A 72,089-nucleotide genomic window follows, 5' to 3' on the forward strand; every position below is an offset into this window, starting at 1 on the left:
GATCTGATCAGGCACAAGCCTAGGACCACTACGAAATTGATGGAGAGATGCAAGGATTTCATGGAAGTTGATGATATTCGAAGAGAATCTGCTTCTCCTCCTAAAAGAGGGAAAGGCGAATCCCGAAAGAGAGAAAAGGAGAAGGAAAAGCTCCCCGATTCATCCTCTAGAAGCAGACGAAGGAGTTCCAGGAACAAATCGGCGTATACACCATCGTTCACACCACTGAACGCCCCTAAAAGTGAAGTGCTGATGTGGCTAGAAAATAGCCAACACAAGCGGAGCATTTATACCCCGAACCAAAAAGGGGGGAATACACCAATACAAGGAGAAACCCCAAAAATTATTGCAGATATCACAGGAAAAACGGACATGAAACAGATGCATGTTGGGAACTGGCCAGGGAGATCGAGAGGCTCATTGAGAAAGGGAAGTTGGATAGGGTCGTTCAGAATGAAAAAAAAGAGGGATGAAGATAAGCCAAGGGATGATCCAAAAAAAAGGCTAAAGGCATCATCAATGTCATCGCTGGCAGACCAGGATACCAGCCCTCAGTTAAAAAAATCCAGAACAACCGCCCTTGATAGAGCATCACTCAATTGCCCGTTCGTGGACATTGGTCTAGCAATTCCTCTACGTGGATGCTCTTTTTATCACCATGATGGTAGAAGGATGGGAGATGAAGCGAGTGATGATAGATACAGGCAGTTCATACAACGTTATCACCAGAGGAGCTTTCGCCAAGCTTAAAGTCGATCCAATCCAGATAGAGACCACCATTGTGGACATCTTGGGAGTAACAGGCCATACGATCCAAACGAAGGGACAAGTGACCTTGGAATGTGAATTAGCGGATGAGGATCAGTCATGGATTGGAGATCTCGAGTTCTCTATCATGGATGGACAATTGGCTTACAATATCATCTTGGGACGCCCTTTTATCTCAGAGGTGACGGCTTTAATATCAATACGCCACTTGGCAATGTATATCCCTACTGCTAAGGGAGGGGTAATGATTAGCGGAAATTAGAAAGTGGCCCAAGAAACATACTCCGTATCTTTGTCAATCCGCCCCCAATCCAGGGACGAGGAAGAAGATGAGCTTGTTACAGTCGCCTTGGGAGATACGGAAATGTTCCTCATTACGGATGGGAAGCAAGTATGAATCGCCAAAGGGTTAAGAACAGAGATTAAAAATGATGTCACCAAGGTCCTCCTCGAGTCAAAAGACGTGTTTGCATGGAAGGACGAGATCCTTATAGGGGTCAGCCTAGATGTGATCACCCATAAACTGAATATCGCCGAAGATGCAGTTCCTGTATCTCAAAAAAGAAGGAATCATGGTCTAGAGAGACAAAAAGTGATCGAGGAGGAGATAGCCAAACTGAAAAAAGCAGATGCCATTGAGGAAGTTATCTATACGCAATGGCTAGCGAATGTGGTCTTGGTTAAAAAGGCAGGCGGGTCGTATCGCATGTGTATTGATTTTACAGACCTTAACAAGGCGTGTCCCAAGGACAACTACCCCTTGCCTTGTATTGACATATTAGTTGACGGAATAGCAGGACACACTATATACTCCTTTACAGATGTGAAGTCGAGTTATCATTAGATCCCCATAGAACCGTCAGACAGGATCAAAACTTCCTTTGTAACGCACTAGGCAAGCTATTGCTTTAAGGTTATGCCTTTTGGGCTTAAGAACGCTGGAGCGACTTACCAACATATTATGAACAAGATATTTGAAGGAAGGAAGGGCAATAACTTCTCAGTGTATATTGATGACATGATCATCAAAAGCACCACAATGGAAAAGCATGCTGAGGACATAAAAGAAGTTTTGGGAGTCCTTCGCCATCACAATATCAAACTTAACCTAGAGAAATGCACTTTTGGGGCGACATACGGGAAGTTCCTAGGGTATATGATAAGCCAGAAGGGAGTGGGTCCCAATCCAAACAAGATTAAAGTCGTATTGAACATGAAAGCTCCACAAAACATTAGAGAGGAGCAACGCCTCAACGTGCGGATCATAGCTCTTGGGAGATTCATCTCATGCTCTGCTCGGAGATGTCAGCCATTCTAGGAAGTGATGAAGAAGCAAAAAGCGTTCAAATGGAATGAAGATTACAAGCTAGCCTTTGAAGGCATCAAGCATTTCCTCATAGAACCGCCCCTAATGAGTCGGCCCCTTGCAGGTGAGGATTTATACATGTATGTTTCTGTCACCGATAGAGCGGTTTGCACTGTCATGATAAGGGAAGAAGAGGGTTAATAATATCCAATCTACTATGTTAGCAAGGTTTTGAAAGATGCTGAAACATGGTATTCAAGGTTGGATAAGATGGCACTAGCCGTGGTCACCACCTCCATCCGCCTTAGGCCTTATTTTCAAGCCGACACAGTCATCGTCCGCACCAACATATCGATGAGAACGGTATTACAGAAGCTAGAAACATTGGGGAGGTTAATGGAATAGGTTATCCACCTGGGCGAATTCGATGTTCGCTACGAAGGCAGATCCGCCCTAAAAAGTCAAGTCTTGCAAGACTTTGTGAACGAATTCACAGAGGAAGATATTAATCCCCCTCAACCAAAGTTGGAAGAATGGACAATGTATACCGATGGAGCTTCATCAGCAGAAGGTGTTGGAATAGGCGTAGTAATCAAGGGTCCTCAGTATATCAAGATACATTATGCTGCGAAGCTAGAGTTGCCCGCGACGAACAACACTACAGAATACGAGGCTTTGATACTCGGGTTATGCCTGTTAAAGGAGATCACACCAGAGAGGGTTGTGATCTATAGTGACTCCAAACTGATTGTCAACCAGGTAATCAAAAACTTCGACGTAAAAGATGAAACCCTGGTCAAATATGTGGAAGAGGCCAAAAGGCTATTGACCCACTTGGAAAGCAAAGAAACAAAATGGGAGTTGATCCATGTGCTTCGAGGATCAAATACAGAGGCAAACCACCTGGCTAAATTGGCATCCAGTAAGGATCAATGGGCGGATCTTCAATGCCCATTCGAGGTAAAAACCAGACCAGCCTTCAACCTAGAAATCATTGCTCTTCTTACATTCACCGTAGGTGACTGGAGATCGCCGATCCAGCATTACCTTACAGATGGATCTTTGCCTCAAGACAAAGAAGAAGCCAGGCGAACGGTGAGAAAAGCAGCATATTTCTCCATGATAAATGATCACCTGTACCGAAAATATTTTAGCCAGCCTTGGTTGAAATGTGTCACAACAGAAGATGGACATGAGATTATCAGAGAATTGCATGAGGGCGCATATGGAGCCCATGAGGCATCCGCCACCATTCTCAAGAAATTTAGGCTGTCTGGATTCTACTAGCCTACTGCGGAACTTGATGCTCAGAAATTAGTGGAATCCTGCCACAACTGCCAAGTCCATGCGAATGAGTCCCATACAGCTAAGCATCTGCAAAAGCCCATCATTGAAGGACTACCATTCTCCACATGGGGTATCGACATCGTCAGTCCTTTTCCTTCCACAAGAAAACAGAGGAAATACGTAATGGTGGCTCTCGATCACTTTACAAAATGGGTAGAAGCAGAAGCTGTCTCCACAATAAGTGTAGAGCGAATGGTTGAGTTCGTGAGAGACAATATTGTTGGGAGATTCGGAGTCCCCCACACAATCATCACGGATAATGGAACACAGGTCAACTGTGAAGACTTCAGATCCTTTTGCGAGAATCAGGGTATCTAGAATGGATTCGCCTCAATGTACTACCCCTAGTCAAACGAAATGACTGAAGTCACCAACAGGACAATCGTGAAAGGCATAAAAAAGAGGTTAGGAGAACATAACAAGAAGTGGGTAGATCAGTTAATGAGCGTCTTGTGGTCATATAGAACCACTCCCTGAACCGCCACCAATGAAACGTCATTCGCCCTCACCTATGGAGTAGAGGCTGTCATCCCCATAGAAATTCAGATCCCAAGTGACAGGGTTCTACTCTATTGTGAAAGCCAGAACGAGAAGAGATTAAGGGGGAGTCTCGACCGACTGGAAGGAAAAAGGGAAAAGGCGTACGTACGGATCGTAGCCTACAAGCAAAGGGTTGCAGCCTATCCCAATAGAAATGCCAAACTCGTAGACCAAAATCAAGGAGACTTGGTACTCAGAAAAGCTGACAAAATCCAATCCATGGAAGGCAGAGGAAAACTGGGAATCATGTGGATATGGCCATACAAAATAGTTGCCAAGATCGGACCTGCCACGTTAAAAATTCAAGATATGGAGGGGAACACACTACCACGGACGTGGAATATCCAGAACCTCCGTAAATATTTTCCCAAGAAGTAGAATGTAATAAAAGGTCTTGAGTACTCTTTTTCCTTTAGTAAGGTTTTTTCCCATGTGGTTTTTCTTATTAAAGGTTTTAACGAGGCTCACATAAAAGACCAAGTTGTTGTAATAAGGCGAATCGCCATTCAATGAAATGAAACTTTTGCTTGGAATTTCTCTCTTTTAGGTATTTTTTGCAGAAATATAAATATTTCAGATTCAAGAAGGGGAGGCAACCAAAGCATTCCCATTGTAGAAAACGCCATTATGGCATATCTACCCTCTCCTTAAAGACAGGAGAACAAAAATGGTGATGGCGGATCAATCCACCTCAAAGATAGGAAAATGATTGATCATCGTCAAAGGCTGGTTAAAAATGTCTCAAACATGAGATCTTTACACCCTCAAGTTTCTCCTCAAAAGAGAACCAAAAGACCCGCTGGTGGATCGATTTGCCTCAAAGATAGGAAAAAATCGATCGCCTAGGGTAGCTTAACTTTCTCAAAAGGAATAAAGCTTCTAGACTTTAAAAAAAAGGTCCATACTTTGGGATACGGTTGGCCACCTACCCTAAACAATCAAACAAACCAGATCCTAGAAACTTACTTGCTAAAAGATATAATGCATAAGTAAAAATCTAGGAAAAAGGTTCATTCAAAACAAAAATTGTACTTAATTACATCCAGGTAAATTAAGTTTTTACAACGGCATCCTCCTTTGCATCCTTCTCTAAAGTTGCATCTTCCGGAGGAGCCTCATTCTCCTTGACAATAATCTCCGCCTGAGGAATCCCGCTATCAATCTCCACAACATTAAATTTGTCACCCACCTCTTTGGATGCTTCGCTAAGGTCACCCGCCTCGAGGTTGACGACAGGTTTCTTATCTTCTTCATTCAATCCCATCAGCTCGTTCCAAACTTGACTGTGGATAAAGTCGCGAGAATTCACCATTTTGTCATATCTGATAGCGTCCTCAGCCTCTGGAACCACATACTCTGGATCTACGAAATCTATCTTCGGGGAGGCGAGTCTAACGTAGGCCATGATCCGCTCGCCATAGTAAAAAGCACGGCTACCAGCCAAAATCTCCATATTCAGCAAAGCAGCTTTATGATCCTTGGCATCCTCAACCATTTTCTTCTTCAACTCATGGATCTCAGCATCCTTACTTCCGTTAAGAGCAATGGCGGCAGTCACATTGGCACTGATGACGACCACTTCATTCTCCAACTTCTTGATAGTGGCTTTATCGGCTACCCCATGGAGAAGATCTGCCACCATTGCGCACATATGAGCATATGTCTGACAAAGACAAAGGGATCATTTAGAAAACAATGTCCACCACATGGGGATCACTCTTTCATCCAAAAATATGAAATAATGAGAAACTTACCGTAAGGAGATCCCTTTTTCCCATCTTAGCATGGGCGGATCCAGAGTTCTTCTCCCTTTCTCTCCAAGTCATTTATGACCGACTCATTCTCAAGGGACCCCTTTTCTTTATATTTGGTGAACCAGTACTTCCCTAAGTCTGGTTTGGTCACCTAAACGGAAAAAGCAGGAATTAGGATCCATAACAAAAAGTAGAGAAAGAGAGAAGAACTATACCTATTCCTGCTTAAAGCCCAACCAATCAATTTTGGGCTTTCCCGCCCTTGAGGCATCAGCCAGCAACTTTCCTCCACCCGCAGGAGCCGCCCTCGTATTCTTGCCCACAGGAAGCACAACACCTTCTAAAGGGCGTTTCCCATCCTTCTTGCCGGGATCCGCCATCGACACGTCCTTATTTGCCTCCAGCTCCTTCATCTTCTTTTGCCTCTCTACAAGGGCGTGACTTGCCTCTGATAACTCCTTGACAAGGGGACAAAAAAATAATCAAAGTTCAAGGAAGAATAAAAGTACATTCATCGAGTTGAGTAAATTTCATATAGTCAATCTGAGCGCCCACTCGGCGGACCAACGGGACTCCGCTCATCATAAATTCTAGAGCATCAGCGTACGTCCAAAAATCTGTCTTGATACTCCTCATAAAACTCGCCACATTCTCCTCAAGGGGAGTCAGTAGAACAGATTCGCCAGTCATGTGTTGAGGTTTGTAATTCCAATAAGCCGGGAATCCCAAGGACTCGCCCTCTTTCAACTTTTCGTCCCAGAGATGAACATTGGACATCTTATCGCTAAAAGGTGAATAGTTCCTAAACTTAACAAAAGTAATAAAGGATTCACTTTTTCGCTTAGAAGGCTTATGGAGGTATCGGAAAACTCGGGGAGTAAGGTGCACTCCCAGATTAGAGGCCAAAAAAGCGTCCAATGCAACATCCAACCAACCGTTCGGATGCAACTGGCAAACAGTGATCCCAAAGTAATCAAGGATTTCCCCCATCACTTTGGGGAGGGGAAGATGAAAACCCCTTTCCACATGGCTCTTATACACGGAAAGGAATCCCTTAGGGGGATAGGTGGGACGCTGATGGGCATTCGCCAATGTAATTTCGTAGTTCTTCATCTATGGATAGTGATCCGCCAAGTAGGCAAGATCCACAGGACTCATGCGAGATGAAGTGATCTCTTCTCGAGGCCCATTCTTCCTATTGGGGGTTGAAGAGGAAGTCTCCATCCCTGAGAAAACTCTAGAGTTCACTACCGATGCAACATGGGCAATAGTGGTGATAGAATTCTAGGTTCCTATAAACCCAGAACAACGATTCCTATGCTCCTCTAAAGCACTGCACAAACTAGATAAGTCACAGCTTGGAGTACTCTCGGAAGAATCTATGCTTTTAGAGGATTCTAAACTAAGTGAATAATCGGTAGAAGAAGTCAAATTGAAGAGCTCAGTGGTAGAACTAGAGGAGGAACTTATAAAAACAAAAGGGCAGATAAACAGAGGGAAACGAAATCAAAACTTACATGAAATTCCAAGGTTAGAAAGAAGAAGCTTCAAATACTCGAGTTCTTGACATAAAGAGAGCTCCGGAGAAATACAGGCGATAATCGAAGGTCCTAACAATGAGAAAGTAAAATTAGAAGAGAGAGAAAGAAGGAGTTTTAAAAGAAATACGTCACTTACCTCGAGCGAAGTGTCTCTGACACCTGTCAATCGACGAATGGCCTGGGACAGAGCGGCCATCAATATACCGCCTATTGACGGCACGCCAGGAAGACTAAAAGCCCTAAAGGACTTGAGCGGCACTTTAAGGGAGGCTTCTGATAACGTCCAGATACTCTTTCCTGGACCAAAGGGTAATTATCCAAACGACCGCATACAAGGAGGATCATGAAAGCTGCGACGCATCAAGTAAGCCACCTGGATGGCGAATCAGATGGATTCCTTAATACGCCATCAATAGTCAAACACTTCGGAGACCCGCCATCTCACCTCGATACGCCCCTTGAACGGCAGAGCCGATTCCCAATAAAGGCCACTAATAACCTATTAATGAGCTAACGGTCATACTTGAATAAGATCAGTAACCACCATCAATGAGAAAGTAAGAAGGAGTTTTAAAAGAAATACGTCACTTACCTCGAGCGAAGTGTCTCCGACACCTGTCAATCGACGAATGGCCTGGGACAGAGCGGCCATCAATATACCGCCTATTGACGGCACGCCAGGAAGACTAAAAGCCCTAAAGGACTTTAGCGGCACTTTAAGGGAGGCTTCTGATAACATCCAGATATTATTTCCTGGACCAAAGGGTAATTATCCAAACGACCGCATATAAGGAGGATCATGAAAGCAGCGGCGCATCAAGTAAGCCACCTGGATGGCGAATCAGATGGATTCCTTAATACGCCATCAATAGTCAAACACTTCGGAGACCAGCCATCTCACCTCGATACGCCCCCTGAACGGCAGAGCCGATTCCCAATAAAGGCCACTAATAACCCATTAATGAGCTAACGGTCATACTTGAATAAGATCAGTAACCACCATTAATGGAGCATTAATGAAGACTTTCTAATTATCCGGAGTTACAACTATATGAGTATAAATAGCTTGCATCTCAAGTTATTGAGGTACACACACTCTCTCCTAAACCTTACTTCGTGCTTACAGTTTATTCTTCTATACTTTACTGACTTTAGCATCAGAGGTTCCCCCGCCAATCCCAACGGCGCCCCACATGGAAGAAAACCGATCAAGAATTCATCACCAGTCATCATGTTTTTTCTTCCATAGTGAGGGCCGTAGACGCCTTTGTGTATCTCATGGAGGCAATCGTCTTTTTCCTCCATGGAAACACATTTCATCCATGGATGAGTGATGGACTAGTGGTACAGGATTTCGTTCGTTGACTACGTAGTGCCATGACCTATGTACCACTAGCAAGCTTTTGTCCTACATGATGCAACAGATGATGATATATATGTCCCCATCATCGATGAGGAGGGTTTGGACTTCGACGGTTTCATTCTAGTAAGATGTTTTGATGAACAAGTCGTTGGCGATGGGAGCTATGCTAGATGTAGCTGCGATGAGTGTGTCTGCCTCACTGTTCTCTTCACATGGGACTAAGATAATGGAAAATTCGATACCTTTAGTGTGGAGTTGGTGTACGAGAGATGATACCTTGCAGGCTATGACGTCATCTTTGGCTTGGTATGTTCCGTTGATGTGGATGACTACAAGCTTGGAATTAGTGTACAAGATAACCTTTCCCGTTGCGAGGAGTATAGCAAAGCGTAGGCCTATGATTAGAGCTACGTAATCAACTTGATTGTTCATCGTGGAGAACGCTATGTGGAGGGCGTCGTTGATATAAAAATGGTTTGGGCCCTTTATTGAGATCAGGGGCGGAGCCAGGTGGGCCGGGGAGGGTCGGCCGACCCTCCGACCGTCAGAAAACCCCCCATAGTAGAGGTGCTCTGCCCTGATCAAGAGTGAAAACGCCATGGCTAGAAGCCCCTCCGGCCATGGCGATGGAGGAAGAAAAATGGGGATTATATCCCTGTACAGAGGTTGAAGAAGACTTTTGGATTTCCATTTACCTTTTTAGTATTTATTGCAAGAAAAGTCAGGTGCTTTTAATCTATGTTGTTCCCATGTACTGCTAGCCTATATATTAATATAATATCTATTCTTTTGGACGAGAATATGATATTGAATCTTAAATTATCTTTAATTAAAAGTCATGTGATTTCACTTTATTTTAATTTAATTGTTTTAAGTTTAATTTATGTTTTAAGTATCATTATCTTTCTTTAAATTAAATCATTTTCTAATGTTTTAAATATTGAGTTTTTAATTATTATTTTTTATCAATTTTTTTTTGAGATTTTTTTTATTGATTTTAGGCTTAGTATACCTTTAAAAACATTATTTTTATCCACTAAACTTGTTTAAATTGGTCTATTAAATCTTTTAAATTTTTTAAGTGGGTCATTTGCCTCTAAACGTGCTTACAATAATCTATTGACTCTCAACTTACTTAAATTGTAGGCACATCAACTGGTCCAAAATATATTGTTCTATCATGTTGATTAAATATGACATTTTTAAAATAGGTGCCCGCTATGGTTACTTTCTAATGGTGAAAACCACACAAAGTAACGGTACTTTGTAAAAAACAAAGTAACCATAGCGAACACCTTTTAAAATATATGGAGTAATTTAATTTTTCTGTACAAGTCCAAAGGCTAGAAATGTATTAAACCTTGATTTTAATTATTGAATATATAACAATTAAAAAAGCTTTTATATAAAAAACACTAAAAGAGTATAGCTCAATTGATATATATGGTGAAGAAAGTAGTTTATAGGAACATATTATTTATCCGATAATATATTGACTAATTAAACCAGTTTTGAGCTTATATGTAAACTGATTTATATGATAGGATGAAAGATAATTTTCTTAGATTATCAAATTGAAAATATTTTTCATCGAGAGGAGATAATTTTCTCATGAATTGATTGGATTGTCATATCGATTTTTTTTTATGTGTTTTATATGTTTGATTTTTTTTCTCAAATATATAAATATCATTTAATGTTTTTCCGGTGGAGCCTCTCCGAACAATATCTTCTGACTTTGCCACTGATTGAGATGCATACTCTGCGCGGTTGCCTCCACCTAACCCATCGATGTGGATATGCGATTCGAGGATTTCTGGGTTTGGTGGGTGTGGGGTCTAAAGGAGATCATTTGAAGACTTAATTATTTATTCTATATATTTTTAGATTTTGTCATTTTACAGAATATTTGATTAATTTTGAAGGGAAAACTTAATTATCTAATGTAAATTTAAAATAATAAAAAATCAATATGCAAACTTTTTTTTTAAAGAGAATATACAAAACTTTTAGTAATAACTTCATTTTTTTTTGGCTTTTTTTCCTTTTTATCTTTTTATTTTCTATTTTAGCTTTACTTATGGAAAAAGGACAATGTATAAATTGAGATTAATGGAAGTTAATGGATGGAAAGATTGTTTGAAAGTTTTTTATTAAGAGTAAATGAAGGTTAATGAAAGTTAATATTTAACTCCTACTAATTCTACATTATAGCCTCCAAAATTAGGTTAGTGAAAGTAATTGGATACTCGTTTGTTTTCAATTTTTGGAATTGTTTTTTACTTTGTAGGTCCAAACCGAAAATAAAAAGTATTTGGTAAAAAAATTCGAAACATTTTTTTTACAGAAAAATCAATTAATGTCTGTTGGCTGAGATAACACCAACAAACAGCAAACAAAATAAACTGGCCCCAAAACTTTTTAATCTAAACTAATTTTTTTAACTCTTATTTACATTCCATCAACTCCTAGAGTTCGTTAAATTTCAACTTCATTTCTATCCTTTTCCCTCCCTTTCATTAGCTATTCTTGTTGGATCAAATAAATAAACTTTCACAGGTAACAGAGGAAGAGTATAATTGCTGGAAAAAAATTCTCTTGCCTTACTACTTGTATTGATAGGTATTTATAGATTATAGACATGACTCTTAGTAAACAACATTAACTCTCTATAAATACAGATATAGATACAGAAATGACTCTTGGACAATACACTGAACCAAATTAAAGACTATTAATTATAAGTTTATTATTTCAACACACCCCCTTAAACTTATAATTTTTTTATCCCTTAGTCATACCAAGAACAACTCTTAATCTACTGAAATCTTCCAACTTCAAAGCTTTAGTAAAAATATCAGCAACTTGATCTTTGGATGGTACATGCTTGAGTTGAATTTCTTTCCTTCCAATGCATTCTCTAATGAAGTGATACTTGGTGTCAATGTGTTTGCTTCTATCATGAAAGATCAGATTTTTAGCCAACGCAATAACTGACTTATTATCAACAAAAACATCAGTTGCTCCATCTAGAGCAAACTTCAAACTTTTTAACATCTGTCTCAACCATATTGCATGACAAACACAAGAAGCTGCTGCAACATACTCTGCTTCACATGTAGAAAGTGTAACAATTGCTTGTTTCTTAGAACTCCAAGCAAAAACAACATTTCCCATAAAAAACACAAAACCAGTTGTGCTCTTTCTATCATCAACATCTCCTCTCCAATCACTATCACTGAATCCATACAATCTGAAATTATTTTGGGAAGAGTAAAATAAACCATAATCCAATGTACCTTTAATGTATCGAAGTATTCGTTTTGCTGCCTCCATATGAGTCAAAATTGGAACCTCCATGTAACGACTAATAAGTCCAACTCCATATAAGATATTTGGCCTTGTACACGTCAAGAATCTTAGCCTTCCAACCAACCTTCTAAACAAAGTTGGATTAACTTTTTCTTCAGCATCATGCTTTGACAACTTATTTCGACAATCCACTAGTGTAGAAGCTGAATTGCATTTATCCATCTTGAATTCTTTTAAAATTGCTTCCGCATAAGACTTTTGAGACAAAAAGACACCTTCATCACTTTGCTTAACTTCAATGCCCAAAAATATGACATCAGTCCCAAATCAGTCATCTCAAAATTGTTTGTCATCAACTTCTTAAAATCTTCAATCATCTTGTGATCACATCCTGTAAAAATTAAGTCATCCACATACAAGCATATATACATTATTTTTCCATCCCCATTCTACTTAATATACAAAGCATGATCATATGGACATCTTATGAAGCCATTCTTCTGAAAATAGTCATCAATGCAAGAATACCAAGCCCTTGGAGCTTGCTTAAGGCCATACAAAGCCTTTTTTAACTTCAACACCTTATCTTCTTGCCCTTTCACAATATAACCCAATGGTTGATTGACATAAACTTCTTCTTCAAGAGTTCCATTTAATAATGTTGACTTGACATCCATTTGGTGAATTTTCCATCCTTGTTGAGCTCCCAAAGAAATAACTAATCGAATTGTCTCAATTCGAGCCACCGGAGCAAAAACTTCTTCATAATCAATTCCGTCCTTTTGAGAAAAACCTTTTGCAATAAGGCAAGCTTTATACTTCTCCACTTTTCCTTTGGCATTTTTCTTTATTTTGAAAATCCACTTCACTGTTACAGCTTTTTTTTTCCTTTGTCAATGTTGTCAATTCCCAAGTGTCATTCTTCTTTATGGAATTTATTTCTTCATCCATTGCTTGTCTCCATTTCTTTTCCTGAACAGCTTCTTCAAATTGTACAGGTTCTGTATCAGCAAACAAACAGAATAAAGTAGCGTTATCTACTTCTTCAGTTTCTGCATAAATCTCACTCAAGCTTCTCATTCGAGGTTGCCTTTCTGATGAACTTTTTGGGAATGAGTCTGTCACATTTGTCTGAGATGTGGAAGGTGAATTCGGTGGTGTGATAATTACATCTTCATTTTGACCTGCAAAATCATCATCATATACAGGAAGAAAATCATAATAATTTTCTTCTTGTGCAATCTCCCAATTCCAGGAACTTTTTTCTTAAAATTCTGCATCTCTGCTTATCACAACTTTTCCATTCCGAGGATTATAAAATTTATAACCTTTGGAATTTTTTGCATAGCCAATAAACACCATCTTCTCACTTTTATCATCTAATTTTCTTCTCAATTCGTCAGCAACATGAACATAACCAAGACAACCAAATACCTTTACATGAGAAATATTTGGTTTCTTTCCACACTATGCTTCATTAGGAGTCTTTCGCAAAAACTTCTTTGAAGGACTTCTATTATTTAAATAGACTGCACATGTTACTACTTCTGCCCAAAATTCTTTTGGCATACCTTTGCATTTCATCATGCTTCGAGTCATGTTAAGAATGGTTCTATTTTTCCGTTCAACGACACAATTTTGTTGAGGAGATCTTGGAACAGTAAGAAATCGACGAACACCATTATAATCACAGAACTGATTGAATTTCTCAGATGTGAATTCTCCTCCTCGATCAGTTTGCAATGATTGAATCTTCAAGCCGTTTTCATTCTCAACTAGTGCTTTGAATTTTTTAAACACTTCAAATGCTTCAGATTTTGCCTTCAAAAAATAAACCCACGTTTTGCGAGTATAATCATCAATAAATAATAAGAAATATCGGCTTCCTTCATGTGAACTCGGATTAATGGGACCACAAATATCTGCATGCACCAATTCAAGTGGCTTTGATGTGCTTGACAAAGACTCCTTTGGAAAACTCCTTCTGGATTTCTTCCCGTACATACACCCTTCACAAATCTGATTAGGATGATTTATAGAAGGTAATCCATGCACCATTTGTTGCTTGCACATTTGCTCCAGTCCACCAAAATTCAAGTGACCCATCCTGAGATGCCACAACCATGCAGAATCTGATGAAGCTTTTAAACACATAGGACGATCACTGCTGATTTTTAATTTGAACATCTTGTTTGGAGACATAGGAACTTTTGCAATCATTTTTTTCTTTCCATCTTTCATAACCAGCCCATTATTGTTCATCTCCACCTCATAACATTTCTCCAAAAGTTGTCCAATACTCAAAATATTGGATTTCAAAGTTGGAATATAATAAACATGAGAAATAAATTGATGATCTCCATTCTTCAGTTTGATAAGAATGTCACCGCTTCCCACAACTGGAACTTTTGTTTTGTCACCGAAAGAAATACTTCCTTTCTTAGATTCATCAAGCTTATAAAAAAGTTCTTTATTTCCCGTCATATGATTGCTTGCTCCCGAGTCTAGATACCAAGACTCCTTTCTCATTGCTTCATCTTCGCTACATGTCAGTAACAAAGTTGATTCTTCATCGTCCGCCTCGATAAAATTGACCTGTTCATCTTTAAAAGGTTCAGATTTACACTCAGCAGCATAATGCCCAAATTTTTGACAATTGTAACATTGCATACGAGATTTATCATGACTATACCAATTATTTCCACGGCCTTGAAAATTGTTGCCTCTGCCACGTCCTCTTGCATTCCATTGCTGATTATTTGTGGCTTCATTATTGTGGAAATTTCTGCCACCTCTACCTCTTCCATTATATCCACGATTCTAGCCACGTCCATAACCTCTACCTCTCGATCTTCCTCTTCCTCTTCCATATCCACCTTCAAATTGCTTCTTTTCTTCTTTATCATTCAAATCAAGTTTCGCCTGCAACACCTGAGCAACGGGTTCTTCTCTATTTTTTAATCTCTCCTCATGGGCTTGTAACGAACCCAAGAGTTGATCTACAGACATAGTCTCCAGATCCTTTGATTCTTCAATGGCAGTCACCACGTAATCAAATTTCTTAGTCAAAGAACGAAGGATTTTTTCTATCACAAGAACATCCTCCATTTTTTCTCCATATCTCTTCAACTGATTGACAATTACCAAGGTTCTATTAAAGAACTCATCAATTTTCTTTGACTCCTTCATCTTGAGTTTCTCATACTCACTTCTCAAGGTTTGCAAACGCACCTTAACTACTTTATCTTTCCCCTTAAAGGAATTTTCGAGAATCTCCCATGCCTCCTTTGTTGTTGTTGCAGTGGAAATTTTCATGAACATATTCTCATCCAGACACATATAGATCAGAGAGAGAGAGCTTGTTGGTCCTTCTTTTTTAAATTTCTCAAATTTGCTCTTTGAGGACCTGACAATTCCGCCTCATTCTCTTGAACATATCCCGCTTCTACCATTTCCCACACATCTTGAGAACCCAACAAACCCTTCATTCTAATGCTCCAATTATCATAATTTTCCTTTGATAATTGTGGATATTTGTATGGGATCATTCCGTTCATCATTGTAGAGAATTTTTGCTGGCTCTGATACCAATTTGTTGGATCAAATAAATAAACTTTCGCAGGTAACCGAGGAAGAGTATAATTGCTGGAAGAAGATTCTCTTGCCTTATAGGTATTTATAGATTACAAACATGACTCTTAATAAACAACATTAACTCTCTATAAATACAGATACATATACAGAAATGACTCTTTGACAATACACTGAACCAAATTAAAGACTATTAATTATAAGTTTATTATTTCAACAACTCTAACTTCCCAATTCCAAACAAAGGCTAAATTGCAAATATCATTTTTAAGAGAAGTACATGTTAATTCTAATATATCGACAACCTGCCAAACACTTTCGAAGAATCATCTTCAGCTAGAGAAATCCCTTCAAAGCTAGGGCAATGGCTTAGCAAGGGAGCTATACCTATAGATTAGCTAAGCGCACAAGAAAATTATACCGAAAGGCCTAAATCAGATACTTAAGAGCGGCTCTAGTGGTTAAAATAAAGGACTGACTTGCAAGTTAGAAAGTATAGATGTGGGTGTCTAACCACTATTTTGGCCAAAATTTCTTGTATCCGAATTTGATGAGTATCTAAATGTGGACACTGATATTTGGATTAAAGGAAGAAAGGAAGAAAAGCAGCAGGTTGAACAAGGGAGTGCTACGCGCGTGATGTGTCAAATGGATTGATTGGTGTGGTTTTCATGAAGAGAAGTTGGCGCGTCCAAGGCAGGAAATTGAAACGAATTGTAAAAAATGGTGGGGTCTATATAAAAGAACCCAAAAAATATAAATGGAGTTTCTGGATGAAACATTGCTGGACTAACAAAGGTCTCTCCATATACACGGATTGCATTGTATTGGTAATCAAGCATCTTCGTCGTGCAATCAGACTTGCTCAAAGTTGACACTATGCTTTTCTGGGGAGGAAAATTAAGGAAACCATTGGTAAAATAAGATGAAGCCATTGATAGTTAAGAGTTTTAGTTGAAATGAATTTAAAGAGTAAATGTGGATAATTGAAGTAGAAAAATTGTTTAATTTTATAGATGGAAATATAGCCGTTAGAATATAGTCGTTCAAATATAGCCGTTGAAATATAGTCGTTGGAATAAGTCATTGGAACGAACGATTTGTTTTTTCTAATTAAATAAATATATTTATTTTTGAAGCCGTTAAAATATATTTATTTTTTTTAATAGCATAATAAAATTTATTTTTTATTTAATTATTAATGATTATTGAATATATATTGAATATTATTAATAAATACAAATATTTGAATTAAAAATGAAGAAATTAAAATGTTATGATGTGTGGGACCATTAAAGTAATGTAAAAGTATGTAACTACTAGATAGAGTTTTTATAAAGAGACTGTGTTTTATTATGGAGGCTGTTTTGTAACAGTAGTATTTGATTATGGTGAGGGTGTTTGATTACCCAACCACTGGTACGCTCTAATCTGATATGTTACCTGAAGATGCTAAAATCGAATACCTCATCCATACATTGTGTATAACGTGCTGCATTTGTTGAAGATGACAAAGAAATGGAAGTTGCTCATCCTGTAGCGACTACAAAGGTATTTCTTATAGCTACTTTATTTTTCAATTAATGTTAATTAAAGCAAATTATAGGTGGAGTTTTGGAGGAGAATTCTACCAATGCTTCAAAATATAATTAACTGCGATTCTCTACCACACTACTGGGAGGGTAGTATGAATCTGTTTAAGTTTTGTGCAGAAAAAATTGGCTAGGGTTTGGACAGCTATAGCATTGATCTTGAGACTTGGATCGAAATATCGATCTCAAAGGATAACAGCTAGTGAATCTGTTTGAAATGAAGCTGATAGGATGTGAAATTTAATTTAGGGATTTAGAGATGCTAATAGCTGAAGTAATTGTAGCTATTTTATGTGTAAGGAAGCTTTTTGAGCTTTATGGAACATACTGTTGAGCTTATAGCATCTTATCGCAGGTAAATATTTGTAACCCTTAGCATTCTTTTCTCCCTTGTTATATAGTCTTTTTGGTTGCATAGAAGATATTGTTGTTCAGCGAAAATAGCAGTTATCATTGTTCATATAACTATTATGTTGATGATTGATTAAATGCTTAATAGATGAGTCATTTTCTTATTGTAAAAATACAAATTGACAAACCGAAATGGATAGTGAACAAGTAGAGATGCATGTCGTAAGTCTATTGCAACTTGCATCTTCTCTTTAGAAGGTAGAGGTGGAGAGAGGCATAGGGGGAAGGGATACATTCGCAAATCCTTCCAACATTCGTAGAACCATACTCATTGAAGGTCTATTTGAAGGATCCTCTAGAGTACACCAGATAGCTATAATTGCCCATCTGTCTATTCTCTCTTTATCAGATGCATCCTCCTCATCAATTTCAGCCAAAGCATCGATTTTCCCTTCTAGAAAATAATCGTAGACCAAGTCTATCAGTATTCCTTCTTCATCTTCAACTTTTGGAACATTCTTTCTGCAGTAGATTATCTCCAATAACATCACACCGAAACTGTAGACGTCCACTTTAGCTGTAACTGCTGAACTTCTGAACCATTCTGGAGCTACGTATCCTTTTGTTCCTCTGATACCTGTCAAAGTTCGACTCTGATTCAACTGTAACAATTTTGCTAATCCAAAATCAGAAATCTTGGCAGTATAGCATTCATCCAGAAGTACATTTTCAGGCTTGATATCACAATGAATGATTGGAACTTCACACTCTTCATGTAGATACGCAAGCCCTCTTGCGATCTCTAATGCAATTTTAGCCCTTATATTCCAGACAGGTTTTGGATTTCTGAGTAGAAAATTTGCTAATGTACCATTAGTCATGAAGGGATAAATCAGAACACAGTGTGGTCCCTCTTCACAGAAACCCAGCAATCGGAGAAGATTCTTGTGACATGTCTTTCCAATCACTTCCATTTCGGTTTTAAATTCCCTTTTAGCTTCTTGGGCTAACTTATCCAACTTCTTGACTGCAACCGCATTATTCAATCCAAAGTTTAGGTTGCCTTTGTAAACAATTGAAGAAGAACCTCTGCCAATTTCTTCCCTGAAATTATCTGTTGTTTCCTCCAGTTCTTTGTAACTCAACACGAGCAGATTTGTTTCCGCAAGGACAGGAACTTGATCAATTTTTTTTTATTTCCTGTTGCAAAAAAGGAAAAGAATCGAGGAAACTGCGATAAGGAGTAATGCATTGAGAACAAGGGAGGCACTTAGTGACTTTGATGAGACAGGCAGGGCTAGGATTGACTCAGTATTGCCCTTGTTTGTACAGGCAGGACTAGGAATTTTTATAGTAGCAGCTTTTCTAACTCTGATGAGAGCCATTGACCAACCGGTTTCGAGTTTTCCATTTGAAAGAGGTATTTTTTTTCTTCCAACATGTCCTTGAGCGACCATAAATGGCAATGTCACAAAAGCAATCTTTCAAGCAAGAAGTTGTGCACTCTGCTTCAGTATAGTTGGGTAGACTTTCATAATCCCCGGATGGCCAATTCATGTTCTGAAGGCGATGAAATTCATATGAATCTTCTAGATTAATAAATTCATCATCAACTCCACATGCACGGGGAAAATTCGGTATGCAGTCTCCGAACTGGTTATTTTCATCCATAAATGAATACCCAGGTGGGCATTTACAAGTAGGCCTTCCATCAACCATGTTGCAGTAGCTATTATATCCACATGAACCACTTCCAAGCCTATTGCCTATAGCAGAACAAACATCTCGAGGAAGGTATTGCACAATTGACCAGCTTTGATTACTGGTGGCTCCCCTAGGATACGCATATACTGTGAAAACTCCAGTATAATCAAGTGTTGCTCGATAATAGTTTGCAGCTACACTTGGCGGTACTGCTATGTTCCCCATCGTCCATGAGAGCGCGACTCTCTCGCCATTTGTGTTAATCAAGAAGATATCAGACGATCCGTTGAAAACCAGCTGATTCACAGATCCAGATTGATTGCCACTTACATAATAAGATCCATATTCTAATTCAGTTGGCCAGGCAACTGGACTGAGTTCTAGATTACCATCATTCGTGAAGAAAAGCTTGAATCTTCCTCTCGAGAAGTTTGTTTCTGCGAATCTAGAAAACAAAACGTTGCTAGATTCCAGTGTTTGAGATGGTAGGATAGTCTCTTTAGGATTCTTGAAGCTCTCCCATAGATTAATAGAATTGCTATCAACAAGAACAAAGTTACCTGTATCCAGCATGGAACCATAAGAAACAGATGCACCTTGGCTGACTTGTGCATTCCATATTAGTTGGCCATTAGGATCGGTAAGAGCTAGGCTGTTTGCAGTAAGCTCAATCCTTGATCCTCGCGGGGCAGGATTATCGCCATTTGCATACCAGGTGATTGTTTTATCAGGAATTTTGTCAAACCAGATTGCAAGCAAGAAGAGGTCATCTGTATTTGGAATTCTTTGAAAACCGAAAGCAAAGTCTCTGGAAGGTGAAAGCCATGGCAAGCTATTATCAATTGCAAGCAATGATGAGTTCAATGTTATGTTCTGCTGGGCAGAAAGTGAATGTAGCAGAAACAGGATAAGAAAAACCAGTTGAGGGAGTGCCATGGAAGCCATAGAAGTTGGTGGTGATAGAGTTGTGATTAATTAAGGGAAACATATAAGACATCAAGTCTTCCTTGGAAATTTCTTGCAGGATGATTTAGATGACCTGATTAAAACATGTGGACCGTATTTGAATGGTAATTGGAAAAGCAATGTTACACTTGATGCTAAATTTGATGGAACATTTTCCAGATGGACCACATGGATATTAATGCTACACCCTACTTTTCACTAATTGATTTATTTCTTTAAATGCTAATTCTGAAATTGAATAGTTGATGTTGAAAGTGTTGCTAGTTAAGGTTAGTTTGAGTGGTTAAGAGTTTCAAGCCGTTTAAATTAGAGTTCAAAACCTTGTATATGTTCCAAATGTGAATGGAGAGATGATCCACTTAAAAAAGTGTCCGATGAGTTTTGAATCGATTAATCAACTTTTTTGTATTGCTAGCATTCTTTACTCTAATCCCTTTCTCCTCATTGGAAAATGATTGGTGTAAAGAAAAAAAATGTACAAATATTGTGTTTTTATTGATAAGGTCAAATAGATTGGGATTATAGTAGACCTAATAAGGTAGCAACCACAAATTACAATCCACGAAGTAATACATGCTTGGATCAGGACTTCATTTATTGTACCATAGCGATTCAAATCGTACGATCGAAATCGAGTTGGCTCCATTTCAAGCCAATTCTATAGGTTGAATCTAAACTGATTAGGAATGAATCTAAACCGATTATGGGTAAATGTTGTACACCACGTATGTAATTTACCCCAATTTATAGTAATTTTCCAATTCTATATTTCCATACTTTTCATTGACTAGTGTGAGAATCAAAATATATTATAATTCCATCTTGGTTGATATGTGATATCATGCAAAATGACATCATACGGATGACGTCAGCACTACTCATTTTGAGATTAAAGATCACATGTAAAGGAGCCAGTCCAAGGGCATCATCAAAGGCTTCGGCTTCCTCTGATAGGGGAACATTCGAGAATCCTTAGATTCCTTATAGGACACGGACATATTCAAATTATAAGGATTCCTAATCAATGGAGGACTTAACCTGTATAGACACAAGACACGCTACGTTAACTATTATCCATAACTAGTCCATACTTTTCAATCATTCCTAAATAAAAAAACTCACTTAGACATCAGAGCGGGTCCGTCAAACTTTAGCCCCGTCTGACATCCGATTATGTTTTACAGGTTAATACGACTGATGATTGCCAAGACAATTTGGACACGTATACAAGTTCAGATACATGGTTATCATTGGTGTCGTGAGCATGGACTGATAAATCAGATCATGCAGATATGGATGCATCCAGTCGAGTTCAATCAGAGATTCATCGGAATCAGGATGAAGAAGTTAATTAGGAAGAAGAACACCAAGCTCAGCTTGATCCTCAATACCAACTTCTAGCGGAAGAAGTTTCTCGAAGGTTTAGTCAGAATCTGGTAGCGATGCAAAAGGAGATGGACGATGCAAAAGCGGCTCATGAAAATGAGATGATCGACCTCAAGCGTCATTTGCAGAAGGTGAATGAAGACCTTCGAAATAAGCATATTCATACCGCTGAGTCCAATCGAGAATCCCCTAAAATCCCAAAGTTGCATTCTCGAAGCCCTTCTCTCACTAAAAGATATTCTCGATCAAGGAATCCTCCCCGATCTAGAGAGCACAATAGGAGTAGGCATTGATCCCCCCTCAAAACCCTTAGGCAATCGACATAAACATCCGGAGATAAATAAGCTAAAAGTAGAGAATGAAACGCCACTCAGCAAGCATGATATATTTGAGCTTCTTAGCAAGGAGGCGTTAGGCAGACCTGACCCACGTGATGGATATTCGGCCCTATCTAAGACATGTACATCTTTGTTTGAAGAAATCCAGCGTCAGCCGATGCCTAGGGGATTTCAGATTTCTACTTTCAGCCAATATGACGGCACTGGAGATCCCGTTACACACGTCAAAAACTTCTGAAGAATCATAAAGGCCACCACAGCAACAGATGTAATGCTTTGCCACCTCTTCCCAACAACCCTAGAGGAATATGCACCTTTCTAGTATGTGCAACTTCTTCCTGAATCCATTTATAATTTCAATCAAATGGCCGATTCATTTGTAGATCACTTCGTCACTTCAATACCGGAGGGGAAAACCATGCAAGATGTTAACCGAATGCTTCAAGCTGAGGGAGAATATTTGGCCCAGTTCATACAAAATTTCCAAGCACTGGCCATCCGAATCAAAGAGTTCAGTGTTAGGGGGCTATTGATGCCATGGCGGGTTGATGCGTATAAAATGTATACGTGCTTTTTAGCGCAAGTGCACTCTATCGTACCAAGTAATACAGTATACTTACGTATAAAGATTTATACCACATGGATTTCGTACAATGATTAACTATCCACAAATTTTTGAAGTATAAACAATTGGATTACAGAGATTTTGGTTGTTTATAATGACGAAAAATTTTGTTCAGTGGAGTAAAACACTAGGGAATTGGGTTCACTTCCTAAGTTTGAGCCAATGAAATCTATTGAAATAAGACACCGAAGAGAAATTCGTGATTTTAAAGATGGTGATTTCTAAAAAAAACTCGGTGCTAAGACCTAAGACCACCTCGTTCTATTTCTTCACTCATATTTACTTAACCGGACTAATGGTCACTTAAATACGACAAGAAAGCTTTAAGTTCAATGAAAAATCCTAGTAATGAAGTGCTAAAAACCACATCGATTTGCTATCGAGTCTAAGAATGTAGTTTTCCGTTAACCTCTTATTACTATGGTGAGTAAAAAGCAATTAACTGAAATATGGATTAAGCTTATGTTCTTAGTTCTTTTAAATCGAATTCCTTCCGGGTGTATATCTAATAGACTTCTAACTTGACTCAAAACATTAGAAAGATTCCCATCATCCCTATTAGGGAAGACTTAGTTCATGGTCATTGGGGAAACAAAACTTGAAAGAAAGTGAAATAAAGTAAAACTCATTGAAAGTAGAAGATGAAGAAATGGAAGATGAACAAACTTTTGATTGAATATGAAATCAACTTACAAAACTAAAAAGAAATGACTTTGAAACAAGAAATTGTACTTAAGAACTACAAAAATCAATTAAACTAGAGTATTGACAATGGAGAAACTATGTAAAAAGGTGCAAAAGGTGTGAAAAGTGTTTCTTCTCTTCCAAAATCTCATCTATTTATAGGCTAAATCTTGCTCCAATCAAGATGATAATCTGAAATTGATGAGTAGTAGCCTCTAAAATACTGAATTTGTGCATTCAATATCCTTGAGAAGTTCAATTGAAGAGAGATATGGGCTTACATAAAGAAGAGGAGCCGCCCGGTGCAAGTTGCTGAAGACAGCAGGTCTCGCCAAGACCTGCCCCTGAAATTGGACTTTTTGGGTCCATTTTGGGAGGTCTCGCCGAAACCTGCCCCTGGAACAATTCCAGTTCTGTTTCCAGTCTATTGCAACGCTTTGTGCGAATCTGTTGCAATAAGCTCAAATTGTCCAAGAATTGTCGTTTTGCTGTCTTTTCACGGAATGCATCCTCGTTCTTGCCCTGTAACTCACTCGGATAAATTGTCAATCTCGTGAGGGTGTGTGAGAGTGTAAAAAAAAACTAAAAACTCGTGAATTAAATTAAAATTATATGAAGGTGTGTGAAATTGTGAATTGAAGTGAACTTTAACAAAAATTAATACTAAATTAATAAAAAGACACACAAATAGACGAAATTATGACTCCATTTTACTGTGAAAATGGATGGCAACACGGGTAATTTTTGAAGTCGCACGCTTCATCAAAGCATTATTACATCCAGACCGGGAGATTTCTAGGAGCTTATGAAATGGCCTCGAAGCTATACTCGATGGGATGAGCACAAGCCGAACCCTTTGCTTATAAAAGGTTCAGCCCTGGTAGTGACAAGCCATCTAGAGATAAAGATCGGAGAGACTGAAGTTCACAAAAGCCTCAGGAGTGGAGGGATAAGCCACAACTTGCCTTTAACACTCCCAAGAAAGAGATGCTCTTTTAGGTAGAGGATACCAAGATGAGAATAGAGTATCCACCAAAATTCAAAAAGGATTGAAGCAATGAAAAATACTGTCACTTTCATAAAAGTGAAGGGCATGAAATAGAGACCGTAGAAAGTTGATCACAAAGTTAGAAAAATTGGCCGAAAGCGGCAAGTTGGATTTGTTCCTCAAAAGGTACGAAGAAGAGACCAAGAAAGACAAAGAGAAAAAGCAGGATGGTCGGACCCCCCGACGCGTGATTAATGTAATTACCAGAGGTCCCCAGACTAAAAGAAAACGAGAGGAAAATGCCTCGATTGAGCGAGTAAAGGAGCATCGGTCAGACTTTTAGTTTGGCAACCTAATAGATAAACCCGATAAATGGCACGACGTCGTCTTGGTGATCAAAATGTTAATCGCAGACTTCAAGGTCCAAAGAGTTTTTATCAATAGAAGTAGTTCAGTTAACATCATCACTCGTAAGGTTTTTGGAAGCCTTGATGTTGGGGCGGACAAATTAACTACCGACACGGCTCCTTTGGTCGGGATCAGTGGCCACACCGACCCACTACTGGATAGTATTCAATTATCTATTGAGATTGGAGTCTTCAGACCTAAGTGGTGAGGCAATGTGAAATTCATCGTGGTACACACCATTCTTCCGTATAATGCCATCCTAGGGTGACCACTTCTATCTAGATCGGCCGAGGCCTTATCCATTAGGCATTTGGCATGGCATATACCAACGGAGGATGGTATGGCTATTGCTCAGGGAAATAAGTTGGTGGCACATCAAACCTATATAACGTCTCTAAATATGAAGCCGCATGTAGAAGATAAGCGTGAAGAGGAAAAGGAGACGGCCGAACCTATAGGGTCTTTGGAGACGGATTGGTTAGTCGAAGGTAAATCAATTCATATGGCCGAAGGGCTATCCTGGGCAATCAAATCTGACATAACTCAATGTCTTAAAGATAATATTATTGCTTGGTGTCCTTCAGACGTAACATGTATTTCTCCCGGATATAATGATGAATTCCCTCAACATAGACAAGTCTATAAAAGAGATATGTCAAAAAAGGAGGAACAAGGGACCAGAGCATCAGAAAATAATGAGCGCAGAAGTCAAGAAGCTATTAGGCTATAGCATATTGAGCCCATTCAATATCCAAAATGGAGTGCCAACGTGGTGTAAGTCAACAAAGCTAATGGCAAGTGGTGACTTTGTGTTGACTTCACCGATCTCAACAAAGCTACAACAAAGGATTCACAACCTTTGTTGTGTATCGATACACTCATCAATTCCACGACTGGGTATGCGATTTATTCTTTGGGAGATGTGGCACATGGGTACCACCAGATTTCCATGAATCTGGAAGATAAAGAAAATGCGAGCTTTATCACTCATGAATGTACGCACTATTATAAAATCATGCCCATTGGGTTAAAAACTGCACGGGCATCATATAAGAGGCTCGTCAATGAAATCTTCAAGGATCTCATCGGAGACAAAATAGAGGTATACGTTGATGACATGATCATCAAAAGCCGAACCAAATAAGAGCATTCAAAAGACCTACAACTAGTCTTTAATACTCTTAAGCAGTACAACCTGAAACTAAACCCTGAAAATGCACCTTTGGTGTAGAACAGGAAATTTTTTAGGCTTTATGATAGAGGTGTGCATTGGTACAAAACCGAACCGAACAAAAAAAAAACAAATATCGAAATGATCAAAATAATTCACATCAATACCAAACCGAATAATATACAAAACTGAACTGAAATATACGGTTTGGTTTGGTTTTAACCGAACAAATCGAATTAAGTTAAAAATAAAAAATAAAAACCACTATATTTTCTCATTAAATTTACATCAACAACAAAAATTGAAACACTTTCAAAATATATCTATATTGGGTTATTATCTCAACAATAACAATAAAACTTAAACTTGTAACATCAAATATATGTATGTATGTATATATATATATATATATGTGTGTGTGTGTGTGTGTAAAAAATTTGTAATTTAGTGCGGTTCAATTTTTTTTACATTTTTCTGTTTGGTATGCGGTTTAAACCGAACCGATGCACACCCCTACTTTATGATCTCTCAAAGAGGTATTGAGGCCAATCCTGACAAGATTCATGCTATAATCAACATAGAGCCACCCAGAAAGCTTAATGACGTGAAGAAGCTGAAGTGTAAGATCATTGCTTTAGGAAGATTCATATCCCGTTCAACAAAAAGATGCTTACCATTCTACAAAAGTTTGAAAGGAGTGTAAGACTTCCAATGGACAACAGAATGCCAGAAATCCTTTGAAGAACTGAAGAAATTCTTGTCAAGTACACTACTCTTAAGCCGACCAATAGCTAGCGCAACTCTCTTCCTTTACATCTGCGTAACAAATGAATCTATCGGAACCGTCCTGATTAGGGAAGAGGGGGAGAACAGTTGCCAGTATATTATGTCAGTAGAGTCCTAAGGGACATAAAAACCTGCTATCCTAAACTGGAAAAGTTGGCATTCGTTGTAGCAATCACAGCTTAGAAGCTTCAGCCTTATATTCAAAGCCACCCCATTGTAGTTCGAACATATATGCCTCTTCAGAAAATCCTCCAACGTCTTGAGTTGCCTGGAAGATTGGTAGAGTGGACGCTGAAGCTAGTAGAGTTTGAGGTCACTTTCAAACCAATGAAGGCCTTTAAAGCTCAAGCACTAGCATATTTCTTAACTGAAATCTCGAATGAAGCACGTGAATCAGCTCTATCTCAAGAGATATGAGAGGGTTTTGTAGATGGTAGCTCGAGCAGCAAAGGTGCGGGAATATGCATTTTTATAAAAGGCCCCAAAGGTGTCCTCTTAAAATACGCAGCAACCCTCACTTTCCCATCCACCAATAATATAGCAGAGAAGCTTTAATCCAAGCCCTTAACATACTAAAGGTGATTCGACTAGGTTGAGCCATCATCAAAAGTGATTCGAAATTAGTAATCAACTAATCCACTAGTGAGTAAAGTGCCTTGAAGGAAACTATGAAAGCATATTTGCATATGGTAAAAGAGCTCTTCGACGAAGCCAAATCAGACAGAAGGAAGGTAGAATTACAAAGAATCCCTAAGGAGCAGAACGATAAAGCTAACTCCTTAGCAAAGATGGCAGCTTCTCCTTCGACAAACATATCCAAAACAAAGACGGTTTGAAATTCTTGTTACTATAAGGCTTGTCCGAAACAAAAGTTGGAAGATTGGTAGGAAGTTTAGAAATCCAAAAGGAATCGTCATTACCCCTCACAGTATGGGTCTAGAGATGCTGAAACAAAGGACCGGTCAACACGAAGTTCAGATCCTCGCATACTTTAACTAAGCCCAAAAGGTTTAAACAGCCATTCGGTGACAACTGTGTCGGGCATATCTCCAGCTCTTCTAGAACATTCAATACGTTGTCAGAGAAGCGGACATGAACCCCATTTTCCAGAAAAATCCAGATAACCTTTTAGGACGTTTGTTATTTCCTGGTCAGGGGTTAGAACCGTAACCTCCAGATGGACGAATTCTGAATGACGGGACACTAACTTCATTAAAGAAAGCTCATCCATGGTAGAATCATGGTCATGGTTTGAGATTTCTTACCTTTCTCAACCGATGAACTCTTGCAACCCATTAAAGAGAAAAACAAGAAGAAAACAGAAAAAAGAAATCGACAACTTACTCAAATAGGATATCAACTACTTCTGCGAGACAAAAAAAAATACAGAAAGCAAAGAAAAAGGTAAAGTGCCTTGTGGAATCTAGAAAGCATATAGGTCTCAAAACAGGCGAAAAGAAGAAGCTAAAGTGCTCTGTAATCAAAGAAACATCTAGGTCTCCAACTGACAAAAAGAGAAAGTGAAGAAAGAAGATTGAAATGCTTTGGAATAAAAAAAAAGCTGATAGGCCCTCAACAATCGAAATATGGTGAAAAAGATAGAAAGAAATAAGGTGATCTTATGTAAAAAGGAGAATGGGCGCAGATAGAAAATGAAGAGATGACGAGAAGGTGAAAAGGCAAGGCATTTAAAGCTTCTCATCATTAGAGCTCCAATCAAGCATTTCCCCATAAAACAAGCCGTGAGCACAAAGCTTTATATCAAATAAAAGAAAGACACTTCAGCCATGCATGGAGCAAATTACTCGGAAGTATTCAAGTACAAATAACATGGGATCATTCATAAAAAAAGTTCTCTTTGATAACCTTTATATCCTTAAAAGTATAAAATCCCGAAAGAATGTCTAAGAGTCAAAGAGGGGATGGGGTAGGGCATCTGATATCATGCAAAATGAGATCACACGGATGACGTCAGTACCACCCCTTTTGAGATTAAAGACCATGTGCAAAGGAGCTGGGCATCATCAAAGGCTTCGGCTTCGGCTTCCTCCAACAGAGGAACATTCGAGAATCTGATATGAAAAAGGATTCCTCCCAAAACTTAGATTCCTTACGGGAAATACATATTCAAATCATAAGGATTCCTAATCAATGAAGGACTTAACCTAAAATCCCTATATAAAAACATGTATAGATACAAGATACGGTACGTAAACTATTATTTCACAACTAGTCCATACTTTTCAATTATTTCTAAATCAAAAATTGACTTACACATCGGAGTGAGTTCGTCTGACTCTAGTCTCGTCTGACCTTCGATTCTATTTTATAGGTTAATACGACTGAGAATTGCCAAGACGATGTGGAAACGTATCTAAGTTCAAATACACGATTATTAATATGATTTATTTTATAAATTTAAATTATATATTTTTTAATAATATTTTATGTTCAATATGGTAAATATTTAATATAAATTAAATATTATAAATTTGAATCGAATTTTATAATTTGATTTACAACTCATAATCTACATAAGGATTTCTATTCACGAGTCCAATTCCGGTTTGATAACTATGCTCCAATCCCCTTTTCCTTTTAAAGTTTTGGCAAAAAGCATCATGAGGTCCCTGATCTTTCATTATTTGGTGCATTAAGCCATCGATCTTTCATTTAGACACATTGAGCTCCTGATCTTTCATATATGGATGTATTAGGTCCTTTTGTAAATCAATTCATATATAGGTGTATTAAGGGACTGTTTGGTTCAACTCTTAGCTAATAGATGTTGTTGTTGCTGTTAGCTGTTTGCGGTTGTAGTAAGCTGCTTGTTATTAGTTGTTTAATTATTAGCCTTATTCTAAACCGTAGGAAACATAGCGTTTGGTTAGGTTTTTATAACCGTATCGTTTAGTATTTTCTCTGGAAATTGCAACATTTTAGAGCTTTTCACGAAAAACTCTTTTTTAAAGCTTTTCATGGATAGTTGTTTGTAGTTACTTGTTATTGACAAAATTATTCTTCTTATTTACACAAAATGTGTTTCCTTTTTGATATTATTTTTATTTCTAGAACAAAATTATCGAAAAATAAAGTTTTGTTGCGTTTAATAAATTTTTTATTTTTTATTTTTTATATAATTTATTTTTATTAATTTGTATAATATATTTTTTATTTTATAATTTATTTGTAGATTAATTTAAAACATGTCCACATTGGAAATAAATATATACTAACAGTAACAGGTCAGTATAATTTTACCAAACACTAATAATTAAACAATTAATAACAAACAACCAACAACAACAACAACAAACAGCTTACTACAACAGCTAACATCAATGGCAACATCTACTAGCTAACAGTTGAACCAAACAGATCCTTAATATACCCATATATGAATTGATTTACAAAATGACCTAATACACCCATATATGAAAGATCAAAGGCTCAATGTGTCTAAATGAAAGATCAGGGACTCAATGTGTCTAAATGAAAGATCGAGGGTTTAATACACCAAACAATGAAAGAACGGCCTTAAGATGCTTTTTGCCTAAAGTTTTTAATTGAAAAAATATTGAAATTTGTAGTATCGATTTTGTCTCATTCTAATTTCTAATTAAATTTTGATAAAAGCAAGCTAACTTTTCCAAGAAGCAATTGGTGCCTGGATTTTTTTTTTTTTTTAAAAGAGATTTTGAATTTATAAATATGAGAATTGAACTAAAATATTTATGATATGGTCAAACAATTGTTTAATTGGTGGATCGCCTCATCAAGAAACAAAAACTTATTTGGGAATGCAAAGTATATAATGGTTAGCTAATGCCAATGACGTTATTCTGAGTGGTAAAAGTAGAATCTCTACATGTCTGGTTTGACTGGTTTAAGGTTGAATTTCTTATTCCGTCAAAATTTAGCTTTTATTAATAGGTAGTTTATAATTATCATTTTAAATTTTTATTGATGTCTGTGGTTTATGGTTTATATTGATTTTAGAGTAAATAATTATAAAGTCACTGAGTTTTTACTTATTACACTAGTCAATCTCTCTGTTTTTAGAAATAATTATATAGTCCCTCAGTTTTTGTTTTCATCAACTCCTTAGTCCGTATGTTTGAGTCAATGGTCAAACTATACCAAATAAATTTCAAAATACTAAAATTACCCTTTATTCTATATTTTAATAATAAAACAACTATTTTGTTTCATAAAAAAAATAAAACAACTATTTCCTTTTTTTTTTACGTTTTTTCTCCTACATAATCTCTATAATATTGAGTAATTTATTTATTAAATTTTATATAATCATAGAACTTTAATTAGTAGCCTAAATTTTATTGACTAAAAAAATAAATGAAAAATATTTCAAAAATTATCAAAATAAGGGAAAAACTATATAAAAAGTAATTTTTATTTATCTCTAATAAATTTTATAAATGAAGAAAAATATATGATTTAAAAAAAATGTTAATATTTAATGTTAGTTTAAAAATATTATATTAAAAACTAAAAATTTAAGAGAATAAAATTACATTTTTAATGATTAGTATATACCATTATATAAATTTCGGTGTATATATATTTCATAAATTTTATTAAAACTATTTAGATTAAATTTGGAACTAAAATATAATTTTTTTATGTAAATAACTAGGGGCAATTTGGACTTTCCCTACAAAAATAAATGGAATGACTAAAGAGTTGATTAAAATAAAACTTAAGGACCTTATAATAATATGATTGACCTACTAATATGTTAAGCAAAAACATAAGGACTTTATAATTATTTACCCAATATTTTTTCAAGTATATTAATTTCGATGTATATGTAGTTGCAAAACTTCATTAAAATTAATTAGATTAAATTTGAAACTAAAAGATAAAAAATTTATGTATATAATTATGGGTAATTTCGAACTTTTATTTACAAAAAACAAGTGGAATGACTAAAAAATTGATTAAAAATAAAACTTAAAGACTTTATAATAATATGATGGACTTAGTAGTGTGTTAAGTTAAAACATAAGGACCTTATAATTATTTACCCTTGATCTTATGAATGAGTAAACCTATCTTTAAATTATTTTTTACAAAAAATAATGATGTAAAGCACACTTCTAGTGTAGATTGAATCTAGGCTTAATACATCATTTGCCTCATGAACTTGTCTAAAAAGCTTGATTGGCCCCCTAAACTTTTAAAGTGTCTTGACAGCTCCTTCAACTTGTATAAAATGTTCAGTTAGCCCTCTGAACTTGGGTAAAATGTAATCAATTGATCACTCGGTCGCAAAAAAGTAAGTTAAATGCGGAAGATGTATTCCACGCATCTTAGAATGTTATTACATAATTCAAAAATAGATTAAAAATGAAGTTATTGCTTGCTCAACTATACAACTTGTCTTCTCTATTCTAAGCACCGTATACTCCGATTTCGGTCGTTTTACTTTTTTTAAGACTCGTGCAATATATCTTCCGTATTTAACTTACTTTTTTTGCAACCGAGTGATCAATTGATTACATTTTATGCAAGTTCAGGGGGCTAACTGAACATTTTATGCAAGTTCAAGGGGCTAATCAAACTTTTTGAACAAGTTCAGGGAGCAAATGATGTATTAAGCCTGGAATCTATCGACTAAATTTTATCTATGCCCATGTATTAGCTTCTCCTCGTAGAGCCATGTGGGACAGTCTCCTTGCTTATCTTTATGGTCAAAACGCCCCCAGCTCTAATGTTATGATTCCGTATTTCAATGCATTGTTAGGAGCTCATGAAAAAACGAGTGGTCTGCCTGGTTCTATGTCTTATAGGGATTTTCCAATGATTTAAAAATCGGACCAAACCAACCGGTTCAACCATGAACTGGCCAAGTATTTGGTATGGCTCAATTTATTTTGAGTTCATGCTAAAAACAAAAAAAAAACTGGGGAATTAGAGTCAAACCGGGATGACTTCGGTTCTAAAGTAGGCACAATGTTCACTCATTGTTGTAGTTGGATAAGCACCCTTTGTTCTTTTATATATAATTCTATTGTGGTTTTTTTTTTTTTTGACGATGTGGAATTCTGAATACAAAGCCAAGACATTAACTATGAAATAGGAAGGAAACTGAAAAATATCACATTGAATACTAAGTAATTTTAGTTAACCACCCATCTTTATATATACTAATCTATTTGTGGGAAATAGGTTGTATTCTAAGACAAGTGTGGATGATGTGATTTTTGGTAGAATATACGACCGAGTCTTGTCTATCTGGGCATTTATTAGCTTCTCTGGCCTCATGTAACTTTGCTCTCACAATCGCATCTCTGTGGCATGTTCAGCACAGAGAATGTTCATGGACTCTTGGACATATCCCATGTTGTAGAGGAGTTGCTTAGTGATTCTATCCATGAACTTTCTTTACTCTAGAGAATTTAGACATGCCTCTATTTTCTCATCTATCTCTGGCATAACCATAAAAGGTTCCAGTGGGTTGTTCCTTGCATCAACAAGACCCATAGGCCTTAGTGGTTGAGTGGATGTTGATGGAATGTCAAGGGGTGTTGTAATCATTAGGCTATTTAACAGTGTCATGGTTAGTCGATCAGGTCCACGCTCACCACTCCAATTTTATATGGTACAATCTGAAGTGAGCTTAAGAAATCCATTGGATGCTTGAAATAAGATAAAAAAAATGGTCAAAGAAGGACGGGGACTAGCGACCCTGCTCTGCTATCTAAGTTAGTAATGAGAAAAGCTACTGGATATCAAATGAGCTTAGATGAGTAGTAGGAATGAATTGAATATCTTTTGTGTGTAATGTATTACCTTGTATTTATAGGAAAACCAGGTTGTATGTCCTAAATGTGAGCAGCAGCCCGCGTGTCAGTCAGTTAATGATGAAGTCAGAAACGGTTATAACGGTTGCACATATGAGTCCACTAATCACGATACTCGACGAGGGTAAAAATATGTGTGACATTAAGGCCTCATTTTTACTGGTCCATGTGGTCCAACGGTTACTATTGAGGGAGGAGATTTCTTATTGGTTCAGTGTATTCATGATGAATTGTGTGATATCAGTTAGTCTTTTCAATTTTTGTTCAACTGATGTGCCTTGGAAGCTCCGTTAGGATTAGAAGCATTGTTTATTCATGATTTCTAAGATGTTGTTTCATGTTACGTATATCTTCTATGAAGGAAGCCGATGATACTCTTGCTAGGGGGATTTTAGAGGTTGATATATATGTGGTGGGATAATATCCCATATTTTTATAGTAATTTAGTTTCTGATAACTATTCGAGTCTCTGTCAGTATAAGTTTGCTTAAGTTGCTCTCGGGTTGCATTCTTTATATGTTTTTAATAATATTAGGAGCCTCGTGTTTTAGGGGTAAATTTCATCCATGGTGTACAAACTTTACCATAAATCACACTTTGGTGTACAGATTTCAATTTGTCACACTAATATATACGTACTTAGGAGTGACCTCCCACTATGGTATATGGCCGGTTAAAATGACCGGTCAAAGCTCAGTCAATGCGCCACCTCAGCTTTGATCGGTCAAAAAGTAAAAAAAAAAATCAACCACTAATATAATCTTACTGTTATACCCTCTTCTTCATTTCCTCTCCCTTCCCTCTCCCTTTTCATAATCTCTATTCTCTAATTTATATTCTACTTGTTGTTTGTGGGTGGTTCATCTTTTTTCATGATTAAACTTTTCTTACTCTTTAGTTACTTCCTATCCCTGTTTGAATCTAATTCTATCTTACTTAATTTAATCCCTCTTTGGCCGGCTAATTTTTAATTTCCTCCTTTCTTCCTATCCTATTCCCTCACTTTGACTTTTTTTCTTCGTCTAATCAAGAAATCCACAATTGCGCCATTACAATAACTTCAATTCACTCTCTTCTCTTTCCCTCCTCCTCCTCAATTCTGCAGCGATGACTAATCCATGGTGGGCAGGCCTTGGGCCGCTAGTCCTCGACCTATCCAATTCATCTTCCCTCAACAAATCACACCGTGAAATTTCCATCAATAAAACCAACAATACGGCTGACCGGCGATTACTAGCGATTCCGGCTTCATGCAGGCGAGTTGCAGCCTGCAATCCGCTTCCTTTTGAATCGGAATAAATCAGGTGAATCCGGCGATCCGGGCGCGGAAGTGGACGCATACGCTGACGGCTGCTGTGCGACTATGTGAAGGCCGGTGGACGTGGATGGGCGGGAGGAGTCACGGATGGCCCTTATTTCCTGTTCCAAAAAGGCCGGGTTAGAAGGATGCCTTATTCCTCTTCCCCCATGGGAAGAGAGCTTCAAACAGCCTAATTCAAGGTCTCAGGTATACCATACCGAGGGAGAACCCATTTTCTAAGTCGAGTGAGGAAGTTTAACTTTTATCCCCGAATTCTTTAAGTTTTGATAACCAAGCCTAAAAAGGCCTGAAGCCCCGACGACGATGACGACGATAGAGACACCGGCAATGAACCAAGAGAAGGTGTGTCGAAATCGATACTCGGAGACCTAGAGGATGCCCTCCCAGATCCAAAAACAAACCCAAACCACCAATTTTCGTGACCAGAGACAACCCTAATGTTCTCCGCAGCCATGTCATGGAAGTCGTCGGTGGTGTTGAAAAATTTTAGCTGATGATTGAGATTTTGGAGTTTAAATAGATTGGAATTGGGCATGTTTTTATAACTTGACGGAATTTGTTTTAGTTTATTGTATTGACCTTTCTTCTTTAAATTCTAGCTGCTTATAAAAATTAACAAAAAAAAATGGAGCAGCAACTGATTATGGAAGATGGATGTATATGAGCCTAGTTTGAGAGAGAGAAGATTGAGAGAGGAAGAGAAAGTTAGAGAGAGAAAGTATTGAGAGACAATGAATGGAAGATGGAGGTATATTCTTTCTATGTAGGAAGAAACTTATAGGAGGTATTTTAATAAATGCATATATGGTAGATCCCACTTTAGTGAATAGATATAATAAAAATTGATGATGTGGCGCGTTGACCGGTCATTTTTACATGCTGTACACCACAGTGGGAGGTCACCCCTAAGTTCATACACATTCGTAAGACACATTAAAGGTTGTACACCAAAATGTGATTTAAGGTAAAGGTTGTACACCATAGATGAAATTTACCCCATGTTTTAGAGTGCTAATCTAATTAGGATGTTTAACCTTGTAGACTTATCTTGTCCAAACGTTAAGTAAACAAAAAAAAAAAAAAATTAAGGCATCAAATCTTCCTTGGAAATTTCATCCTCTTGCTAGCTCAATCAATTAAATTTAAGTGCTAAGGCCCCGTTTGGTAAGATGTAATGGGCTTCGTAATGGAATGACCATTACATTCAAGGTCTATTACCATGTTTGGTTGCATGTTGCAAATTTGTTGTAATGGAATGAGAAAACCATTAGTTAAATTTTGTTCAACAACTCTTGTAATTCCTATTTTTAAAGCTCAATCTAACCTCTCATTTATCAAATCTCACATCTTATCATTATTAAAAACACAAAAAGAGAAAAACATAAAAAATTGAAAACGGAAAAAAAGAGGCAAAAAATGAAAAAATAACGGGAAACCGAAAAAAAAACAAAAACCGGTGAAAATGTTGAAAATGGAAACTAAAAAACGAAAAACTATTCATTAATTTATTGATTTCAGTTAATATAATTTTGTATTTGATTTCGATTCAAATTTTTTTTTTCATTTTTCATGTTTTATACTTTTCACGTTTTTCTCATTTTTCATGTTTTCATGTTGTTAGTTTATTATAATTATGTAAATAAAATTTTATAATTACATTTAATTAGGAAAACATAAGTATTGTAATGGTCATTACATTCTATCATTTTGTTTTTATTTGTTAACCAAACATCGTAATAGAATCATCATTCCATTACATTACATTACAAATTTGATTACATTACAACTTTGATTACATTACATTGCATTACGGCATACCAAACGGACCCTAAGCGCTTTAATTCGTTTAAGCTAGAAATATCGAGTTTGAAATTTAATGTACTACGTTCTAAAATTTAATTTGGTAAACATCCACTTAAAAATATGTTCGATGGGTTTTCAATTGAGTAATTGAAAAAAAAAATAGCAATCCCCTTCTCAGTTTAAAGTTTGTAGTAAGAATAAAAGTTGAAATTTTGAAAACGAATATGTCAATTTCGTTCTCCTTTTTGTTTATTATTGGGTTAAGGTGCAAAAATACCCCTAACGTTTTGGGTCAGGAGCAATTTTACCCCTAACGTCTAAAATGACGCAATTTTACCCCTAACGTTGGAAGGCAAGAGCAATTTTACCCCTAATGTTAATAAATTGGGACAATTTGAGAAATAATTCATCAAACTGTCTTCTCGGTCATGAATCTTGTTATCTACACTCCATACGTATGTCATTTTATCAGTAATAAATCACAAACATTCGTTAGGATGTGAAAAAATAAAAAAATATATTGTCTTTTTATACGGATTAGATAAAAAAATTCAAAAAATCCACCGAATTTATAAATATTAATCTCAGATTCTATTATTCAATTATAAAAAATATGAAATCCTTTTTTTAAGAACGAGTTATTATGTAATTGACGCAGAATAATGAACAATAATATCTGCGTTTTATAATAGTGTCTGAAATATGTTCTCTTCGGCTCGGCTATCTATCCTAACAACTCATGGCGTTAATGGCTACTTCTCTTGCTCCAGGGGAGTTAGACAGGGGGATCCACTTTCTCCTATCTTGTTTGGTATTGCGGAAGATTACCTAAGCAGGCTCCTCTCTCAGGCGGTTTTTAATGGAACGCTCTCTCCTATGGGTTACTCTCGTGCTAGTGATTTTCTGTCGCATCTCCTCTATGCGGATGATGTGATTGTTTTTTGTAGGGCTTCCATCTCGAATGCGGAAACTATAAAAGCAATCTTCACTCAGTACGGTACAATCTCGGGGCAGTTTGTCAACTGGGATAAGTCAGAATCATACTTTGGGGACTCGATTTCGGCTGTTAGAAGATCCCGCCTAACTCGCATCACTGGTGTTCGTTTTAGTAGCATTCCTTTAAATTATCTGGGAGTTCCTCTCTTCAAAGGGTCGCCTAGAAAGAATTTTCTAATTGCTGCTTGTGATAGAATCTCAGAAAATTTTGCTAAGTGGAAGGGTGAGTCCTTGTCTGTGGCGGGTCGGTTAGCTTTGGTGAACTCGGTAATCACGAGCTCTCTTACTCATTCTTTCTCTGTTTATAGATGGCCTCAAAGCTTGTTAAAGCGTTTAAAATCACATATTCAGAATTTCATTTGGAATGGGAATGTGTTTGGGAGAAAGCTGATAACGGTTTCTTGGAACACATGTGTCAAGCCGGTTTCTAGTGGAGGCCTGGGAATTAAGGATCTTAGCAGATTTAATATGGCTCTCTGTGGTAAATTAGCATGGGGAATTCTTACCGGGGATTCATCTTGGCTCCTCCTGCTTCAATCCAGGTTCCTTGATCCGACCGGCCTCCCAAGGCTGCACCTCTCCAACTCTACTATCTGGAGTTCATTTAGGAGCGCCTATTTGCTTCTGCGAAGTCACAGTCGCTGGTTTCTGGGGGATTCTTCGTCTCTGAATTTTTGGTCTGCCTCCTGGATGAACCCAACGATTGCGGATCGGTTGGGATGGTCAATCTCTGAGCAACGGCGGCATCTTGATACTGTGACCGATTTCAGATTTGAAGGCGAGTGGATGAACCTGCCTCCTCTGCCAGATGATGTTTTACAGGTTCTTAATGGGATCAGATTTGATGCTCAGGACTCAGACATATGCGTTTGGATGCCGGCAGTTAATGGTAAATTTTCCACTAAACTCTTTTATCATTGGATGGGTTCTGAAACCCCATCGGAGCGTATTTTCAAGTTCATTTAGCGGAAGTACATACCTCCGGCACACTCGTTTGTTTGTTGGAGATCATATTGGGGTGCTCTTCCTACGCATTGGGACCTCAGGAAGCGTGGTCTTTGCATTGTCTCTTGGTGTTGTCTTTGTCAGAAGGATGCTGAAAGTTTGGATCATTTGTTGATTCATTGCTGTTTTACGAAAGAAATTTGGTTGAGTATCTCCTTCTTGTTTGGCAGAAGAATTCCTGACAGTAATACTATTCGCAATCGTCTTTGTTGGGCCTCCTCACAAAAGTTCAGCTCTCAAATTTATGCCCTATGGAATAGCGTTGTTTTACATGCAATTTGGGCAATATGGCTCATTCGGAATGATTGTATTTTCAATGATAAACCTCCGGATATTCATCGTGCTCTTAATCTCATCTGGCTTCACTCTAGACGGGCGGATCACTTTCAATCTAGATACACTTGGAATTCAACTACGGAATTAGGAATTCTTCGCAACTTGGGCCTCATCCCGCGTCTTCCCAAAGCCCCTAGAATCATCTCCTTTCGTTGGTTGCCACCGCCGGCTGGCCGGGTCAAAGCGAACACCGACGCTTCGCTAATGAATGGTGCTGCTGGCTGTGGAGGTGTATTCCGCAACAGCGCAGGTTTCGCCCTTGAGGCTTTCTCCTTCCCCGGTACTGACAGCCTGGTTCACCTTGCGGAACTTCGTGCTGCTCTATTTGCGGTTAATCAAGCTCATGGTCGAGGATGGAACTCGGTTTGGCTTGAGGCTGATTCAACTTATGTGGTGGTTGTCTTTCGAAACCATGGTTGTGATATTCCTTGGATTTTGAGATCTGAATGAGCTGAGTTTCAACGTAATTTGGCAACAATGAGGGTGGTCGTTACGCATTTGTTCCGCAAGGGTAATCAAGTGGCGGACTCTTTAGCCAACTATGCCCGTACAAGCAGCGAGGTTACTTGGTGGGATTCCCCTCCTTATTTTTGTAATAGCTTACTTGCTTTCAATTTTTCAGGTCGGGCGACATTCCGCTTTGCCTGATTGCACTCCTTTGTATTCTTTCATTTTTTTTCCTATTCTTTTATATCATTTCGTGCTCTGTTTGCGGTTCTTCAGGGTGCCAACATAGTTGGGATGTCTGAAATCCGTTTTCAGTCCTCCGCTTTTAATAAAAAATAATAGTGTCTGAAATTGACCAAATTTATCAACGTTAGGGGTAAAATTGCTCTTGGTTTCTAACGTTAGGGGTAAAATTGCACAATTTGAAACGTCAAGGGTAAAATTGCTCCAGACCCAAAACGTTAGGGGTATTTTTGCACCTTAACTCTTTATTATTATATACAATTTGACTCTAATTCTTATCGTGAGTAGTCTCTAGACCTAATAATCGTAGCAATTACATTACAATCCAAGAAATAATACTTGGTTAACCCAATATTATGAAAAAAAAAATCATTAAAAAAATTCTTAAAGCTCTTAAAGTGTTGGTGAAACTTGGTAAATTTTGGTACAATTTACTGAAATTCTATGAAATTTTGGTGAAATTCTGATAAATTTATAAATGGTTTTACTTATGAAAGAAACATCCAAACCTATATTGTTCATCCATTTCCTCTTCTTCAGTTTATTATAAAAATCAAGAAAAGTTATGGCATAACTATAATCACTTTGAAACAATGTTATGACTTCAAATAAATAGATTGGAAATTAATGTCATTGTCTTAAACAAATCCTACACTTGTATCATAGAATATTAGTAAACATTTTTTTGGAGTTTATTTCTAGGAAAATATTTATTAAAATTTCTATGGTATCTACGTGGCTATTCTAGGACATATTTTGACAAATTCTTTGTTTTTTTTTTTTATAGAAAAATGCTTGTATTTCCATTATATGATAGAAGAAAGCAAAATACAAAGAATAAAGCTTCACACAAGTAAAGGCTAAAACTAATACAATTCTCACGAATGGATGAAATAGACTACAAAGAGCAAATAAAACCATAAAAGGCATAAAAAAACATCAAACAACAATATACCATATACTTTTCGTAAATTGAAATCTGTAGAAAAGCATCTGCAATCCAAATTTCATCTTTTAAGCCATTCCGAATATTCGGATTTGAGTCCTTTTTGTTGTTACAACCACGCAGATTTATTGATCCACAGATAAGATAACCCGTTTCCGCTCTTGCTAAATCCGAGAAAGGTATAAACGACAGAATAATAGAGAGCAGATACAATTCAGACGGATAAAGAAGATCCGATAAAATATATGCTACAGATAAAACAAAAAAACAATAATAACAAAAATTACAGAAACCTAACCCAGTAGAAAGAGGAAAAAGGAAGACAAATTCTTTGTTAGAAGCATATTTTGACAAATTCTAGTGATAAGTATGACACGTATTAATAAATTTGTAGTTAACCTCATTTCATGAATCTAATAAGGTTAAACATATATAAAAATAATAGTACTAGGTGATAACTGGTGGAAGGTCCCAATTAGGGCCCGTTTGTTTTACCTACTGTTTGCTGTTACGGTTTGCTGTTTGCTGTTGCTGGTTGCTGTTTGCTGTTGGAAAAGACTGCTTTTCCAAAAAGCAGAGATTCTCTGCTTTTGTAAAAGGCTGCTTTTCAGGTGTAAAATGCAAACAGGATGTCACTAACCAAACACCTATGTCATCATTCTGATGCTTTTTAATTACTGAAATTGTCAGAGTGACCTAATTGAGACAAAACTCAAAGTCGAATGATTTTATCGAGACAAATTGAAGTTGAGTGGCCATTTTGAGACAACCATGTAAGTTCAGTGACCAATGGTGCAATTAACCCAATACAGTTGTCACTTTTACTTTTTACTTCTAATACTCCTTCCTCAAGATGGAAGGCTTAGACTAACAACTCCTATCTTGCTTAAAGCTGATGACATATCTTTCTGAATTAAAGATTTTGTAAGAAGTTCTGCCAATTGATTATGAGATGGAACAAAAGGTGTGGAAAGAAACCCAGTATCAAGATGCTCTCTTACGTAATGGCAATCTATATCAAGATGCTTTGTTCGCTCATGATAAACCGGATTTGCTGCAATGCTGATAGCAGCTTGATTGCCACAAAATAATGGTATTGGCAGACTTACTTGCATTTTGAACTCCCTCATCAAATAACTCAACCATTTAATTTCACCAGCCGTTGTACTCATGGACCTATATTCTGATTCCACAGATGACTTGCTCAAAGTGCTTTGCTTCTTCGATTTCCAAGAAATTAACGAATTACCTAAGAAAATGCAAAAGCCAGTCATTGATATCCTTGTATCTCTGCATCTAGCCCAATCACTGTCACAATAAGCTGTTAAATTAAAATCATTGTGAACAGAATAAAACAAGCCCTTTATTGCAGTTCCCTTCAGATATTTTAGCACATGAAGTGCCACATCCATATGTAGTTCTGTAGGATTGCTCATGAACTGTCTAAGTTGTTGTGCACAATAAGAAACATCAAGCCTTGTAAAACCCAGATAAAGCATCCTTCCTATGAGCCTTCTATATTGTTCTGGCTTATCAAATAATGGAGATTCATCACCAAGTTTGACACCAGATGGGAAAGGATTGGATACTATGACTGCATTCTCTAACCCAACATCTTTGATTAGATCCACGACATACTTATACTGTGAAAGAAACATTCCCTCTTTCGAACGAGCCAACTCAACTCCTAAGAAGTACTTTGCTTGCCCCATATCCTTTATAGTGAAAACTGAATACAATTTTCATTTCACATCCAAAATCTGATCCTCCGAAGTCCCAGTTAAGAGAACATCATCGACGTAAACAATGATAATGAGAAAATCTGAACCTTGCTGGCGAGTAAAAAGACAATAATCATGAATAGATTTCTTAAAACCAAAAGAAACAAACGTGGAAATGAACAATTTGTTCCACTGTCTTCTAGCTTGTTTTAAGCCATAGATGGACTTGGATAAATGACATACTTCACTTGGTTTTGCTCCGAGATAGCTAGCAGGGGGTAACATATAAACTTCTTCATCTAAGTTGCCATGAAGATAAGCATTGTTTATATCAACCTGGTGAATAGGCCACTGATTAGAAGTAGCAACTGCTAAAAATAGTCTGACTGTGGTAACTTTGGTGACAAGGGAAAAGCTATCAAAATAATCCACACCTCATTGTTGATCAAAGCCTCTTGCAACCAAACGTGCTTTGTAATGCTCGACCGAACCATCAGGATTGTATTTTATGCGAAAAACCCATAGGGATGTAAGAGCCTTCTTGCCAGGAGGTAATGATGTCATAATCCATGTATCATTAGTTTCAAGGGCAGTTAATTCTGCTTGCATAGCAGAAATCCAATTGGGATCTTTCTAAGCTTCATGATAGCTAGTTGGCTCAATGGTTTGAGAAATTTTGGTAAGAAAAGCAAAGTGATTATTTGTGAAAGTATAAGGTTGACCTTGCACCTGATTAGTAACATAATCTTGCATCCAAGATGGAGGTTTACTAACTCTAGTGCGAGTTTTAGGAGCTAGTATGATTTGTGTAGTAGAGATAGGAACTGAGATAGAAGGTTGAGGAGATGAAGAAGAAGATGGACCAGGATGCTGTAAATAAACAGGTTCTAATTGATTGTCAGATGAAATTTCATTTTGAGAAGAAGCAGGACAAGTTGTGTTTTCAATTGGAGCAGTATTGGTGTCTGACAGAATGGGTAAAGTACTTTCTTCCAGATTTAAAGGAAGAACAGTGTTTGTTGAAGAAGGCACAAGAGGATTTTGAAAAGAAGTGTCCTGGAAAGGAAACACTTTTTCATAAAAAGTAACATCACGTGAGACTATGATATTACGAGTTTCCAGGCAATACACCTTATAACCCTTTTGTCCACTGGATCCTCCCAAGTAAATGCCCTTAAAAGCTCTAGGCTCAAATTTATTTTTGTGAGGCAGAGTATTGGTGAAGAAGCACAAGCAACCAAAAATCTTTAAAGAATCAAAGCATGGTAATTTACCATAAAGCATTTGATAGGGACTTTTCCATTGCAAGACTTTAGTTGGATGCCAATTAATCGATGTAGTTGCCTGATTTATAGCTTCCCCCCAGAAAGTAAGTGGCAAACCTGCCTGAAAAAGCATTGCTCTGGCTGCATCTAACAAATACCTATGTTTACGCTCCATAGCCCCATTTTATTGAGGAGTGTATGTTGAAACACCTTTCCACATGATTTTGATTTGACAAAATTATTTAAGTTAATCCATGATTAAGGGACAATTAAATTTAAGTACTTTGATTTAACTGTACTAAAATGTTTGTTCAATGTTGAGCATAAATATAAATGAAAATAGAAATAAAAAGTAAGACATGACGAAGTCAGCATGAGAACACAGCATAAGCTGAGTGAAGTGCAACTCAGCGTAATAGAAGATAAGTCATCCTCTGAACAGAAGCTTGAAGATCAAGCTAATCAATGAAGCTGAGTGGAATGCAACTCAATATCAAAAGTAAAGAAGTCTTCTTGGGAACTATATCTTGCAGAACGAAGCTGACCATAGAAGCTGAGTAAACGAGAACTTAGTATCAGAATTGGCAACAATCATAAACAACGGCTATCAAAGTCAAGCTGAGTGATCTTCAGGACAGCCACTAGTACAGAAATGCTTACTTGTGTCGCACTTTTTTAGGTTGTGAAACACAATAGGGGTGCGACACAAGCACTTTGCATCGCTCTTGAGAGCGACACAAGCTACTCATCTGTTGTGTCGCACTTGTCACGCGCGCGATACAATAGAGTGATAACTCTTGTGACGCGCTTCTAGAGTGTGCGATACAACATATGATAATTCTTGTGACGTGCTCCAAGGGTGCGCGACACAAGCTCTCTGATTAATCTGGTACACTTTGTATCGCTCCTTCCTCACGCACGACGCAAAATATTGATATTTTTAAAAAAAAATTACAAAATTTTCCAGCATCTAGCATAAAAAAACCTAAAAGATATATGAATATTTGGATTGAAGAGAGCTACTTCAAAATCTCAAAACTGCTAAGAACATTTTCATTAGATATCTTCCTAGATAAGTGACATGAGAGCTTGATGTCAAAATATTATACAACTGCATAAAGTTGACAATGTAAGTGCCTATGTTTTAGCATCTAAAATCAAAACAAACTCAATTGATCCTAATAGATGAAATTTCGGTATTGAAATATAATAATCCTACATCTTGCTATATAGAATTCTACTCATTCATCAAGAGACTTACAATATTTAACAAGATGCATTATTGAATAACCAATGTCAATTACAGGTTACTAAAGATTCACAATGGATAATACTATACTAGCAGTGTAATCATTAAGCAAAACAAGGAAGAAACAGTGAATTACCTTGTCATCCATTTCATCCATCAATGGCTCGTATGTCCATTTCCTGAAGACAAATTAACAACCAGCTAACAAACAAGAACTAGAACATTTAATAATTGTTAGAACTCCAAACATCAAGATACATTGTCAAACCTCATTCATATCACGAGCCATGTTTTTCCGAGTGTCTAACCCTTCTACTATGACATCTAAGCCTTGATCCCGCATGAAGTCAGATATATATTATATTGATGAACAACTACCGCCACGTCGCCACCAAGAAAAGAAGTTCACTCTAATTTCACTGATATACTCTAACTAAAACTATGGCAGATTGTTGCATTTTAACAGATGACAACAAAACATAGTCTAAAGCGTAGTTCGAAGATAAATAAATGCACAAGCTTGCCTGTTTCACTCTATGTGTCTTATACTCCTGCCTAAATCAGTCCGACTCTTCAGATTGCTGGAAATATTCATTAATAAAACAATTGGAGAATCATCGTGAGTATCATATTCATAAGGGTATACTTCAATAGTCAACTTCAAGACAAATTGATAAATTACCATAAGTTGAGTCAAATTTGATTCCAGCATGAGAAGTGGAAGGTGTCCAATCACTAGTTTGTTTAACTGGCCCGTCTTTTAATGCAGAAACTAAATCGCTACGAGTCTTATTATTCTCTTGAAAGCCTTTTGACCTAGGATAGAGAAATTTAAACTAATTAGCTGCTTCGTTTTCAACTTCTCCGGGGATTTAAAAAATTACTAATTTTACTAAATACTATGTCAGTTCACAAGTTGGACTAATTTGAACAAAGGTTTTATTTTTTAGGTACAAAAAGGACTCAAATTGACCGGTCAGGACAAGTAGATTTTAAAACTTCTGTGGTGAAGAAGGCAGCGAGTAGTATGACTCATGAGTTGACTCAGCTAGCTAAAGACTTACTAAATACTATGTCAGCTCGCGAGTCGGACTAATTTGAACAAATAATGGGAGGTCAAAGGGTTACTTGGTCAGAAAATTGTTCCAACCTGCCAAGTTGAGAAGGTTTATTTGTGCTATTGTCCTACTTCAATAATTTTGAATGCAAGCAGCCATTTCGTTGTCAAATTTTATACAATATACAAACTCATTTTTGGCATAGGCTGCCCGACTTCAGTTCACGATTGAAGTAATTCATAGTTCATTAGCTTGCACATTATGACCGGACAATTTAGATGATCTTAGACTACATAAATAGAACTTACAATCAAATATTTTCACATAAGAAACACAACCATATATCATTTCATAGAAGTTCACTGATATCTTCTTTTTATAAAGCAAATCGACTTCGATTTTTGAATAATCTACATCACTTCTGCTTATTGAGTGGAGAGAATTTTAGACTAATACGAGCAATCCAGAAAGGAAAAAAGTGTGAAACCAGTAAATCCTAAAATCTTCCTTGAAATAGTCATAAAGTTGAGAAAATTTATGCCTATTTCCAAACTGATTCTTGTTTTGGAGATTAAAAGGCATTAACAATTATCCAAACAAGTAGAAGCCAACCCCATTCGAATTACAACCATCACATGCCCATCTAGAGATGTATACCATGAAACTCGTATAACTATATAGAACATTCAAGTGTACTTTTGAGCAAACAAGCAAAACCTCATTCAAGCAAACAAATGTATTTCTTTTTATCATTTGTGGGGTTAGTAGCAGTAGCAATTATCAAAACAAGGACAATCAAAACCTCATTTAAATGCATATGAAACCCGTAAATCCTAATTTTTTTTCCCCAAATAGTCATAAACTGCAGAAGTGTCAAGTGTATTCCTAAGCTAATTTTTATTCTGTAAGATTAATACAATTAGCACTTATCCAAATTAGTATGAGCAAACCTCATTTAACTTACAACCATTACTTGCTCCTATAGAGGTTTTTCAGTTTATACCCTACTTCATCTTTCAAAAACAATGAACATTGACTCGTGGAAACAGTTCAACGAGAGTAAAACGTCTAAATCAACTCGTTTGACAATCAGTTTAGCTGCATTTATATCATTATGTATCTTACGAAATATATCAACAATATAACGCCATTACAACATAACAACCCGAATTGACATCCCTAAAGTTCATTGCTGGAAGAATATTGTACCCCAACACATACAAAACCCCAAGTACCAACAAATCTGATGACTTGAGGAGAAATTCTGATCAGCTTCCGTCCCTGTGGGGGCATCGTTGGGTTCGACGGGGGGAAGCTTCGATGCCAAAGTCAGTAAGGATGAACAAGAGTGCAAACTGAATTGACAAAAGGTAAAGATGAATGCGTGTACCTTGATAGCCTGAGACATAGGCTATATATAGTTGTGAAGTTGTAACTCTCAGTAACTAGAAAGTCTCCATCAATGCCCCATTAATGGCGGTTACTAGTTACCCTTAAGTTGGCAGTTAGCTAATTAATAGCTTATTAATGATCTTTATGGCAAGGTCGGCTCAGTCGTTCTTATGGCGGATTGAGAGCTGAGGGAGATCCGCCTCACAGGTTCGCTAGTGGGTCTCCTTTGGCGAGTCCTAGGTTATCCGTCCGTCGGATCTCTTTACTTCGATACGCCGCGGAATTCCCGTACCAGGCTGCCAACACGTGGCGTTCTTTGGGCGAATATCCCTTTTGATCCTTGGGATAATATCACGATGTGATCAGAAGCCCCCCCAAAGTTCCTTTAAAGTCCTTTAGGGCTTTTGAGATTCTTTGCGCGCCGTCATGATTACCTGCATTAATGAGCACTCTGTTCGATGCCAATCATAGAGTGACACGTGTGGCAAACGCATCACCCGAGGAGAGAGAAAATGCCTTCTTCTCTTTCCCTTTTCTCTTTCTCCCTCATTCGTTCTTCGTCTCCATTTTCTTTTGCGACTTCTGTGCAGAGCTTCTTTGGAGTTTTTCCAGAATCTTTTAATCTTCTACTCTTCATGTAAGTTCATCTTTTCGTTCTGTATATTGTGCTTTGAATGTTTAGAAGTTCTTTTTCATCCTCTGGGTCCACCTTTGAATTTTTCAATTTGTCCTCTCCTTCTGAGGTTGTATTTAGCTGGACCTCTTCTTCGTCGGAAAATTCTAACTCCTCCGAAGGTACGGTTAACTCCGATTTACCTGAGTTGCTCGACTCGGCGTGTAATCACGATCGAACTCGTTTAGGTAGTAGTAACCAAAAACTCTCAACCCCAATTACCGGAACCGCTCCGGCCGTAGATCTCTGGCATTTTTTCGAGAGGATGGCCTCTTCTTCTACCCTACCTAGGAAAAAGAAACCTCGAGCGGAGTCCACTTCGTCTCGTATGAGTGCCGCGGATCTGGCGGATCTAGTGAATAGATTCCCATGGATAAATAACTACGAGACCCAATTGGCGGAGGCTCATCAACGACCCGCCTATCCGCCAAGCGGATTCTTGACAGTGTACTTTAGTCACGTAGAAAGAGGATTTCGACTGCCTCTTCCCAAGATGATGGCGGACATCCTTGCTTATTTTGACATTATGGTTAGCCAATTACATCCTAATGGCTGGTTAGACATAGCTTTAGATTGCTATCTTGCCTCGAACTTAGGAGTAATGTACACTCCCTGTATCTTCAGAGCCTTTCATAAACCATCAAAGCGAAAGTCGGAGTCTTTTCTTACTTCTGCAAAATTTGGAGCGTATTCGCCGTTTAGTGGCAAAATGTCCAACGTCCATTGTTGGGACGAAAAATTCTTTTATGTGAAGATAAATGAGGGCGAATCTCTAGGCTTCCCAACATATTGGAATCCCAAACCTTTACATATGGCGGGAGATATGCGTATTTTGACGAATAGTGATGAGGTGGTAGCGGAGCTCATGAAAAGTGTCAAGGCGGATGCCTGGACATATGCTGATGCCCTAGATTTCATGATGAGCGATATTCCCCTGATTCGCAAAGATGGGGACAAGTTCATTTACTCGAAGATTACACAATTTGACCAAGGTAACTTCGTTTTCTTTTTGAACCTTGATTACTCTGTTGTTGTCCTTGGCAGGGGTTTATCTAAGGCCAATCACGCTCTTGCAGAGAAGCGTAGGAAGCTGATGGAGGACAAGGCTCATAAGAAAGCTCAAATGGCGAATCCCCAAACGGATACTGGGAAACGTCCGGCGGAGACAGCGGTCGATCCGCCTCTAAAAAGGAGGAAACCAGCAGCTTCGGGTGGTCCGAAGATTATGGCGGATGCCATGAGATCCGCCATGCCCATGGTGGAGATGGGACAAGTAGGTTGTCATTATCTCTTATCTGTTAGCTATGTTTGGAATCCAAGTTTTGATTCTTACATTTTCGTGCAGATAGTGAAGCCTGACCTAGGCGGATACTGGTCCACCAAGTATGGTGTCCAGGGATCTTTGGAGAATGAATCTGTTATCAATGACCTAGATGACGCTCTGGGTCAGCTGGGTGAGGTACAGAGGAATCAGAACCAGATTCCAGGATCAGTCCATGCTCAAAGGGGAAAGACGGAGCTTCTTACGGTAGATCCCTTTGCTGGAATGACTCTCCCGATTTTTAGAAAAAGTTATATCTTTGTTCCTTCATTTTGACAAAACCGTTTGTCTTTGACAGATGTATACTCGCATACGTGCTATGGAAGCTGAGCTCCTTCAAGGCGTGGCGGATAAGGCTACCATAGAAAGGTTGGAGAAAGAAATAGCTGATGCCATGGCGAATATCGCATCCGCCACATCTGCCATGGCCCTTAAGGACGCTGAGATAAAGAGGCTAAAGGAGAAGATTGAGGCAGATTCCAAGGAGTATGAGAATGTTGTAGGAGAAGTTGAGTACATGGCTGGTGAGCAAGCTTTCTTTTACGGTGAACTGATCATGGCGTATGTCTCACTGGCGCATCCTGAGATCGATTTCACAGATCCGCAGTTCGCCGTTCCAGACCCAAAAGATGTTCTTAAATTTAACAAAATTCCGGACATCAAGGACTACCTCCGTTACTATGTTCGAAAATGGATGAAGGGACCCGTTGAAGAGAGCAAACCTGCCACCACCAACGTCAAGCTAGTGGACCTCGAGGAAGTGCCTCCGAAGTCTGGTGAGGAGCTGATAACCGATGGCACCCCTCTTCCTGGGGGAACACCTTCCGTGGAAAAGGAGGTCACCTTGGTGGATGTATCTGGGGCTGTCGAGAAGGAAGCTTCTCAAGCATGTGCTTCTGGCGAGAAGAATGTTGAGGAGAATGCTCCTGTTGTTACTTGATGTTTTATTTTTTGTTTGTAAAACTTGAAGTACAATGTTTAATCCTTGTGTTTGCTATTTATGTTACCTTTACATTTGCGCAAGTAAATACATATATAGGATTTTTGGATTTATTCTGGAGTAGGTGGCCAGCCATACTCCATTGTGTGAACCTTTGTGAAGGTTTGAAGCTGTTTTATTCCTTTAGAGGAAGTAAAGCTGCCTTTAGGGATCCACTTGCTACCTATCTTTGAGGTGAAGTGATCCGCCTATAGGTCTTGTGAACCCTTCTTTGGGAAGGGAGTAAGAGAGTGTAAAGACCTTGCGTCCAAGGAACGTTTTAACTCTATCTCGAATGGGGATCGTCCACAGATGGATCCGCCCATGAGAATGTTCTCCTATCTTTGAGGAGAAAAATTAGTTATGAGATAGCAGTAATTTTTAATGTGGAGAGCGTTGGATGCCCCCTCTTTTTGAGACTGGAATATTTATATTGTTGCAAAAAAAAATACTTAAAAAGAATACGGACAATAAAACAATTGCTTTTTATTTGATAGACAATATGCTTTATTACAGCCAGAGGGTCTTATATGTGAGCCTCGTTAAAACCTTTAACAAGAAAAACCACATGGGAAAAAAGCTTATTAAAGGAAAAAGAGTACTCAAGACCTTGTTCACATTCTATTTTCTGGCGAAGTACTTGCGGAGATTTTGGAGATTCCAAGTGCGTGGCAGTGTATTTCCGTCCATGTCCTAGATTTTAAATGTGGCGAACCCAATCTTGTCCACTATGCGGTATGGACCAGTCCAGGTGAGCCCTAGCTTGCCCTTCCCTTCTTTTGATTGGATTTTGTCGGCCTTGCGGAGCACAAGATCTCCCACATTCAATTCTACAAGTTTGGCGTTTTTGTCATGATAAGCTGCGATCCGCTGCTTATAGGCCGCCATACGCAGATATGCCTTATCCCTCTTGTCCTCCACTTGATCAAGGCTTTCTCTTAATCTCTGACCGTTGTCCTCCTCGCAATAGAATGCAACTCTGTCACTTGGAACCAATATCTCGACTGGGATTACTGCTTCCACGCCATGAGAAAGGGCGAATGGGGTTTCACCTGTGGTCGTGCGAGGAGTAGTACGATACGCCCATAAGACGCTTGTTAACTGATCCGCCCATTTCTTATCATGCTCCCCCAGTCTTTTCTTTATTCCTTTTACGATTGTCCGATTCGTGACTTCAGTCATACCGTTGGATTGTGGGTAATACACTGAGACGAATCTGTTTAAAATGCCCAATTTTTCACAGAAAGCTTTGAACTCACCACAGTTGAATTGCGTTCCATTATCCATGATGATCGTGTATGGGATGCCATATCTTCCCACGATATTATCTTTGACGAATTCTACCATTCTCTCAGCTGTGATGGAGGAGACAGCTTCAGCTTCCACCCACTTGGTGAAGTGATCTACGGCTACTACCGCATACCTTCTTTGTCTACAAGTAGGGGGAAATGGTCCAACGATGTCAATTCCCCAGAGGGCAAAGGGTCGACCTTCCAGGATGGGCTTTTGGAGATGCTTTGCAGTATGAGATTCATTCGCATGAATCTGACAACTATGACAAGATTCCACCAGTTTCTGTGCATCAAGTTCTGCAGTGGGCCAATAAAATCCTGCTAGCCTGGACTTTTTTAGGATGGAGGCGGACGCCTCATGGGCTCCACATGCTCCTTCATGCAACTCCTTGAGGACCTGCTGTCCTTCTTCTGGCAAAATGCATTTTAACCAAGGATGGCTAAAAGATTTTCTGTAAAGGCAATCATTTATTATAGAGAAATAGGCCGCCTTCCTGACTATCCGCCGAGCTTCCTCCTTGTCCGTAGGTAGCGCTCCATCTAACAGATACTGGCGGATGGCAGACCTCCAATCCCCCTCTACTGTCGTAAGTAGAGAAACTTCTTCCGAGGCGAAGGCCGGAGCTGCTTTAATTTCGAATGGACATTGCAGATCCACCCAGTTCTCCTTGCTGGAAGCCATTTTAGCTAGATGATCTGCTTCGGTATTTGAACCGCGTGGTACATGGATCAACTCCCACTTAGTTTCTTTAGCTTCAAGGTGATCCAGCAATTTTTTAACCTCGGTAATGTATTTGGCTAAAACCTCATCTTTTACCTCGTAGTTTTTGATCACCTGGTTGACCATCAACTTGGAGTCGCTATAGATCACGATCCGCTCGGGAGTGATTTCTTTCAGCAGGCGCAGTCCCAATATTAATGCCTCGTACTCCACTGCATTGTTGGTTGCCATGAAATCCAATTTTGTTGCGTACCTTAGCTTTATATATTGGGGGTCTGTGATTACGATGCCTATACCTGCTCCTTCTGCCGAGGAAGCCCCGTCTGTGTACATCGTCCATTCCTCGACCTAAGATTTTGGGAGATTCATCCCTTCTTCTGTGAATTCATTCACAAAGTCTGCCAAGACTTGACTCTTCAAGGCTGATCTGCTCTCGTATCGTACATTAAACTCTCCAAAGCGGATTGCCCATTCCATCAATCTGCCTGAAGTGTCCGGCTTTTGCAATACCTTCCTCATGGGTATGTTTGTTCGAACTATGACAGTATGAGCCTGAAAGTATGGCCTAAGGCGGATTGCCGTGGTGACAACAGCCAACGCCATTTTATCAAGCTTGGAGTATCTAGTTTCAGCATCCTTTAATACATTGCTCACGTAATAAATTAGATACTGTTGGCCGTCCTCTTCTCTTATCATGACCGTGCAAACAGCTTTATCTGTAATCGAGACATACAAATAAAGATCCTCACCTTTCAAGGGCCGACTCATTAAGGGCGGTTCTGTGAGAAACTGTTTGATTCCTTCGAAGGCCTTCTCACAATCCTCATTCCACTCAAACGCCTTTTGCTTCTTGATGACCTCATAAAAGGGTTGGCATCTGCGGGCCGAACAAGAGATAAACCTGCCCAAGGTTACGATCCGCCCGTTAAGGCGTTGCACTTCCCTGATATTCCGTGGCGCTTGCATCTCTAGAACGGCTTTAACCTTGTCAGGATTTGGGCTCACTCCCTTCGGGCTAATCATGAATCCCAAGCCTTGAGGATTTGGTCTCGTGTTCGATCCACGATCACCGCACCAATTGATGACTTGAGGAGAAATTCTGATCAGCTTCCGTCCCTGTGGAGGCGTCATTGGGTTCGATGGGGGGAAGCTCTGATGCCAAAGTCAGTAAGGATGAACAAGAGTGCAAACTGAATTGACAAAGGGTAAAGATGAATGTGTGTACCTTGATAGCCTGAGACATAGGCTATATATAGTTGTGAAGTTGTAACTCTCAGTAACAAGAAAGTCTCCATCAATGCCTCATTAATGGCAGTTACTGGTTACCCTTAAGTTGGCAGTTAGCTAATTGATAGCTTATTAATGATCTTTATTGCAAGGTCGGCTCAGCCGTTCTTATGGCGGATTGAGAGCTGAGGGAGATCCGCCTCACAGGTTCGCTAGTGGGTCTCCTTTGGCGAGTCCTAGGTTATCCGCCCGTCGGATCTCTTTACTTCGATACGCCGCGGAATTCCCGTACCAGGCTGCCAACACGTGGCGTTCTTTGGGCGAATATCCCTTTTGAGCCTTGGGATAATATCACGATGTTATCAAAATCATTCTAATTTCAGCAGAAACTGCAAGCAAAAATTGAAACAAATATTAACAAAAGTATTAGGTAATATAGAGACAGAAAAACAAACCTATTTTCCTCAGAATGAGGATGTATGGATAGGAATTTTCCTGGCACTGTTAAACCAGCCCACATACATAATATTAACCCTAACATCAATTCTACCACCAAATTGCATACACGAAATTTCTGATTACATATAAAAAAACCCCAAAAAATCTCACACTCGATCAATTTCATTTTCATACTATAGGGTCTGGTTATCTGGAAACAATTGTAAACAAGAAGAGAGAACAATCGAGAGCAAAAGCATATGAACAACTCACAGAATACGGCCGAGCTTGTCATCAATGATGATTGATTCCTCTGCTCTGCTCTTCTCTTCTCTTTGATTTTATTTTTTCTTCCTCTTTCGAAGTCACGGGCTGAAATGGAGCAGCGGGCAGGGAAGAAGGGATCAGGACTTTATTTTAATTATCTTGTCTGTTTCTTCACTTTTCTAATATTTACGATATTATTATAACTCCAATTAAATCCATTCATTTATAGTTCTAACATTTAATTGGGGTCTTTCCATACCGTGACCGATAGTATTTTTAATTTCATATCCGTCACATACCCTCTAAAACAGGGTTCGGATAGTCCCATTAGGGTCAGGTAGTGTCGGGTACCCGCGGGTACACTACATTGCCATCCCTAGTTTTGGCCAATTCAGTTGAGAATTATGAGTCTTCTGTTCATTGGGAATTTTTATCAAACAGCTAGTGTGCACACAATGAGTGAGTGAGTTCCAACCGAAGCAAAGCATGAAATTGGCCACTTTGATGAATTCAAAGAAGAATTAATCAAAGGATACAGAAATTCAACTCAAAATTTCAAGACTTTGAACCCTAGGAAATTGAATTTACAAGCTAGAAACTGAAGCATTTCTTTGTAAATTCAAGTTAAAAAGGAGACTAACTTACTTAGGATGACAAAGAAAGATTGACAAATTGATTTTGGATGAGATTAAGGAATTTCGGAGTTGCAGAATCTGAAATTTGCGTGGAAGAGTGGTTGCTGACGAGGGACTTCTGTGGATGTGGTGGCTGGCGTGAATGTTGCCGAAGGTGGTAAGCCTGGTGACGCCGGTGATTCAGGCGACATGAGAGCCAGAGATTGTAGAATGCTGAAGGAGAACTGCAAGGCATCTGAGAATCGGGCATTCACATAAATTGTCAAACCATATACCCAATTTCTTTTCCAGACTTGTACGATTTCTTGAAAGCGTATAACGGGGTCTTGCCCCTGTATCCATGGAGCCAAACAAACATGAGCCCAAGCACAATTCATGAAAATCCAGAGAATAGCCCATCAAAATCACATCTAAAAGCAACAAGAGCATTTCAACAAATACCTTGAATGCAACAATTTTGAAGGCAATTGCGGCCACAGCCATCGCTCCGGCGAGCAACCTCTTCCGCCTCCTCTTTCTGAAAATTAGATACAACCCTCTTGATGCTCAACACAATTTGTCACCCATCTTATCTTCTTAAAAATTCCCAAAAAATTAAATTCAAATCCCAATAACCTTACTAATCGAGATCTAAATAGTTTAAGAAAATCTAAAATTCGTTCACAACTTAATATGTACAAATATAAACCTAAAACAAAATGGAAACGAAGGAACCGCCACCAGCAAGAAAGAGAAGATCGGAAGGGCTACCGCCTTCAGAAGGCAAAGCCCCACGTCCTGTGCAGCGAAGGGCTGTTGCTCTCAATTACACAACCCTTGCGTCGTACAGTCCGGACATGAATTAGAGGCCGTGTATAGCCGTGATGTCTACAACTTGTTTACCCTGGGTATTACCCCCAAAAACACCAGTTTATACTCTGCAAGATCCCTCCTTATTTTGTTTATTTAGGTTTAGTCCCTGCTAATCCAATTTTTGTTCAAATCGATCCCTTCATGTTCTATAATTTAGTCCCCCATTGATTTATATACTTACGAATCTGAACCTATTTACTTTGTCTCCTGTCAATTAGACCCCTCCATGTTTTAATCATGTACCTAATTGTTTGAATTAAGCTTAATTAGGTCGTTCCAAATAGTAGTTCGTATTAGTTGTGTCGCACTTTAAAAAGGAGCGACACAAAGATAACACACTCATTGTGTCGCTTTAATAAAAGCGTGTCACAAAGATAACACACTTCTTGTGTCGCTTTGGTAAAGGCGCGTCACAAGCTTGCTCTTGTGTCGTACTGTAAAACAGACGACACAAGAAGTAACTCGTTTGTGACGCACGCTCTTCAAGCATGACACAAGTGATGACACAGAATACTTAGTTGTGTCGCGTTTACAGAACGCGCGACACTAGTTACTCTATTGTGTCGCTTTAGCTTTAAGCGCGACACAAGAGGTGCGACACAAGTGAGCATTTCTATACTAGTGAGCGCGAATGATCCGTTTGCTAAAAGACAAGATCCGACAACTGTCTGCACCAATTCAGAAGCTTTGGAATTATGCATGGATACAGTTTCGAGATGCATGGGTCAACTATTTGTTAGCTAAAAGACGAACTGGCGCAAGAAGATGAAACCTGCGAGAAAAAGACAAACCTGACGACTATGGAATTCAGACGACAGGATTGGCCTGCAAATCTGAAGCTGACCAGAACATGTCGCCGGAAGGAGCCGTTTGAATCCAATGGATAATTCCGGATTCAAATGATTGTGCCTAAAGGTTTCAACTATAAAAGGACAAGTATACTTTTTGGAGCCTTTGTCGATTGCCGAAATACAAGAGAACAAAAAGCATACATACAAAAGCACACCAAAACAAGAAATAGATCTTACACCAAATTTTCAATTCTGTGTAAAAGCTAGAGTGATTTTTGTAATCATCTAAAGTGTTCTTTATGTGAAAAAGAAAATTTTTGTATCAATTGTAAATTGAGTGAGCTATGTTGAGTACTCGGTTTTAAGTACTCAGTGGTAGAGAAATCTAGGTGCTCGGTTATAGCACTTAGTAGGAGTTGAGTAGACGAATAGAGGACGATACTCTTGCATATTCAACTGCCTTGTAAACGGTTTGTGCTCTACCTTTAAAGAGCTCAGTATTGGATTTAAAAAGCCCGGAGGGATTCTGGGGACTGGACGTAGGCGGAGAGGCCGAACCAGGATAAGTCGTGCTGAGTAATCTCTAACTCTCTTTCAATATATATCTATATGTGTTGCTTGCTATATTTACTCAGTATATAAATAGTTTGAACTGACACTGAGTAAATCAGAGTGCTGAGTTGGAAGCTGATCACAAAAGTGTCATTTCCCAACTCACAAGTAAAACGGTTCTAGTCAGTACCAGACTAAAGCCGTCTTACGCCTCACTCGGCCGCGCTGACCAAAGTTGAGTTGTGAAACTCAAAGAATTCAATTAAGTCAGCGTAATTAAAACGAAAAAGTTATATTAGTTCCTAACCCCCTCCCCCCTTAGAACTAATCACACGGGACCAACGGGGTACACACATGTGCGCTGATGAACTATCTCATGGTTAGCAAACAATAACTGAGTCAAACCACTTAAAAACTCCGTTCCATTATCTGTACGGATAATCTTTACAGTTGCTTCAAACTGAGTAGAAACCAATTTCAAAAATTGTTCTAGCAAACTTGGAACTTCAGTTTTGGATTTGAACAAAATAGTCCATGTCACCCTAGTATAATCGTCAACAATAGTCAACATAAACCTGCAACCTTACATAGAAAGTTGATTGTAGGGTCCCCAACAATCTATGTGTAACAACTCAAAAGCTGTAATTGAACTGATAGAACTGTTACAAAAACTTGCACGAGTTTGTTTAGCTTTATGGAAAACAGTACATGGACGTAAACCGTCAACATCAGTAAAAGAAGACAAATGTTGCAATTTGGATACAGATATGTGGCCTAACCTAGCATGCCATAGTTCAGCATCATCATGTAAAGAAGTCAATACATTCTTAGTTTGCATAGTAGCAGAAAAACAACTATCTTGAAACTTCAGCAACTTCTGTTAATGAAAATCATCAGGTGTTAATTGATAAAGGCCTTCATGAAAAGTACCAACTGCTACAATGCACATAGAAGTTAGGTCCTGCATAACACAATGCTTAGCCAATAATACTATTTGCATATGTTGTTCTTGAAGCAATCTTCCAACATATAACAAATTGAATTGAAAATTAGGAACAAAAAGAACATTTTGGAGCTTGAAATTGTGATGAAACACAACAAAGCTCGTTTGTGTAACAGTTTGAGCCTCTCCATCAGGAAGAAACACTCTCCTTGGCTTTGACAAAAGAACCACACCACTCATAAAAGACAAACTAGTGCTCATATGAGCAGTAGCCCCAGAGTCAACTATCCACACATGAGATGATTTATAAGAATAAGAATTACCTGAGCAACCAGCAACAAAAGCAGTGAACTCATCCTGCTTTGAAACAGGAGAAACGAGTGGTTGTTTGCCTCGTATAAGTTTGCCAACCTCCTGTTGAACCATGATTAGAATTCCTTACTGCATTTTGGATAATTGGTCTCCATTATCCTCTAAATTTGACTCCAAATCTAGTGGTGAATGTTGCTCCTGGGAAAATAATGCTTTTGCACCACCATTTTTTATACCAGAAGAATTCCCTAGACATGTTCTCATAGGACATTTATACCATCCTGGATAACCAACCATCCTAAAACAAAACTTGCGCTCATGGCCATTTTTGTCACAATAATCACAATACAAAGATGCATTGTTCTTATCAATAGCAGAAGTATTTGAGTTATTAGGTTGAGAACTTTGGCCCTTAGAAGATGAAACCTTAACTGCATTCACAAAAGTGGAAACATTAACATGGAAAAAGCTTTGGTAACATTTGGGAGCGGTTCAGCCAATAGAATCTGATTCACAACATGTTCATAGCCAGTGTTCAATCCAGACAAAAAAAATGAAACAATTTATCTTCATCCATAATATTTTGAACAAGTTTGCGCATGTCACCACATTTGCAATTAGAAATTGGCCTAAGAACTGTCAATTCATCACGCAGTCGTTTTATCTTGTTAAACTAGTCTACAACAGTTAAATTCCTTTGAACAACTGAGTTGATTTCCCTTTGCAATTGAAAGATAAGTGGACCATTGCTAGATCCATATTCTGATGCAATCTCCTTCCATAATTCTTTGGCGGAAGATGCAAACAGAAATGTTTCGGCTAAATCTTTCGAGAGCGAATTAAGAAGCCAAGAAAACACTGAACTATCATTATTTTCCCAATTTTCATATTCAGGAGTACCCTTTTCTGGTTCTAAATCATCTTCTAAAACATACTTAATTTTGCGTTTGGCGTGAAGTGCAAGAGTCATGCTCCTTCGCCAAGTAACATATTTATTTCCATTTAACACAGTGGAGACAAGAATCAAACTAGTTTGATGAGCGCTCTTTGTCATCTGCATTGTTGTTCTTTGATTGCATTTCAAGAGATGATTCTGGTTCTGAATTTGATTTGGTGAAAGTTGAATTTTGCTTTTCTTGATCTTCTTGATCTTCTTTAGATGCGGATGATTCACTTGACACAGACTTGCTGTCTACAGATTCCAAATCTTCACTTGCTGCTTCAGATTTTTGCGACATCACTTTTCATGATCTTAACAACCGCTCAGATACCATCATAAACTCATAGAGAGAAAAAAGAACTCATAAACCATTTGATTTCTTAATGTTATGATATCGCTACAAATAACACATCTTATAAGCTTTTATACTTGCTAACTAATTGTCATATTAGCCTTAACAGTTACAAGTTTTTTTCTTTCCTTTTTATCACTCTTAACAGCTAATGCAGCTGTCACTTTTATTTTTACTTTTTACTTTTAACAGAATATTTCTAGAAAACAGTTGAGTGCTACTATTTTATTGGTGTCATTTTTATTGATATTTTTGCCCATCTTTATTTTTGCGGCATATTCATTATCTTCCCAACAACTGGTATAAGATCCTAGTCAGTATGGAAGCAAAATTGACGAAGAAAATGGTCAGTTTAAATGGCTCAAACTACTATATATAGAGAAGCAACACGAATGATCTCTTATATGTGATAAAGATGCATCTATCGGTGTTCGAGACAGATAAACCTGACGACAAGATGGATGCGGACTAGGGTTTTGAGCATGAGCAAATATGTGGCTTGATCCGATAATTGTCGAAGGCAACTGTATAATCATATTATTGTCGTGCATGATTAGGATTATCGTCCATAGAGCTAGTTTGTCTTTTTTTTTTTTGGTTAAATATTGAGTAGTTTATGTATTACAAATTGAATTGGAAGGATGGATCGTGTATGAATTATTTGAATATAACATATGTGTAACAGACTTGTTTTAATTCCAAACCAATAAAAAATTACTGCTATAGCAATAATTACTATTAAAATACAAGACCGTCTGGATCACACAAGCTCCCGTCAAGACACTCGAAATCGAGAATCCATTCCAATTTTCTTCTACTAGTTCCTCTAGACATTTTTTTGTCCCTTACACGATTTTTAACTACATAGGCTCTGCCAAAACCGCCTAGGAGTTGTCTAAACGACAATGGACAAAAACGTTTTTTATTATTAATATCGTTTCTTCATGCTTAGCGTGCTGCATTTGTTGAAGATGGCAAAGAAATCGAAGTTCCTCATTCAGGTATGTCTTATAACTATTTTGTGCTGTTTGGTTTGCGGAATAGAATGGAATAGAATAACTATTCCAAATGAATAGAATAGCAAAGAATGGAATAAAATTTCTTAGAAATGATTATTCATTTGTTTGGTTGTTGGCTCTTTTCGCAATTTCAGCAGCAAAATTGCGAGGTTGGAGTAAAGTTTGTCTCGAAAGTGACTCATCTTACGTTGTTCACCTCTTTCGGACTCACGATCTTATCGTGCCTTGGACTCTCCAAGCCGATTGGATTAATTGCTTAGCAAATATGGATTCAATGGCAGTTGGTTGCACGCACATCTTCAGGGAATGGAACCAAATTGCCGACTCGCTTGCATCTTATGGAAGGACCAATTCTGATTTACAATGGTGGGATGGGACCCCCAACTTTTGAGCCTGGCTTATTAGAGATAACGCCATAGGGCGTGATTTGTATAGATTTTCATAATTCTTTGAACTTTATTGTACTCTTATTTTTTATTCTTATTTAATAATATTAGGGCCCGAGGTCTTTTTCAAAGGTGCAATATAGCTGGGATGTCTGGCAAACCTCCCCCGTTCCTAACCTTTCAACAAAAAAAATATATATGTTTGATTGGTGGAGTAAGACCTTGTTCTTTATCACTTAATTTCATTAACAATCAGTTCAGTTCAGTTCAGTTCAGTTCAGTTCAATTCAGTTCAGTTCAGTTCAGTTCAGCATTCAGTTTCAACATTCAGTTTCAGCATCCAGTTTCAGCATTCAGTTTCAGTATTTAGTAATTTAGCATTATTTATTATATTATCATTATTTATATATAATTTATTATAATAATTATTATTATTTATCTATAATTTATCATTATTTATTATTATTATTATTTATAGTTTATCATTATCTATAAATTAGATAAAAGTCAAGAAATGACAGTTTATTAAAGTATATATGGTTTAATAAAAAAAAACTAAAGTATGCATCCATATTTAAAAATTAGGAATTGCATCCATATTATGAATTATTTCTCAAATTTATCCAATTTATCAATGTTAGGGATAAAATTCCACCATTTTAGATGTTAGAGGTAAAATTACTTTTGACCCAAAACGTTATTTTTGCACTTTAACCCTTAATTAAAATAAAAAGTTAAGAGTTTGTATTCATATGAAGATTTGTATTTAATTTCATAGGCTTTAAATTATATATAAATTTGTGTTTGTATGTAATTTGTATTTTTAATTTAAATTAGACTTATTTTTATTTAATTTCATAGGCTTTTATCGAGCCAAGATTTTATCATCCCGGGCTTTTATTTGATATTCAATTTAGTTTTATTTTTAATAATATATTTATTTATTATTGATATTATTAAATTTATTAGAACCATTATTATTATTATAAGTTCATTAATGTCCAATATTATCATGAAAATTATTTTAAAGTCTAATATCATCATTATTGTTAAGTTCCGTTAAGTTCGGTAGCATTCAGTTAAGTTTAGTAGCATTCAGTTAAGTTCAGTATTCAGTAGTATTCAGTTAAATTCAGTTCAGTATTCAGCAATATTCAGTTCAGTTCAATTCAATTCAGTTCAGTTCAGTTCAATTCAGTTCAGTTCAGTTTTTTCAGCGATAAAGAACAGAGCCTAAGATAAAATATAATAGATAACAAAAATTATTCAGAAGACAACATTACCCTCAAATATAATTTCTTAGTTCTTTTTAAATTTTAAGTTATTATTATACATTGTTCAATTATTTAATATACATTATTTTAAAAATATAAAAAAAACGGAAAAATGGAAAACATGAATGACGGAAAAAACACGAAAAATAGAAAAAAAAACATTAGAAACAAAAAAACAATAAAAAATGAAAAACGGAAAAATTGTATAAACACGAAAAAAGAGGTGGAAAATAGTAAAAACGCAAAAAAAAACATTAAAAAAATAAAAGAAATAAGAACGAAGTAAAAGTGGAAAGAGTGAAAACGCGAAAAATATATAAACGGGTTAACACAAAAAAGACACGCAAAACATGAAAAAACACACAAAAAAAACAAACGGTAAAACGCAAAAAAAAATATAGAGATGTGGAAAGCTGTGAAAACGCAAACATATGAAAAAACCATGAAAACAAGAAAATGAAAAAAAAAACACGAAAAACACAAAAAAAAATGTGAAAAGATGTGGAAAACATGAAAATATAAAAAATGTTAAAAAAACACGAAAACCTGAAAAAAATGGAACACAGAAAAACGTGAAAACACAAAAATTGAAAAAATGCGAAAATCACGATAAATGAAAAAAATGTTAAAAAGAGGAAAACATGAAAAAAGTGGACAAACACGAAAATGTGAAAAAAAAGTGGAAAACGTGAAAAAAAACAAAAAACACAAAAAAGTTAAAAACACAAAAAATGTGAAAATCATTTTTAATGTTAAAAACACAAAAATGTGAAAAATGCGTTTATAACATTTTTCATATTTTCGTGTTTTTGGCACTATTTTACAGTTTTTCGTGTTTTTCAAGTGTCTTGTTTTTCACCAAAATTATGAAGGATTGAAAATTGGGTAGAGTGAAGATTGTGGATCTAATGGTGGATAATTTGTAAATTACAAAAATACAATATTAGAAATAGCTATCCTTTGGATAAATCCAAGAAATACTATTCCATGGAAACAACGAATAGGATTCCATTAGCTATTCCATTAAAAAAAAAAAAATTAACCAAAGATGGGAATAACTATTCTATTCCTCTCTATTCTGCGAACCAAACTACCCTTTTTAATTTTCAATCAAAGGGAATTAAGGTGGAGGTGTGGAGCAGATTCCTACTAAAATTTATAACTAATTTCAACTTTCTACCACATTACTGTCAGATTAAGAATAAGAGCTTGTGAAATTTGTTTGAAATAAAGCTGATAGGAACTGAAATTTCATCATTTAGTCCCTCGAAATCAATTGAATCAGATTGCTAATGTACAGTGAACATAGCATGAATCAATTATTATTTTGATGATTAAATCAAATGCTAAATTATTGAATAGCATTTTGCAAATTGCATCTATTCTTAAAACCTAGAGCTGGAAAGAGAAATAGGGGGTGATGATACATCCACAAACCCTTCCAACATTTGCAAAACCATCTTCATTGAAGGCCTTGTTGAAGGATCTTCTTGAGTACACCATATTGCTATAGTTACCCATCTTATAATCCTCTCTTTATCAGTTGCAGCATCCTCATCCATTTCCGCCAATTCCTCCATTTTCCCTTCCAGAAAGCAATCATATACCCAGTCTATTAGTATCCCCTCGTCATCATCTATAACTTTCGGTACATTCTTTCTGCAGTAGATTATCTCTAGTAACATCACTCCATAACTATACACATCTACTTTAGCTGTAACTGCTGAATTTCTGAACCATTCTGGTGCTACGTATCCTCTTGTTCCTCTTATTCCTGTCAATGTTCGACTCTGATTCCGGTGTAACAATTTCGCTAATCCAAAATCTGAAATCTTTGCAGTATAGGATTCATCCAGAAGGACATTTTCAGGCTTGATATCACAATGAATGATTGGAACTTCACATTCTTCATGTAAATATACAACCCCTCTTGCAATCTCTAAGGCGATTTTCGCTCGTAAATTCCAGGCAGGTTTTTTATTTCCAAAGAGAAATTTTGATAATGTAGCATTCATGAACTCGTAAACGAGAACACTGTGCGGTCCCTCTTCACAGAAACCGAGTAATTGAACAAGATTCTTATGACTTGTCTTTCCAATCACTTTCATTTCTGTTTTGAATTCCTTTTCAGTTGATTGAGCTAACTTATCCAACTTCTTGACAGCAACAGCATTGTTTGAATCAAACCTTAGGATGCCTTTGTAAACAATAGCAGAAGAACCTCTACCAATTTCTTCCCTGAAATCATTTGTTGCTTCCTCTAGTTCCTTGTAACTGAACATGTGTAGATTTGTTTCAGAACGGGTTGAAACATGACTCGATTTGCTTGAATTCCTGTTGCAAAACAGGAATTTAATCGCTGAAACCATGATGATGAGTAATACATTGATAACAAGGGAAGCACTTAAGGATCCTACAAGGATTGAGTCATTATCCCCCTTGTTTCTACAGGTAGGACCTTTTCGAACTCTCATGAGAGCCCTTACATTACCAGCTTCTACTCGTCCGTTTCCAAGAGGCAGCCTTTTCTTCCAACATGTTGAGCCACTATAAATGGCAGCAGCACAAAAGCAATCTTGCAAGCAGGAACTTCTGCACTCTGCTGCACTGTAATCGTTTAGACGTTCGTAATCTCCTTGTGGCCAATTCACATTTAGAAGTGGCTGAAGTTCGTATAAATCTTCTAGATTACCAGATTCATCTTCAACACCACATCCTACAGGAAAATTCGGTATGCACCCGAAACTGGTTATTTTCATCTATAAATGAATACCGGGCGGGCATTTACATGTAGGCCTCCCTTCAATTATGTTGCAGTAGCTATTATATCCACATGAACCACTTCCAAGCCTATCGCCTATAGCAGAACAGATATCTTGAGGAAGGTACTTCACAATTGACCAGCTTTGATTACCGGTGGCTCCTTTAGGATACGCGTAGACAGTGAAAACTCCGGTATAATCAAGTGTTGCTCGGTAATAGTTTGCAGCTATGCTAGGTGCTACATTCTCGTTCTTCCATGGGAGTGTAATAAGGCGCTCTCCATTTGTGTTCATCAAGTAGATATCAGAAGATGATTCGTTGAAAACCATAACAGGTTCAGAATTATTGCTAGAATTCTCAATGGTAAAATAAGATTCGTATTCAAATTCAGTTGGCCAAGCAAGAGGGGTGAGTCTTAAATCGCCTCCGTTGGCGAACGAAAGCTTGAACCTTCCCCTCGAGTAGTTGGTGTCTGAGAATCTAGAAAACAAAACGTTGTTCGTTTCCAATGTTTGAGATGGCAAGATGGTGTCTCTAGGATTATTGAAGCTCTCCCATAGATTAACCGAACCACCATCAACAAGAACAAAGTTGCCTGTATCCAACATGGAACCATAAGAAACAATTGTGTTTTGATTGAGTTGTTGATTCCATATTAGACGGCCGTTAGGATCAGTAAGAGTTAAACCATTTGCAGTTATCGTAACCATGGATCCCGTAGATACTAGATTATTGTTGTTTTCGTACCAGATGATTGTTTTATCAGGAATTTTGTGAAACCAGATGGAAAGTAAGAAGAGGTTTGTGTTTGGGAGTTTTTGAAAAACCGAAAGCAAAGTCTCCGGAAGGTGAAAGCCATGGCGAGCTATCATCATTTGCAAGCAATGATGAGTTCGAGGTTATGTTTTGCTGTGAAGAAGCTGATTGAAGCAGAAACAGGATGAGAAATAGCAGTTCAAGGGAAGCCATAGAGGTTGTTATTAGTGATAAATCATGGTGAACATTACATTACATTATATAAGGAATTAAGTCTTTACTGTACATTGTAATTTTCTTTTTGCATGTCTCTTCTATTAAGCGCGTTAAAATGAAGAGGCTGGAAACGTATTTGAATGGTAATAGAAAAGTAATTAATTTTCAACTAGATAGACTTGGACAAAAAGTAATTAATTAAGGGTAAAATGGTCTCTAAAGTTTAGAGTAATGATCAATTTAGTCTTAAAAGTCTAAAAATGAATTTTAGGAGTTGGTAAATTTTGATAAATTAACCTAATTTTAAGTATTAAAAATTGATTGTATTTGTGTCAAATTAATAACGCATACTTAAAATTAAAATTGGATTTGGGTTAAATTTGATAATAGCTACTTATTTTAGGAGTTATTTTCACCATTAATTTCAAAGAAATATGCTAGCCAAACTTAACCTTTTGATAGGTTGAATTTTATTTTATTTATTTTTAGTTCTTCAAATGGATAGTTTACAAGAAATTTGATGCCAAAAAGTGTTGCTAAAATTCTTTATTGCCCTTCTATTCTTATGGCTTTTAACAAAAAAAAAAAAACGAAAAAAAGAAAAGAAAAGCAATATGTCAAAAATGACTAACTTGATGTTGGGAAAAATATTTGATGATGATTGGTTTGTTCCAAGTATCATTAAACCGTATTTTCATTTTGATGAATACAGTTTTTTTTTCATAAATTTGATGTTTTGATGCAACATCAAATAATATTTTATTACAATCTTTTACTTTTTTGTTTAGTTTTTATATATAAATATAATATTGTATATTTTGTTATATAAATATAATTATTTGAAATGAATCTTTTTGTTTGGTGAGAGGAAATGAGAAAATGGTTTTGAGCAAAAACATTGTAGCAATATCAAGAAAATAAAGAAAATATGGTTTGATTTTAGCGAAAATCATAAAAATGGGTTGGAGATGATATAAAGAATTATAATCATGCAATTCTTTAAAAGAAGAAGAAAAAAAGAATTATAGTTATACAAAAGGGTATAATGAACCATTCATTATACTCATTTATTAAACTCTCTTCCATTGGATGAGTTTAATGTATTAAATAATTATCAACCATTCAATATATACTGAGAAATTGAATAAATCTTGTGACTATTTTTATGTATATATCTTCAATTTTTTTTTTTTTTTGATAGGCAAAGGAAAGAAAAATAAACAAACAATCCCAAAAACTAACCCGGGATTAGTCTAGGAAAGCTAACCCCCACTGGATCATCTGAAAGCACCGAAAAAAGGAAGTCTGGAGGCGACGAGAAAGTTGAGACTCCTAACATCCTCACATGGCCCTCAGCAGCAAGGCGGTCAGCAACCCTGTTCTGCTCCCTGAAGACATGTCCAAAGTTGATGGAGTCGAAGGAAAAACATAAACTTTTGATCACTTTCACTAAATTTTGGCTACTCAAACACAAAGCCTTGTTATCAGAGATAATTTTAACCGCTTCTAGGTTGTCAGATTCCACGAGTAGTCTTTTCAAACCCAGATTTTTCGCGAGCCTAAGCCTAGAGAAGGCCCCCCAGAGCTCAGCAGTGAAGGAAGATCCCACTCCTAGATTCTGAGCAAAGCCAGACACCCAAGCACCACCAGCGTCTCTCAAAACACCACCAGCCGCAATACTGTCGTCCGCAAGACACGAGCCATCAGTATTTAACTTCATTATCCCTTCACCAGGTCTACTCCTACCCAATAGATGAATCACATTCCTCTGGATAGTACTAGATAAACTATCCTCCTTGAATCTCTTAATAATAGTATTAATTTTTTTAGAGAAAAAAGCAAGTAAATTAGGAATGACAATTGCTCATTCTCTAAAAATATCAGCATTCCTCCACTGCCAAAGCTGGTGACAGACAACGACAAAGAGAATAGCACCATGCTCCAGCTCAGGCAATAACAAACCCCTAACTCCATCTATAAACCAATCACGATCAGAATAGGCCAAGAAATTAGGTAGCAAATGGACCGGAAGAATTTCCCTCCACACATTTTTACTCTTCACACAATCTCTAAGAACATGGCAGATAGTTTCTGCCTGAACTCTGCATCTGCTACAAGTATCAGCCTCCACTAAATGGCGTCTTTTCCTTTCCACATTTGTAAGCAACCTATCTTTTGCACCAAGCCACAGGAAACTCCTAATGCGATAGGGAACTTTCAAGGCCCAAATATTCTTCCAAACGACTGAAGGAGGAGAATCCAAATTGAGATAGAATGCCTCGAACGCAGATTTGCAAGAATAAGCCCCGTTGTTCGTAAGGGGCCAACAGTGATTATCCCCATCTTCCTCCTTACTACTAACTTTAACTCCCCGAATCTTCAGGAGTGTTTCCGGATTAAGGTAATCCTCAAAACTAGACCAAATCCAATCTCCCTCCGAGTCCACCACATCAGCAATACTCCAATTACGAATCTCTAGAGGCGGTAGAGAAGTACACACCTCTAATAAAGGCTTCTTCCCAAGCCAGGTGTCGTTCCAAAAACTAATAGATCTACCATTGCCCACCGACCAACCAATCCCAGAGCAAAACTCTGAGAACACTGCATTAACCCCTTTCCATAAGAAGGAACAATTAAGAACTCTCTCTTTTGGGCCCCCAAAAATCCTATCCTTTCTGTATTTTCCACACAATAACCGAACCCAAAGAGCCGACGGGGATTGCCACATTCTCCAAAGAAGCTTCATTAACAGAACTTTATTATTGTCCCTGGCTTGTCTAATCCCTAAACCTCCTATATTTTTAGGTTGGCAGACTTCCTTCCACGGAACCAGATGAACTTTTCTCCACTCTTCCGAGTTCCCCCATAGGAACCGACGATTGATTTATCAAGGCCATTAAGAACAGGCTCCGGCAGCTTACAAGCTTGCATTAAGTGATTTGGAGCTGCATAGTTCACCGATTGGATCAAGGTAAGATGGCCCGCAAGAGAAAGGGATTTAGCTTTCCAATTAGCACATTTTTTATTGGTTTTATCAAAGATCTCTTTAAAAGAAGCTTTCGATACTCTATCACTATGGAGAGGAACCCCCAGATAGTTACCAAAAGCCTTGGTTAGAGGAATACCGGAAATCTCACTCATCTTTTTACAGACCCTTTGGTCCATATTATTAGAGCACAACATCCTAGACTTATGAATGTTAAGCTTTTGACCAGAAGCAGAACAAAAGTTAGTAAGGATATTCATAATCACACCAATTTGCTCCTCACTTCCTTCAACAAAGATCATCACATCGTCAGCAAAGAACAAATGAGTGATCGGGGGACATAATTTATGAATGGAAACCGGATGAAGCCTCCCAGTGCTAACAGCATCTTGGATAAGATGAGTTAGCCTCTCCATAGCAATAACAAATAAGAACGGGCTCATAGGGTCCCCTTGACGGATACCCCGGGAAGGGGTAAACTCCTCTGACAAATCCCCATTAATCAAAACTTGGAAGACATGAGAAGAAATACAAGCCTCAATCAATTTCCTCCAATTATAAAAAATCCCAGCTCTCTCCAGACTATCAAGAAGAAAGCTCCAGTTAATCCGATCATAGGCTTTTTCTAGATCCAGCTTCAGAGCCACAATACCACGCTTACCCTTTTTGACCTTCATTGAATGAACCATCTCCTGAGCGATAACAATATTATCCATCATCTGTCTCCCCGGGACAAAGCTTCCTTGATTCTGGCTAATAATCTCAGGGAGAATACACCAAAGTCTATTAGCCACGATTTTGGTAACCACCTTATAAATCACATTACACAGACTAATGGGTCTCATCTGTAAGAAAGAGGAAGGCTTCTCCACTTTAGGAATCAGGACCATGAGAGTTTTATTCACAAGCTTAATATCCTCAGATCCATCAAAAACCCCTTTAATAAAACTGTAAATTCCCTCTTTTACAGTTTCCCAATGCTTATGATTAAGTGATTATAGAATTTAACCATTGGAGTTGATAGTTTAATAAAATGAAGTTTATTAAATGATAATGTGGCAATGTATATTAAGTAGTTGTGAGTATGAACCATTAGAAATGCTATAAGAAAATAACTCACTTCATCTAATAATGATAGCCTACTCTTTAAAGAGGAAAAATAGAATTATAGTTATACAAAAATAAGAGCATTTACAATGAGATATAATGAACCATTCATTATACTCGTTTATTAAACTCTCTTCCATTGGAGTGAGTTTTTTTATAGAAATTGGGACGAGACAGAACTTGGGCGGGGTGAGCACCCATGGCCCAAGAACTGACAAACCCGTAATATATTAATAAAAGAAAAAGTGAGTGTTTGAACAAGAGAAGGGAATGAGAACAAACAAAAAGAATGGGGGGAGAAAAGATAGGAAAAGTCAAGAAAAACGCAAGTGTGAAATACTACAAATGTCATCATTGATAAACATGTGGCAAAAAGCAGGAGCTGAAGGCCACCAATTGATCACTGAGGAAGAGACTCCAAACTTTACCAATGCATCAACAACTCTATTTTCTTCCCTAAAGATGTGTGAAAAGAGAATGTTCATCCTAGAGCAAATGATGAGACAATGCAACCACTCTTGTCGAATACTCCAAGGAACATCCATGGAACGATGTCTAAGCATATTAACTATGTACATTGAGTCTGACTCAATCCAAATCTGATGCCAATTTTTCTCCCAAGCAAGTTCAATTGCGAAAATAGCGGCTCTCAATTCAGCCATATAAGCAAAAGGAGGGGTAGAAAAGCCAAACAACCTTTGGGAAAGCCTCGATAGTTGTGAAAAATACCTCCCGCTCCTGCCTCCCTGGGAGTGCCAAAAGCAGAGCCGTCCACATTGACTTTAACCCATCTTGGAGGAGGTTTAAGCCAATGGACCGGAATAATGTTGGGAGCAGGAGGTGGCCTAGGAGAAGCCAGAAGACGGGATAAGATAACAGCATCTCTCCACGAGTTTAATATAAAACACTTATCAACCACTTAATAGATATTAAGTAATTGATTAAGCCTTTTAACTATTTTTGTGTATACATTTTTAATTTTAAAATAATATGATATAAAGTTTAATTATTGGTGGATCTCTTGTGATTGGTGGATCCCTTATGATTGAGTGGTTATAGAGTTTAACCATTGGAGTTTATAATTTAATAAAATGAAGTTTATTAAATGGATCTTACAATGATGATGTGACAATGTATACTGAGTAGTTGTGAGTATGAATCATTAAAAATATTGTAAGAAAGTAACTCCCTTCATAGATAGCCTACTCCTCTTCTTTTTACATACAATTTAAAAATAAATTAATATTCATAACTTTCTAAATACGCATATCTTAATAATATTTTGGATTAATTTAAAAAGAATTCAATTGGTTTTATATCAATATTTAATACGGGTCGTGACAATAATAAAAAATTTGATCGTAAACCAATAAAGATAGTACTCTTTTCTAACTTAACTAGAAGGAAATAATCGGATTTAAAACTATAAACCTTAGCTCCAATGGAGAAATATAAATTTGATGGATATAAGTTGTATTATTTTACAAAATATTAATGTTAGGCGTATTTCGCAAGTGCACAGTTCCACTTGTAGTAATAATAAGATATCGTTCCCACAGAGAACACTGATTAACTACTACAGCCGATTTAGTTTATAAATTCGTTTTCTCTTGGTTATAGAGAATAAATAATTAGATTTGTAAATAGTTTTGTTTAAAAGATAATAATAATACCTAAATTATATTTCCTAAGTTTTGATTCCGTGCATAGCCCGAGATACATACAGATTTTTATAAATATAAACCTGAAAACACTTTTCAAACTTGCTGCAGTTTTATTATATAAGAATATGTAATCCAATCTCTCGATCCAATATTAAATAACTTAGATGTTTTTAGATAGATAACCCTAATTCCTCGACCTATCATAGTGAATTAGAATTAAGAATTAAAAACGAATCAAGTGGATTATGTGATACAATTATCCTTTTATGAACTGAATCTCTTCTAACTTCATAAAATGATAACTATTCCTATGTCTTGCTTAAATGGATTTCCCTAGAATATTCATAAAAGCAGTAATTGAATCTGTTGATGAACATAGAATAATTTGCATTGGATTGAATTGTGATTTTGATAAACAAGTGTTTGACAGAGTAAATGATATGTCAACAATAAAGAATACATAGAATAAAGACTGTAACAGATGAAAGTATAG

The 72,089-nt window shown here is 37.4% G+C and overlaps 1 long non-coding RNA gene and 2 pseudogenes across 1 annotated transcript; 1 reads left to right on the forward strand and 2 right to left on the reverse strand.

The window, feature by feature from the left end:
* The first annotated feature begins 16,903 nt into the window (after nt 1-16,903).
* On the forward strand, nt 16,904-59,364 carry LOC136209791 (uncharacterized). Its single transcript, XR_010677673.1, has 3 exons — nt 16,904-17,073; nt 17,419-17,469; nt 59,293-59,364. It is a non-coding gene; the product is annotated as an uncharacterized lncRNA (long non-coding RNA).
* Nucleotides 17,127-20,255, reverse strand: LOC136209782 (G-type lectin S-receptor-like serine/threonine-protein kinase LECRK2; annotated as a pseudogene).
* Nucleotides 59,365-63,489: 4,125 nt separating the features above from the next.
* On the reverse strand, nt 63,490-65,836 carry LOC136218952 (G-type lectin S-receptor-like serine/threonine-protein kinase LECRK3; annotated as a pseudogene).
* Nucleotides 65,837-72,089: the final 6,253 nt, after the last annotated feature.

This window comes from Euphorbia lathyris, chromosome 1, assembly GCF_963576675.1.
Source record: "Euphorbia lathyris chromosome 1, ddEupLath1.1, whole genome shotgun sequence".
NCBI lineage: Eukaryota > Viridiplantae > Streptophyta > Magnoliopsida > Malpighiales > Euphorbiaceae > Euphorbia > Euphorbia lathyris.